Consider the following 64580-nt stretch of genomic DNA (forward strand, 5'->3'; position numbering starts at 1 on the left):
TGTATTATATTAAAATTTGGAAATTGCACTTCAGAAAATAAAGGTAGCAGGAGTAGATTTACTAGACTAAATGTGCACGCATGGCACACACATACACACACACACACACACACACACACCCATTTACTAGAGACAACACAATTTTGAGACATCTAATGGATTGATTTTCAAAATATCTGAAGGGAAAGGATACAAAACAATGGGAAATCATACCAGGATTTCAGAAGACATCAGCAACAACCAATCCATTTGATGGTTTTCAAGATATTTCATTAGATACAATGCTGGAACTGAATCAGAAAGATGAATTCAGAATTTGCCTCAACACAATGTCTATGTGATCCTGGGCAAGTCATCCTTAGTTTCTTTATCTGTAAAATGAAGAAAGGGTTGTTATGACGATCAAATAAGATAATGTATGCACAGTGCTTTACAAATTTTAAAGTGTCATAAAATGCTAGCTACCTACTTTCTCATTCTTATAAAACACTTATAAGAACCATATATACATTTTTGATAGTATACTTTATTAAAATAAGAGAACAATCATATTTTCACAGCTGATTCTTTAGAAAAGACCAGATTTCCACAGTTGTACAATTGATGATAGAAAGTTATAAAAATATGAAAGGTGTCCTATATGGCATCTGAATTGAGGTATTTCCTACAGGTGTGAGATCTTTCTCAACAAACTATTTGTTCATTGAATCAAATCCTGAATATGACAGGACTTCCCTAATTAAATTTCTAAACACATAAAAGCTCACCCTAACAGTTCTCTTCAGAAACTGATAAAAAAAAACAAGATAAACAGATAAACAAAAAACAAATAGACAAAAAAAATTGTATTGCCTACACCCTGGCATTCAGTTGGGTAGGAACCAATTGAGTTATTTCATCAATAATAAACTTTAGAGAGGCATTGCATACAGAAAATTAACTGGGTCTAAAACTGAATAGGAAGAGAGAAACTGAATAGCATTTTCTATGTAAGTAAACTGCTTCCTGAGAAGATCCTTTTCTTTTAACTTTATTAATTTCCTTGTGGTAGTATATGATTGTGATTGAACATCACTTCCACTGAAGAATCAAAATAGTGAGTTATCTAAAAGGCAGTAGAGAAATGCATAGTGAGCATGTATGGCTTTCAGCATATTGCCAATGATGCCATAAATCAAAGAAAAAGTACCAAAGATATCATCAAAGAAATGTATGAATAGAAAAGAAGGTAGGCCCATAATATAGTGAGAAAGTGAATAGTGGCAAATTCATAGCCCTGGTGCAGTATTTGTATTGATGTGTCTGTATTCTAGAGAGCCTCTAGCATATTAGCTCTCTGGAGTCCATCATGCTTGGAAAGAAGAGTCTTGAGACATTTTCCTAGATTACATGGATTTTTATAATATTGGAACTTTCCTGGCCTTTGCCAATGAGGATATATAAGGCTGTACTTTGATGCTATTCATAAATTTTGTTCAAATAAGGAATATATTCTAAATATGTACACACATATTGTATATAACATATACTTTAATATGTTTAACATGGATAGGACTGCCTGACATCTAGGGGAGAAGGTGGAGGAAAGAGGGGAAATAAAAATAATAAAAAAACAAATAAGGAATAAATTTATATTGATGATAATGAGATAAAAAGTAGCTGCTAAGCTGTTTTGCTTTCTTAAATATTTCTTGCATTAATATTCACCATAAATGGTCTTCCTTTTTGATTTCATTGCTCTGATTATATTATATAGTTGTTAATGCATTTTTTATAAAAATGCAATTTTGCTTGACAATTGGAAGTATAAAAAGAAAAAAGAGAGAACTTATTTTCTGATCCCTCCCTATTTTATATCTCTTAATAAATCCAGGACAAAGACACTAAGGCTTTCTCATTGCCTAGTATTTGTTTCATTTATTTAAATGCATATTTGTATAATGTAACTTCTGTCGATGGTACAGTATTAATAATTAGCAACCAAATTACTATAATTTAAATAACATAGTAAAGTAGAAAGAGTACGAGGATTCAAGTTCCCTAAAAATACAGTAAAACCTTTAAAAATGAAATTGAATACTTCAATGAAAGCTGATAATCTCCTAAAATAACACTAATACTAAAAAAAAGGGCACAAAATATAAATGCAACGTACCTAGGAAAATTCTAAAGGAAGGGCAGCAAAGACATATTTAAATAGGATATATTGGCTGGGAAAGCTTCAATCAAACCTCTTCACAACAGAATAGGGTGCAGCCCATTTTAGTTGCTCAAATACTGTTTCCTAGCACTTCACAAAAGCCAGTGACTTAGAAAGCAGAATGTTCATTTGGGCTAAAGGAACTGGAGACACACAAACATGGGAAAAGGTAACTAGTATTTTCAAAGTAAATAAATAAATTGAATGTTGGTTTGTAGGTAGAAAGGAGTATAGTAGATATAGAGCTGGAGTATCAAGGACAGCTGGGTTCAGATCCTACCTCTGAAACATTGGCTATATGACTCTCAACAAATCACCTGCTCTATCAGTGCCTTGAGTAATTCTAAACTATAACATGTGATTTCTGTTGCTGGTCAGATTTTCCTTTTTTGGAAGTTTGTAATACCAGTTAAATGGTATGATGTAAAATGATGTAAAAAAATGATGTAATGATGTAAAAAAAAATGAATGATGTAAAAAATAAAGAAAAGAAAAGAAAGAAAGAAAAAAGTTGTATATGGGGACACCAAGGTGGTAAATGAAGTAAAGGGGATTATGTTTCACCTGGGATCTTGACCTTCTTTTGAACAAATATTCAAAAATTTGCATTTTAATATGATTGTTTCCTTTGCACTCCTCTATGTCTTTTATGTAATTACAAATATTTTTCTGAGAGCGAGTCCTTAGGTTTTGCCAGCTGCCAAAGAGGGAAATGACACAAAATGTTTATGTTTTAAGCAAATGAACAGATACTTAAAAAAAAGAAAGTTCACCTCTCAATATGTAAAATCAAAGCATTTTGGATTTCAATATTTTGGCGTTCTATATCATGAGGTATATTTGCATTTGATTTGTTATCTTTAAAATTTCTCTGTTTCCCTTTTCAGGATTGAAGTGTGTGTGTCTGTTGTGTGAATATTCAAACTTTACCTGTCAAACTGAAGGAGCATGTTGGGCCTCAGTCATGCTTACAAATGGCAGAGAAGAGGTGATCAAATCTTGCGTCTCCCTACCTGAGCTCAATGCTCAAGTCTTCTGTCACAGTTCTAATAACATTACAAAGACTGAATGCTGCTTCACAGATTTTTGCAACAATATTACCCTGCACCTTCCAACAGGTGAGTAGTGTCTTTTTTGTTAATACAGAATTTCATTTCCTCCTTATCAAATTACATTGCTAAAAACAGAAATAAATAAAGTTTTATCAAATAATTATTTTTGGAAATACAAGATGGTCAAGAGCTTACCTGTGGTTAATTTCAGGAAAATTTTGTTTTCCAACAACTTTAATGTCAGAATATATGGGTAGAGTATACTCTCCTTGTGAACTGTTTTTAATATATTTTATGTGCTTAAGTTAAATTCAAATTCTTTTAAATTCTTTAAAAAGAAAGAAAGAATTCTTTAAAAAGAAGATGGTGGTAAAATCCAAGAAGATATTAAAGGATGAAGGTAAACTTTAAAAAATGATTTTCTTTTTTTTAAATAGCTTTTTATCTACAAGTTATATGCATGGGTAATTTTACAGCATTGACAATTGCCAAACCTTTTGTAAAATGATTTTCAAGCAATTTTTTGGATACCTGATTAATTTTCTTCCTTTCATGTTTCTTCCTATTCACCTACCTTCAAATCAGAGAATGATTTTCTAGATAAATGGTCAGGCATGGAGAGAAAAGAGAATCTGCCATTGATACTTATCACTTTCTTAAGTATCTCTGTTCTATTCTGATTTATTTTTGTTTTCTTATTCTTCCCATTTGCTAAAGGCTTAGTTTTGACATTATATTCCTGATAGATGCTGTGTGAATTTGAAATGATCATGGGTTCACGTCACATTATGTTTTTGTTGTTGAACATTCTTAAGATGTAACACATACACAGAATTTATATTCATCAGGAACTTACAAATGCAATTGTATAGCAAATTCACAGATTACACTTTGGATAATGATACTCACTATCCCTAATCTACCTTGCTACATGGGCTCTTTGACAACAAAAACTGCCTGTTGTTCTTTCTCTTCTTAAAGTTCTACTGAAATCATCTTTCCTGGATTCATTCAATGAATTAAGCAAAAAAGTATTTGTTAAACAGAGCTATGTGTCAGAGCAAGTACATGTGTGTGTGTGTGTGTGTGTGTGTGTGTGTGTGTGTGTGTACAGTGTAAATATAACATGAATAACTATAAATGCAAAGTGATTAAAATACAAGATATTTTGGGAGGAAGGACATTAGCAATTGTGGAATTATGAAAAACTTTATGCAGAAGATGGTGCTTGAGCTGTGTTTTAAAGGAAAATTGAGCCTCTGAAAGAGAGAAGATTTCCAAGTATAGAAAATGAGCCAATGCAAAGCCATGGAAAAACAAAGATAGAGTGCTATGCGTAAGAAAGATAGAGGCCAGTTTAGCTGATGTCAGAATATAAGAGAAGAAAGTAGTATACAGTAAAATAGAAACACAAGCTGGAGCATGATTATATAAGCTAATAGAATTTACATTTTATCCTCAAGACAACTGGAAGCTAATGATGTAGATTATTGAAGTCGCACAGCCATAGTCTATGAATAAGGAAAATTACTTTGGAAGCAGTTTTTGTGATGGACTAGTATGGTTAGGGATTTGATACAGGAAACCCCTTAATGGGCTGTTTCAATAATCCACCAAAGATGTAATGAGGTCCTAAACTAAAGTAGTAGCATTGCGACTAGAGAAAAGTTAGATGGGTCAGATATTATAAAGTCAGAAATAGCAACTGATAGAATATATAGAGTAAGAGAAAATAAAGGATTTCTGATAATTCTGAAGCTCTAAACCTGATATGATAATGGAGCTTTCAACATGTGAAAGTGTGAAAGAGGAAGTAGGTTAGGTGGAAAGATAATGAGTTGACTTTTGGATATGTTAAATTTGAGATGTTTTCAGGTTACTTAATTTCAAGTATCCAACAAGCAATGAGAGAAATAGGCTATATATTGCCTGGAAGTCATCTGCATAGATATGAGAATTAAACCATGAGCACTGATAAAGTGACCCAAGAGAGTATAGAGGGAAAGGAGAAAATTTAGCTCTAACCTTGGGAAAAGAAGCACAATGAAAAGGAAAAATGATCATATAAGTAGGGAAGATTTGTAGAAGGCTGAAACTTTTGAGTCATTGTACTAAGGTGTGTTCAAGTACTTGAGGCTAACTACTGATTGGACAATACTCTATGGGCATGTGCTTGGGGAATGGCCCTTCCCACTATCCTGTGCTGGCTCAATAATTGGTGTATACAGAGAATTGTAGGAGGGACTAGGGGGTGGAGTAAGATGAGCCAGACTCAATTTGGCTGTAGACGAGGAAGAAGGAGGTTGCAGAGATCCTGCTTCCATCCCCTTTACTTCTCCCCCTAAAGACCAAGAATAAAGACTAAGGACTTTTACTTATCCTGACTCTGGCTGATTCTAAGGTATCCTGGGTGCTAACGTGGTCGTTTCAAAGATTTGTGCCATGAACATCCAGAGAAGAGAAAATATCCAAAAAGAAACTGTGATCAATAATGCCAAATGCAATGGATAGGTCAAGACGAATTAGGGCTGAGAAAAGACTATTGGATATGGTAATTAAGATATGGCCATTAAATTTGGAGAAAGGAATTTCACCTAGTTGAAGGCCAGAAAAAAGTGAGACCAGAAAGAAGATTGCAAAGGATTGATGAGTAAATGAGAGTAGAGAAAGCAGAGGTCGTAAGTGGAGAAAGCTTTTAAGTTTGAGAATGGGAGAAAAGATTGAAGACTTTGAGTGGATGGTAGGGTTTAATGAAGACCTTTTAAGGATGATGGAGATTTGGGCATGTTTGAAGACAGTAGGGAGGGAAGTAATAGAAATGAAAAAGTTGAAGACTTGAGAAAGAAAGAAGCTGATTGAGGATGAAATGTTTGGGGTTGAGAGATAGGACGTTGTATACAATAGCCTTGTCATGAAGGTTCATCTCACTGTCAGAGACTATGAAAAAGAGATTATAATGGTATGGAGTGATGTCAAGGGTTTTGAGAAAGACAAAAAGCAAAGAGGAAGTTACATTAAGTGGCCATAATTATCTCAGGCTAAGAAATAAGGTCCTTGACTAGTTTGAGGAGAATGGAAAGGTGTAGAAAGCTTGAGGAAGAAAGAACAAATTTGTATAGCTTGTTTGAGAAGTGAATGGGGAGATCAATTAAGGAAGATTAAAAGGATTGCTTTGCCAAAATGATAATGTAGTTAAGTGTGACGACCACGCTAGCACCCAGGATACCCCAGAATCAGCTGGAGTCAGGATAAGCAAAAGTCCTTAGTCTTCATTCTTGGTCTTTAGACACAGGATTGAACAGAAAGGAAGCAGAATCTCTGCGACCACCTTCTCCCTCATCTATGGCCAAAGTGACTCTGGCTAGTATCACTCCCCTTCTCCCCCAATCCCTCCTACAATCTTCTGTATACACCAATCATTGAGCCAGAACAGGATAGTCGGAAGGACCATTTTCCAAGCATATGCCCATCGAGTATTGTCCAATCAGTAATTAGCCCTGAGTGCTTGAACCGACCTCAGTGCAATGACTCAAGAGTTTCAGCCCTCTACAATTAAGAATAAACAGCACAAATTTGAAATGTACCTGTTGGCACAGTAATGGGTCTTTCTCTTCTCATGTTCAGCAGTTTGGAGGAGATATAATAAAAGAAATTCAGTGCTGAATTTTGACAAGACAAAAGCAAGAACAAGTGGCAAGAGATTTAAAGCAGAGGGCTTACAGTTGAAATAATTATTTTGGTAAGGATGGAGAGAGACACAAGTAAAGTTAGAGCAGGGGTAATATCTAAGAAGGTACTTAGGGGTGAAGAGATTGGGTATCTCAGTGAGGTTGAACAATAGGTTTAGGAGGGGTAAAAGATAGGAACAATGAAATGATAGGAAATTCTCATGATGGAAAGATCAGAATTCCTTTCTAGAGAACACTTTTGTGATCTGTAAGAGACCTAGTATATAACCATCCTTATATCTGGCCAAGATGGAATGAAGGAGTAACTGACCCCGAGTCTTTCCCATAAACATCTTTTTAATGTTAGCACTCAACTGATATTGATGTTTGGCAGGAAAATATGACAGTTTCTAAGGAATTGGAAATGTATATTACCAAGAGGTCAATGGAGAGATATTTATGAACAATGGAGCAGAGTGACTAGGCTGCAACATAACCCAGTCAGGAACTGTCAAGAACAGAAGTAAAAATTGTTGTCAATGAAAATCTGATGGTAAAAGATGATGGGCTGATCATGAGGTGTGGGCAAGGAATGACAGCTAGACAAGCCAGAATGTTCTACTGTTAGTCTTGTGATTCAGGAGAAAGCACAAAAAGCTTCCAATGGTTTGAGTGGACTCCCCATGGTGAACGGATAGAACAACCTGGATTAAGAGATCTCTTTGAACTTCATTAGACTGCCCTTCAGAAAGCATTTAGGTAGTGCAGTGATCCTAGACTTAGGAGAAACTGAATTTGAATCTGAATTCAGACACTTGACACTAGGTATATGATTCTAGGCAAATCACTTAACCCGAGTGCTTTGCAAAAAAAAAAAAAAAAAAAAAAAAAAAAGAAAAAAGAAAAAAAAAGTAGACAGTCTATTATAGGGCATTTCCATCATGAAGAACCTGATAGAAGTTAGCCTTCAAGAATATGGGTCACCTCCATGATATAAAGAATCAGAATAGATCTTTTTGAAGGAAGAACGTATATACTAAGTTAAAAAGCACATGCTTATTTAATTATAGAAGAAAGACATACTTTGACATGATACTGAATTGAGTCTGGGATCCTAAGAATGAGTGTTTCTGAGTCTGCTAGTTATCCCTACTTTCTTTCTTTCTTTCTTTCTTTCTTTTTTGACTTCAATGATTGTGACTCACTGAGTTAGCTTTCTGAATTGCAGAATTTTCATTTACATTCCTTAATGATTCAGAGGGGAATTACCAGTATTATTACAGTGCCCTTTGAGCACTGATTGCATGGGTAAAAAGCAACTGTGTTGTCAGTCTCTACTTAGCTACTAAATAGCTTACAATATTCATGGGTATTAACAGTTTTTAGGATGTTCATAAGGTAGGCTGAAAATTTTCCTATGATGTAAAACCAGGCATCTTGGTCTATGAATAGAGTGTTGGACTTGGAATCAAGACAATCTGGTTTCAAAACCTGCCTCTGTCTTTAGCTAATAGATGTGGGGCAGGACACATACCCTGAGTCTCAGTTTCCACAATTATAAAAAAGGGGTGAGATTATATGGCTACTAAGGTCACTTTCACTTTTAGATCTATAGGCCATAGAATCTCACCATTCTTCTACTCCCAAGTCTGTATGTTCAAGGAACAGAAACAATTAGAACAATTAGTCATATTAGTCCAACTTAATGAGGAAAAATAGATTAGTCTCTGTGCACTGGGTGTACCAGACAGGCAGCTGGTTGATAGAATATTTTTACTTTGTAAATAGTTTACATAGATTATCCTTAACCTTTTTGTGTGTGCCTTGGATCCTTTTAGCTGTCTGGTGAGCCTATGAATCTCTTCATAAAAGTTTATAAATGCATAAAATAAAATTCAAAGAAAACCAATTAACTTGAAAATGTTATATAAAAACAAAATAAAACAGAGTCCAGGTTTAAAACTCCTGGTTCCAAGCCCTTTATTTTTAATCTGATATCTCAGTCTCAGGAACTTGGCTGGAGGATTATATTTCATTTGATTATACTGCAAATCCCAGTCTTAGACCTTCTGGTTTGCCCCATGCCATGTTCAACCATTATGCAATGCTAGCAACGCTGGCAGATATCCTGATTTTTAGACAAACTGTGTCTTTAGACAAATGCATTGTCTTTCAGATTATGTTTCTTCTTTCTCGCTACTGTATTCTACTTCCTATGAAAGAAAGAGGATTTACTGATTTTCTTATCATAATCTATTATCGAATGTCTTTCTCAATAACCTAAGAACATTGATCTACATATAATAGTACCATTTATCCCACATGCTATAGAAAAAGCAGATTCCATAATGTGGAAGGATTAGAGACTGGATCTGAAGTGTTGATTCTTCTCTGCAATTTAGCATTTTAAAGATGTGCCTGAGGAGCTAAGTGACTTGCTCAGGTCACATAGCCATCAAGTGTACAATGACTCACTTTCTGGCCTTCTGAATAAGGGCCATTAACTGAATGCTATAAATACATTCAGAACCTGTTTTCTCACTACATGTATCCTCATTAATGGATGGATTTATGGAGACAGGTTTTTCCCCCTGCAATTTCTTTCCCTACCACCTAAAAATGTCCCAATTTATCCATGCTTCAAATACCTTCATCACCTCAAAATGTCATCTTATCTTTTCTCCCTTTTATACCCAAGCTCCTTAAAAAAGCTGTTTGTGCTCATGGGCTCCACCTTTCTCACCTTTTGTTTATTACCTTCTCTCTCACAGTCTGATTTCTTAAATCATGACTCAATAGAAACTATGTTTAGGATTACTAATTATATCCCCAAATCTCTCTTGACTATCTATAGTATATGACACTCTTTACCATTCTTATTTAATACAGTGGAAGAAAGGTCAAAAAAAGGAGATGGTTTTTAGAAATTTAATTCAATGTGCATTTATTAATTGCTTTCTACATGGTAGACACTATAAAAAATAATTAGGTGGCGTATTGGATAGATTTTGGATTTGGAGTCAGGAAGAACTGAGTTAAAATTCTGCTTCAAACACCTACTGATTGTAACCCTAGATAAGTCACATAACATATGCTGCCTCATGTTCTTTATCTGTACAACTGGGATTATAACACCTGTTTTCTAAGATTATTATGAGGATAAAATCACATTTGTAAGGCAATATTCAAACCTTAAAGCACTACACAAAAGTGTGGTGCTTTCATCATCATCATCATCATTACTATTGGGGATTCAGAAGAAAACAAAACAAAATGCACCTCATCTTTGCAGGAAGAACATATTTAAACACAGAGTATATACAAATCAAATAAAGAATTATGGGTAGTTGCAGAGGAATAATTGAGGGAATTAGGAAATACGTTATGTAGGAGATAATACTTGAACTGAGCCCTGAATTGGAGGAAGAGATTTCAAAAGGTGGATATGGGGAGGGAAGGTATTCCAGGCAAAGGGGAATGGTCTTTTCAAAGAAGGGGAGTTGGAGATATCAAATGGATATGTTCATTTGAGTGTATTATGGAGCCCATTTCAAGGAATAATAGCTAACTAGTCTGACAAGACAGATTGAAACCAAATTATAAACACTTTAAATGCCAAAAGAAAAATGAGAATTTTATCTTAGAAGCAATAGGGAGTTAGTGAAGCTTTTTAAATTGGAATGGTACATGGTTAAAGCTATGTTTTAGTAATAACAATATAACACCTTTGTAAAGAAGGGATTGGAGAAAGGAAAGATTGAATGGAGTGGGAGTACAATATTGAAATATTATAGTCTAAGTGAGAGGAGATGAAGGCCCAAAGTAGGGCAATGGCTTTGTGAATGGAGAAAGAGGAATTAATCTGAAAAATATTGTGGTTAGAATCTCCAAAATCTAGCCAGTGATTTGATTTTGTGGAGGAAAAAGAGAAAAAGGAATCAAGAATGACTGGAATTGTGCAATGGGTGGCTTAGAAGGAAGAGGATTGGAATTTCAGAGAAGCATAATGGATTCTATTTTAGGATAAGCAAAGCTGGAAACTCCTAAGGTGACCCAGGTAGGATATGAGAATTTTTTCTGTACAAGGAAGATGTAGATGTGAGAATAATCTGCATAGTGGTGACAATTGAACCCATGGAACTTATTCAGTTACTAAGATCAGAATTCTGGAACATTCCTTTCTATAGTGGGTGGGATATATATTATGATCCAGCAAAGAAAATTATAAAAGAATAATGAGACAAGTAAGAGGATAATCAAAAACAGTCTCATGAAAACTCCAGGAGAAGAGGTTATCTAGGGGAAAAAGGTTTTCAACAGTTTGAAATACTGCAAAAGTCAAAAAAGATATGATCTGAGAAAAGGCTTTGACCTTTAAGAAATTAAGAAATCATCAGAAATCGTGTACAGGACAGTTTTGGTCAAGATATAGGGTTAGAAACCATATTGTAAGAGTTTGATAAGTGAGTAGGAAAAGAGAAAGTGAAGGCAATGATGTAAGTTAGCCATAAAAAAAAAGAAAGATATAAGATGATAGCTTGAGGAGATTGTATGATCAAACAATTTTTTTGAAGGATAGGGTAGTCTTGGGGATTTTTAAAAAATTCTAAACTTAACAAACAAGAGAAAAATGAATATTTACCTATAAATAGCATAACAGAAGGAAAGGATTACATTAAACTGCAGGTTTCTGTTATGCATACCTTTTTTTTTTCCTTTTAAATGTGTCACAAATTCAACATGTAACTTTAAAAGCTGTCAATTGTAATTTTTTTTCTGGACTTCCTTCTGTTCTCTTCTGTGCATTTTTAAAATAAAAAGATGTTACAGTGACCCTTTACTTTCTTGTTCTTTACTTTCTTTTTTTGCTACCCTGTCCTTCTTACTTTTCTTTCATTCCTTCCCCCTTCTAAAAAAGAAAAATACAAATCTTGAAAAATATGCATAATCAAACAAAATAAATTCCGATTTTTGTTATTTTAAAATATATGCGTTACCCCTTCGTGCCTTTCAGACTGTCTAAGATGATAGAAAAAGATAATGATGAATGATAATGTTGGAGGAGATGTGGGGAAACTGGGACAGTAATGCATTGTTGATGGAGTTGTGAACTGAATTAACCATTCTGGAGAGCAATTGGGAACTATGCCCAGAAGGCTATAAAAAAACTGTGCATGCCTTTTGAACCAGCAGTATCACTACTTGGTCTGTATCCTAAAGTGATCATAAAAGAGGGAAAATGATGCACATGTGCAAAAATATTTATAGCAGCTCTTTTTGTGGTAGTAAGCAACTGGAAACTGAGTGGAAAATGGGGAATGGCTGGATACGTTATATTATATGAATTTAATAGAATGTTGTTGTTCTATAAGAAATGATGAGTAGGCTGATTATCAGAAAAAGCCTGGAAAAATTTATATGAACTGATGCTGAGTGAAGTGAGCAGAACTAAGAAACCATTGCACACAGTAACAACAAGATTATGTAATGATCAATTGTGATAGACTTGGCTCTTCTCTGAATGTGGATCGAAGCATAATATTTTACCTTTTGTTTTTTTTTTTTTTCTTGTGGCTTTTCCATTTTTGCTCTGATTTTTCTTATACAACATGACAAATATGAAAATATGTGTAAAAGAATCACATATATGTACATATTCATGTACATACATATATATGTATATATTACTCTTCCTCTTGGGCCTATCATTTTTCTGTCACTCTATGAGTAGAATACTTTATCATTGGTCATCTGGAGTCAAAGTTGGTCATTGTACTGGTCAGAGCTCTTAAGTCTTTCAAAGTTGTTTAATTTTATAAAGATGTTGTACAAATCGTTCTCCAGGTTTCTTTTACTTCACTCTGCAACATTGTGTATATATATATATCTTCTTAGATTTCCCTGAACATGCTCATTTTGTTATTTCCATCTCATTTATATGTCACAATTTATTAAACTATTCCCTAATTGATGGTTATACTTTAGTTTTCAGTTTTTTGTTATAAAAATAAAAACTTTGCTATAGATACTTTTGTACATTTGGTTCTTTTCTTTTCTTTCTTTTTATTTTAATAGCCTTTTATTTACAGGTTATGTGTATGGGTAACTTTACAGCATTGACAATTGCCAAACCTCTTGTTCCAATTTTTCCCCTCCTTCTCCCTCCCTCCTCCCCCAGATGGCAGGATGACCAGTAGATGTTAAATATATTAAAATATAAATTAGATACACAATAAGTATATATGACCAAATCATTATTTTGCTGTACAAAAAGAATCGGACTCTGAAATATTGTACAATTAGCCTGTGAAGGAAATCAAAAAAAATGCAGGTGGGCAAAAATATAGGAGTGGGAATTCAATGTAATGGTTCTTAGTCATCTCCCAGAATTCTTTCACTGGGCATAGCTAGTTCAGTTCATTACTGCTCCATTGGAACTGATTTGGTTCATCTCATTGCTGAGGATAGCCAGGTCCATCAGAATTGGTCATCATATAGTATTGTTGTTGAAGTATATAATGATCTCCTGGCCCTGCTCATTTCACTCAGCATCAGTTCATGTAAGTCTCTCCAGGCTTTTCTGAAATCATCCTGTTGGTCATTTTTTACCAAACAATAATATTCCATAACATTCATATACCACAATTTACTCAGCCATTCTCCAATTGATGGGCATCCACTCAGTTTCCAGTTTTTGGCCACTACAAAGAGGGCTGCCACAAACATTCATGCACATACAGGCCCCTTTCCCCCCTTTATGATCTCTTTGGGATGATTCTTTTTTTTTTTTTTTTGATTTCTTTGGAATTTATAGATGTAGTAATAGTATTGCTAGGTTATAAGGTTTAGTCTAAATCAAATGATTTTGGTGATATTGTTCCAGGTTATTCCACAGAATGGCTGCACCAATTCTTATTTCTGCCAAGAATGTATTAATGTGCCTGTTTTTGACTTAGAAATATTTGCAGACAGAAGAAAGGGAGTCAGTGGATAAGGACAGATGAATAGTTAATGAGAGAAAGGAACCTGGAAGAGGGATAGATTGAAAGTATGTGGAGTGAGCTGGACTTCAACAAGATGAAGAATCACCTTCTTGCTAAGACTTGAGCAATGGCAGAGAAAATGGGCAATGGTTTGGGGATTTCTTTGCGTTTCCAAGGTAAGAGGTAACATCTACAATGATCTGCTTGGCATTTTGCATCTATGGTACCTGTAATCCTAACAGCTGGGGCTGTTTATTCTTATCTATTGATTTAGGCTATCTCTAGATTCAAACCAGTGTTACCCCAAGATAAGGGAAATAGTAGGAAAAGTTAAGTTGTTCAGCTTTGTTAATTTTACTTCTGACTCCATTATAACTGTGTACTCTTGCTTCCCTTATATATATGTCTTCTTGGCTTGAATTAAATTCCATGTGGTACCATGATTTCCTTGAGATTTATGTCTGTTCTTACCACCCTATCCTTCCCACCAATCCCAAGTACTTCTGACCCCTATCCTCCATATCTTTGGTGGGATTTTCATTTGACATTTACATAGGTATTAATACCTTTCAGAAATATATAGTTTTTAAAATTTTTCTCTAAATATAAATTATTAGTGAGTGTAAGCTTAGAAAAATTTTATTATATTCATTGAATTGAAGATAAAATAATTTATGTTTAAAGTCTCAAGAATTTGATATTGTCATTTATTTGTAGTTGAGTGTTTTTAGGTAGAAATTAGAGGTATTAGTAATGACTTATTATCTCTTTTTTTCACCTCTAAATAACAGGAAAATTTTATTTGATATTATGATCTATTATTTCACACAAAACACTAATTCACATACATGTTCTAATTAGTAATATACAGATTACAAGCTATCATTATCTTGCCTGGATTTATCATGTTTAAAAGAATGTAGTACCTCAAAAAGAAACAGTTGTGCTAGTCTGGTCTTAATTATCAGGTTTGTTAACAGTGCATCAAAATTATAAAAATGAAGAATATGGAGACTGTATGTGTCTCAACCATTTTACTATGACCTGGGTCTTGATAGTGATTTTAATTCAGATTAGTAATACAGTACACATTATTATCCCCAGGAACAATGGCCAGAATTTTCTATGGGGTTTAATACTGAAGTGTTCAAAGAATGACCTATTATCTTAACTTGCCAAATAATTGTTTTAAAATCTCTGGTATTTTATTTTAAATTTCTTTCCTTTTTTCATTGTTTTTCCTTCTCATCACAGTTTATTTTTATGCTTTGTTACTAACACAGGTTAGAGTGAATTAAAATTATCTTGATTTGTTTATATTTTAATTTGGACACAATATTTATTTAATATTATTTGTCATGACTTTAGCATAGTCTTATAACGTAGAGATGTTCATTTACTTTTGGAGGGAAAGAGAAAAAGAAGGGGAGGGAAGGGAAAAAAAGAGAGAGACACAGAGACAGACAGACATACAGAGACAGATACACATACATAGTAAGAGAGAAAGAGACAGGGAGAGAAAGGGGTGGGGAGGGAGAGACAGAGATAGAGACAGAGACAAAGACAGAGAGGCAGAGAAAGATTTTTCTAACAAATGGAGGGACAGGGTCAAGTCAAATAAACCTCATAATGACTATGTAAAGAAATGTATCTCTTTTTACATACCTTGAATTTACCACTTCTTTGTCAAGAGGTGGGAACATGCTTTATTGTAAATACCTTTGGTAATATGTTGGAGTTAAATCTTTAAGTGATGTTTTTCATATAAATTGCCCTTTATCCTTCTACTTCATTTTATATCAATTCCTACTATCCAAGTTTTTCTGAAATTTCTTATAGCACAATAATATTATATTGCATTACCATGTAGTAATTCAGCCATTCTTGAATTCATGGATAGTTCCTTGGTTTCCAGTTTTTGCTTTTCTTCCCCTCATTCTATCTCTTTAGGATCAGGAAGTTTGCTTTGCTTGGGACTCTTTTCTCTCTGATATTATCCTTCTTGTAACTGCCATATCTCTATACCATCTCTTTATCCTTTCCTGTTAAATTTAATATATTTTATATCAACTGTGTTCGTGTGTGTGCGTTTGTGTATGCACATGAATGCATGTACTCAACTCTTCATTGGGTGGTTCAAATAAGAGTGAGGTTAAACTTGTACCTGTTCCTTAACTTTTTCTTCCATGTATTTTCTCATCACCCAGATTATGAGAAATAGCAAGTTTTATTCCATTCTTCTTTTTTCTACCCTAGTATATCACTCTTACCCACTTATTTCTTTTTCCCTATAAAATCCCTAAACATAAACCAATCCATCTCCAGTTTCTCAGTTTTTCTTCTCTAATTCTCTTTATACTCTTTGAAGTCATTAAGATTCTTATTTCTTTTCTTTAGATTGTAAGCTCTTTGAGGGCAGGAAGTGTTTTTTCCCTCTTTTTGTATTCACATACTTAGCACAGTGGTAGCATATAGTTGGTGCTTAATCAATATTTATTGATTGATTAATTCTAATGGACGAATACTAGCTCTGCATCATCATTCAGTCCCTTACACTTCTTCAAATAAATTTCTACCATTATACTACAGGTTCTTGTCAGCTCATTCCTGGGCTATTGCAATAGGTTGCTTGTTGATCTCTTTGACAGAAGTCTCTTCTCACTCCAATCCATTCTCCACTTAGCTACCAAAGTAATCTTTCCTAAAGGTCAGATCTGATCAATAAATCCATAATAAATTTCAATGGCTCCCTGTTGCTTTCAGGATCAAATATAAATTCCTTTATTTCACACTCAAAGCCCTTCACAACTTGTTCCACCTCCCCTACCTTTCTAGTTTTCTTAAACCAGAGGTAATTAACTGGTTAAATTCTTCTCTCTTTTTTAACAATCACCAGTGAACATTGCAGGCACTTCATTTACCAGAACAACATAGGTAGGAAGTACATTGTACAATAGAAAAAAACCATTGGTTCTGAAGGAGTCAAAGGATCTGAGTTCAAATTCTATTTTAATTACTATCTGTATCAACATGAGCAATTCATTTAATGTCCCTGGCTTCAATTTCCTCATTTATAAAATGAAGGGTGAGTTAAATAGTCTCTGAGATATCTTCCAGCTCATTGTACCAATATGTTCTAATTTTTCTTCCACTCAGAATTTTGCTGGTTTGGATCTGGTTTACTGGCTCCCCCTGCTGTTTTATTTTTTCTCCTTTCTTGATTAGATTGTTAATTTAGAGCCAAAGAAGCCCTTGAAGGTCCTATAATCTATTCTTATCTTAATTTGGATACAGGCCCTTTTTCTCCTTCTTGACTCCTTGAAAATAACTTAAAGCTCTATTCTAAGTTTTTAAAGATTTTTTAAAATTCTAAACTCTATAAAGAAATGTAAAGGGAAATTAAATAACAAAGGGAACAGTTGAATGTTTATTGAGTATTTATGGATCGAATTTTGCTTTAATGTTCCCTTGAGTTATAGAATTATCTTCTGGATAACTCTTTCCTAACCTTTACCAGAGTGTAAATCTTCAGATATTTTCCTAGCAACAGACTGAATATACTACTCAGTCAAACGTATCACCAGCAGACTGGCCAATTAGTGATGAATTTTTTTTTGGGGGGGAGGCTATAGGAATAAAAGAACCAAAATAAAATGTAAAATGGCCATCAGTCTTGTGTTTCTTTTTGGTTTCTGTAGTGATTGTGATAGAGTGATAAAGATGGGACACAGAAATTTCTATGAATTACATTTTTTAGACTATTTTTAAACATTAATTTACTAATCCTTACCCAGTCACTAATGAGTGAGTATACTATTGGAAGATCTGATGCATTAAACTTTTAAAAATTGGTTAAATTTTATAAAAATAAGAGCCATTCTCCAATTGATACATTTTTCAAAAGATATAAACCCAAGCTATCAGCAGCCCTATGAAAATAAAATAGTTTATATCTGCATGGTGTTAATAACTGAATGTTGACATGCAATCATGTAGTAACAATCCCACTTTAGCCAATTCAGCTCTCAAATAGTAAATTACTAACTTAATAATTCATCAGATAATTATCCCCAAGTTCAAAACTCAAAACAAATAATAGTTATAATCCCAAGAGATTTCATCTCAATAGCAAGTTTCACTAATTAGATTTTAAATCCTAAACTATTTATCCTATGTGCCTATAGAGCAAGAAAGCTATCCATTATATTCATTAAACAATGAGACCATAATGCACTTAATAAATGTTAGACAATTTGCTGAATAGGTTTTGAAATAACCACTTTCAGAGAACTTGCAGTTAACCAGAAATCTAACAAACGTCTTAGAAGTTCCTTACATTGCTAAGAGGTAGAACCTTTGACAGAACATCACAAATGACTTTGCCTTAAAACGACCACAGACTTGAAAAATAAAAACAAATATTCAATTATTAACACCATGTAGATATAAACTATTCCTTTAAACAATATAAACATTTAATGTTAAAGTAATTTCATTTAACCAACAAGAGAGGGGATGAGTTCCAGTGAGTGGGTAATTGTTTTCTCACTTCTGAGAAGCAGCCACACTCAATGAGGGAAGGATAGACTAAGCCTTCACTTTTCCAAGCCAACAGGTCTTTCCCTTTCCCTTTTCCCCATGCCTAACTTTACTCTGCTTTTTGATCCCACTTCTTATGATTAACTCTTTTAGCATGCTAAGTCTTTCAGCATTTAGCCTACCAGCTAAGGGTATGCACCAACCTTGTGGGGGAGTTCCTTTCTCCTGGCAAATGGCAAGTTCCACTAACGAACTTTCCCTTTCCATCACTAATTATTAAAACCTCTTTCTATGCTCTCCCACTTTATTTCATATTTACCATTTCTGGCATCTATTCTATCCCTCCATTTTTAGGGCCTAAAACCACATCTTTTGGTGCCTGCCAAAACATCCTGTTCCTCTCTGTGCCTTTCAATATCTCCTGTCTCTCTCTATCTAACAACCTATTATATCAATAATATCAATAATTCTTAACAGTTTTAGGTTTCAATATTACAACAATAACCCCAAACAACTTAATTAGCAATTTCATAATTTTCATAAGTGATAGCCAAATAGATATAACATAATCCATTACAAAAGTGGATAGGAATCTCATGTACTTTACTGTCGAGTTTCCAATTTTAACATGCATACCAATTGAAAAATATTATTTTAAAATCAGTACTTTAACTTGTGAGATTCTAACTGAATATTCTCTTCAACCTATCAATGGCTTTTGCAAATCAATCTTTTTTTTCCCTTGTTTATAAAACAAACTTTTTTAAAAAAAATTAAGATTCACAATGTAGGTAATATCTAAATCTCTTTGGACCAAATTTCACAAAACTTATACATATGTCCAGCAGAACTGACTAAATTATAAAGCATAACTCATAATTTTGACAAAGTATCCAATATACAATTTAGAAAGTAACATATTTCATCTAATTAGAAGATACAAACATATGACTTCTTTAGGTAAGTTGCCAGAGAACTTTGTTTAAATAACCATTTTTAACTTAAAATCAAACAAAATACAGATTTAAACTTCTAGTAGCAATACTATACAATATCGATACATATATATTTCTAAATTCCTATTCAAAAATGCATCAACTGAAAGTAATTCTATCATATGCCATTATTTTTTTTCTGACTCAATTAGGATTAAGTGACTTGCTTAGGATCAAGAGTTGTTAAATGTCTGGGATTTGAACTCAGGTTCTCCTAACTTCAAGGTTGGTACTCTATTCCTTGTGCCACTTAGCTGCCCTATACCATTAAATTTAAACATACAGTAATTTAAGTCACATTTTTGGGAGAAAACTCCTCTTCTCCTCAAAAACTCCATTATCCTAGACTGACTGAAATCTCTGAAATGGCAGTAAACTATTTGAGATCTGAGATAAAGACTCAGGATCTTGGGAGCAAAATGGCAATGGCTCTTATCGCCCCTGAATTTTATATTCTTCCCTGTGTGGTCTGCTTCTTCCAAGCCATGTGGACATAGATCACATCCTTTTCTAGAAAGAAATTCATGCTGACTCTAGAGCATGAAGTTTTGGGGCCATTCTTTGGAAAGGCTGGATTGGGAATAAGTCCACACACAACAGCCCTGGTCATTCCCAATACCTTCTAAGGAGAGAAGCTTGAAAGCTTAAGAAAATATTCAGGGTACTTTGCATCAATATGCACAAAACAAGCATTTTAAAATTCCAAAATGGCCGTTTCTTTTACTTTGTAATACAACTGAATGAGAAAAACATAGAAGACAAAGCACAGACTCACAACCACATACAAACCCAAACTGCTTTTAACTTATGACATATCCAATCACTGAGAGAGCTATATGTTGGCCAAATGGAGCCCACTCCTATGTCATCCCTTACTGATTTTGGTACAAGCCAATTATAGAGAGGTTGTCCTCTTCCTTTGGTCACTTGGAGGAACTTACTAGGTGCTTCCCCTTTCACTGGATCACAATAATGATCTCAACTCCCATGTTCACTTTGGCTTTCTAGGTGCTGCCCTTTCTAAGGGCCGCCTTTCAATTTTTACTTGCAGATTATATGCATAAATCTTGTGGAACTGTTCCTTTCACCAGCCCACCGGACTTTCTCTCTCTTAATCTATCAGAGTTTCATTTGGTTACTGCTCTGGCGAGTCTTCTCTTTGGGGTCCTACTTTCCTACAGTGGGATCTCCCCTATCAAGTCCAAAGACTATGGGGTCTGCTCTCCCAACAGCTGCCTGCCTATGGGAGTGACAAAAGAAAGTCACCAGTGAGAGAACACACATCTCTGACAAGCTCTTAGAAAACTGTATAGGATAGCAATCACTAACCCAAAATAATTCAAATAGATGCTTCTCAGAGCCAGAGCAGAGAGCAATTTATTCACTTCCTATAGGAAAAAAAAGTGTTGTCTTCACTAGTATCTTAGTCTAGTGAAGGGAGGCAAAGGACAGGCAGCAGTCTCTGGTTTTTTTTTTTTTTTTTTAATAGACTGAAACAATTTTTCCTCCATCTTGGACTCCAGCTGTTCCTGACTTACTATCAGGGTTCACAGTCTGTCTCAGGAATTCACTCCACCCTCATGGTAAAGAACAAGGTGACTATAGCAGTTTGTGCGAGATTTAGCAAGGGGACAAGCAAGAGGGTTTTCTTGGAAATGTAGCCCTAAATTATGGCAGAGGTCAGTTTTCTGAAAAGGCCTCAAATTCATCCCACTTATCTCTTACTATCTTGTCTTCATTCCCTTTACATCAATTGTATATTTATACATGTATTTATTCCCCTCTTTCAAATATAAGTATCTTGACAAGTAGGAGTTGTTTCATTCTTTGCATTTATATCTAGGGCATCTGACACATAGTAGGCAAATAAATATTTGCTGATTAATTGATTACCTTTCTTCTCCTGTTTATTTGTAATCTGGCAAACAGCTTTTCTTTCAATTTTCTAATTTACAATAGATAAATCTAAAGAAAAAAAACCATTCCATATTTGTTATTCTAGGAGATAAGATAATTGGCAACATGTAATCTAGTTTTCCAGAGGTCCAAAGTATGTAAGAAGTTCCTTTTACAAACTAGATTACTTGAATAATTTCTGATGATCCTGAGTATTAAAATGACTTTTGTAAATTCACTAGTGTGAGATATTTAAAATTAGCATTGATTCCTTGAAATCTATTGTATGGGCAGTTCATAATCAATAAATAGATTGTCTTTAAAGGCTTTTTATGTCAGTAAAATCAATTTCAATCGATATGCAACCATTGATTAAGTACATCATCATGTACCAGACCTTGAGGTGGGCTCTGGAGACACAAGAACAAAGAATAAAATATTCCCTTTTTTTTAAGGACTTACATTCTACTGGGTTGGTATGACATGTTCATAAATAAGAAAAAAATAGGCTTTTGGGTGAATAAACACTCAATGATGTGGGTAGGAGACACTAATCAAGGGGTGAGTCAGAAAAGGGCTCTTGAAGGAGATGATATTTGGTTTAGGGGAAAGAAAAAGGAAGAAATTCTGCAAATGTAAGGTCATTGTATATAGACTGTTGTGTACTTATTTAGAATTTAGAATTTATTTTTTTGTTTGGTAATAATGTTGTATAAGGTAAGTTAGGTTCCTGAGTGAAACTACAAAGTCCAGTTTAATTCTATGCAAATAGACTAGGGATAATTAGAATCTGGGTCTTGGAAGAATAGGCTGGGATTTCATTACAGGAGGTAGCAAGAACTCTATACACCAAACATATTGATCTGTCCATAATTCCTAATCATTATTCCCATTTTCTCAGAATAGCTGATATTATCTATATGTTAGGAGGAAAATAAGCCAAAAAGATTTCACATTAAAATATGAATCTCTGATAACATGGGAACTCTCCTCTAAATATTTATGTTTCTTAAAAGAGAATGCTTATTTACCCAAGTGAATGTCTAAATAGTAGAATTTCAGTCAATGTGGTCAAAAAAATGCAAATATTGTGAGGGAAGCTATATTTGGAGAAAAGGATCAGTCACTGAATAAACTAGGTCAGTTCCTTAAAGCTGTTTCTACTTTTCATAGATTTTTCTCATCCTGCAGTAATACGACAAAATAGAATAGGATTTGAAGAGAAAAGACCTAGCTTTGGACTCAGAAGACTACTAAAGATTCTAGAATCAAAGGTCCTTACAAAGATTACTTACCTTCTCTAAGTTTTTCTTAACTATAAAATGAATGGTTTGGAGTTTCATACATCTAGATTTTTTATCCCATGATCTGGCTTTGAATCTCAGCTGGGACACATTAATTCTGTGACCTTGTTTGAGGATGAACCCAGATTTTCCTGGTTCTACATTCAGAAATATATCACTATGCTCTATTGCTTTAATAAAAATCGAAGTTTTCTTAAATCCTTGAGGGTAGTGTGAAGACAACACTTTTTTTCCTATAGGAAGTGAATAAATTGCTCTCTGCTCTGGCTCTGAGAAGCATCTATTTGAATTATTTTGGGTTAGTGGTTGCTATCCTATACAGTTTTCTAAGAACTTGTCGGGGATGTGTGTTATCTCACTGGTGACTTTCTTTTGTCACTCCCATAGGCAGGCATCTGTTGGGAGAGCAGACCCCATAGTCTTTGGACTTGATAGGGGAGATCCCACTGTAGGAAACCTTTGATTATTATTTTTGTAGGAGTCCTTAAAGACAATGATAGTAACTTGTAATGGCATAATGGATAGAGTGCAGGCCTAGAGTCAGGAAAATCTTAGTTGAAATCTAACTTCAGCGATGGTCAATTATAAAAAATTTGGTTCTTTACAGAGGTTCAATGATCCAAAGCAATGCCAGCAAACTTTGAACAGAAAACAGTTCTTTTTTTCTGTTTTTTTAAACTCTCATTTTTTTTCTTTTTGTTCTTTTTTGTGTATTAAGAATAAATAAATTTGCTAGAAAAAAAGAAATCTTACTTCAGATACTAGCTATATGACTCTAAGTTACTTAATCTCTTATCTCAGGTTCTTCAATAGTAAGATAGGGATAAAAATTAGCCCCTCCTTCCCTGGGTCATTATAAAGATTAAAATTATAATCATTATAAAGATCTGTATCCAGAAAAACAACAAAGGATATTGAATGCAAATCAACACATTCTATGTTCAGTTCTTTTTTTCTGTTTTTTTAAACTCTCATTTTTTTTTTCTTTTTTTTTCTGATTTTTCTCTCCTACCATGATTCACAAAGCAATGTGTTGAGGGACAGGTTAATTCTCCAAGAGCCTCCACAGCTGTGGATCATAACATCTGAAGGAATTACAGGGCAGCCTTTGCTGACACAGGTGTTGCGGATTGAGAATGAGATAAATTGGAGGCAGAGGGAAGAGGAGAGAACAGCAACTGGCTCTCAGTCTCCTTGTATCATCCTCTCACAAGAGGAGATCCATTCTGGGTTGAATCTCCAACAGCCACTGTCAGGTGGCTCCCATGTATTCCAACAACTCTTTTGTGTATTCCAACAGCAATGTGTATTAAAAATAAATAAATTTGCTAGAAAAAAAGAAATCTTACTTCAGATACTAGCTATATGACTCTAAGTTACTTAATCTCTTATCTCAGGTTCTTCAATAATAAGATAGGGATAAAACTTAGCCCCTCCTTCCCTGGGTCATTATAAAGATTAAATGAGATAATATTTGTAAAATGCTTAGTATAGTACCTGACACATAGTAAATACTTAAAAAAAGGTTTGTTTCTTTCCTTCCCTGGGTAGTTAAATATATATTAAAAAAAAAACAGCTCATTTTTGCATTCTACGCAACTTAGATAATATAGGAGTGAATTTTAGATTAATTGTTGCTAATTAGTAATATAACCTCTTGACTGTATTTCTATTCATAATAAATGTGGAATCAGATCCATTAAAAATACACCAGGGGCATAATCTTTACTGAAACAAGTATCTAATTATTCTGAAACTTTAAATAATTTTTTTTTTCCAGTGCAAGGTTTTAGATCAGGAATGGGGGATGTCCAGCCTGCAAGTCATATAAGGCCCACAAAATTGTTTGTTAAGACAATTGCAAACAATGATGAGCTGAAAGTTAGGTACAACAACCTCTCACTGCTTGAGTTCTATAAGTTGATATTTTTGTATGAGCCATGAATGATGTTTTAAAAGTTTCTTCACCTTTGTTTTAGAGTTATACTTCTCTTGTTGAAGATGGCAGCCTTACTTGATTTTCATTACAACTCTGTAGATTAAAAGATATTATTATTCCCATTTTACAGATGAGAAAACAGAGGCAAACAGAAGTTAAATGACTTGTCTAGAATCACACAGTAAGTGTTTGAGGGTGAATATGAATTGAGGTCTTTCTGATTTCAGGCCCAGCATTTTGTATCTGCTTAGTAAAGACATGTATGCCAGGTAGACAGTATATAAGTGATAGTATACTTCTAACTTAATTTTTCTTTCAAATGCACAATATCAAAATCTGTAGAGACACAAACTTACTTGATTACATAGTGAATAATGATAAAGAATATCATAATTATAATTCTAAGAATGAGGAAAAAATCAAGTGATTGTCCTTTTTGGAATTTCAGTTAAAAGCAGTTGCTTTGGTATCTTTTTTTCCTATAGCAGTTTTGTGTTGTTATTGCTGGTGAGTTCTGATTTGAAACTTGAGACTGTAGTTGCTGCAGCCTGGCATACCTATGCTGGAGGTAATACTGATGGGAGGGATACATTTGACATTGCAATGCAAACACCAGAACAAACTCCATTTAGTGTTCACTTTGATAGGATTTAATATGTACCCGACAGGTAGGATAAATGGGTGTTATTATAGAATAAGGAAAAGATGCTATGCTTTTTATACTTTACAAAATGTCTATTAAATATAAATATATAGAACAGTCAAGCTTCTAAGATTTAAACTTAATATAGGATTTCTTAAATCCCCAAAGGCAAAAAGAAAATTGATGAAATTCTACTAAAGATCTTCTAGAAAGTTTAAAACAAAATTTGGAATTAATTCAAGATGAATAATTTTTTTTAAACTTAAATCCCAAGTCTCTTAGCTCTGTGTCACCATTTCCATTCATTCACTCATTCATGAATATTCATTCGGCAAATATTTATTGAACATCTGTTATGTTCAAGACATCACATTAGGTCAAGTAATATTTGTTAAATTCAAATTTGTCTCATTGAGTATCTGAGAATAAATTAGACATATTTGGAAGCTGTATTACAATTTTTAGACCACCAAAAATATCACACAGAGGAATGGTGTTTATCAATGTTTATTTTAATAAATAACACATTTTTTGAATGCCTGTTATGTTACTAAGTATTAGGCATGCAATGATTCCATTCAAATGGGCAGACATTTACTAAATGCCTACTGTGTGCATGTCAGTCCTCTAGGTGTTAGTGGAAATATAAGTTTAAGTTATGTATAGTCAATGCCCTCACTCAACAAACCCATGATTAAACCCTTACTACATGCTATGCATTGTGTAAAGGATATAACAAAAGTTACAAACAAAAAACACCTCTCCCCAGTGTAGGTATTCATATAGAGAGCTGGTTTGATATTTGAAAAAAATTTCCCCTTGAATAATATAAAAACACATGCCCAAGTTCGAATATATCAATCATATAGAATGAAGATTCTTAAATATTATGTAAGCAAGGTACCAACTCTTTATATATTTCCACTAACACCTAGAAGAATGACTCTTATTTAATTATGGAGGTACTTAATAGATGTCTATTGAATGAATGATTGAATGGTTGGTTGTGATTCATTCCATTATAGAACTCAAGACATCTAAACTTTTTTTTTTTAATTTTATTTTATTTAATAATAACTTTGTATTGACAGAATCCATGCCAGGATAATTTTTACACGACATTATCCCTTGCAATCACTTATGTTTCGTTTTTTCCTCTCCCTCCCTCCTCCCCCCCCCCCCCAGGATGGCAAGCAGTCCTATATATGTTAAATATGTTGCAGTATATCCTAGATACAATACATATTTGCAGAACCGAACAGTTCTCTTGTTGCACAGGGAGAATTGGATTCAGAAGGTAAAAATAACTCGGGAAGAAAATCAAAAATGCAAATAGTTCACATTCATTTCTCAGTATTCCTTTTTTGGGTGTAGCTGTTTCTGTCCATCATTTCTCCAATGAAACTCAGTTAAGTCTCTTTGTCAGAGAAATCCACTTCCATCAGAATACATCCTCATACAATATCATTGTCGTAGTGTATAATGATCTCCTGGTTCTGCTCATCTCACTTAGCATCAGTCCATGTAGGTCTCTCCAAGCCTCTCTGTATTCATCCTGCTGGTCATTCCTTACAGAGCAATAATATTCCATAACATTCATATACCACAATTTACCCAGCCATTCTCCAATTGATGGGCATCCATTCATTTTCCAGTTTCTAGCCACTACAAACAGGGCTGCTACAAACATTTTGGTACATACAGGTCCCCTTCCCTTTTTTAGTATCTCTTTGGGGTATAAGCCCAATAGAAACACTGCTGGATCAAAGGGTATGCACAGTTTGATAACTTTTTGGGCATAATTCCAGATCGCTCTCCAGAATGGCTGGATTCGTTCACAACTCCACCAACAATGCATCAGTGTCCCCGTTTTCCCGCATCCCCTCCAACATTCATCATTATTTTTTCCTGTCATCTTAGCCAAAGGACATCTAAACTTGATGTCATGTTTTACCTCAAATCTTTCCCTCTTCTGTATTTTCTCTTACCAAACTTACCAGAGGCAGCTAGATGGTTCTGTGAATAGAAAATGTTGGACCCTGGAGTTAGGAAGAATAAGTTCAAATCTAACCTTTGAGACTAGTTTTGTGATCCTGAGCAAGTTGTCACCTCAAATCACCTGTTTTCTCATATGTAAAAATAATACCTACTTCAAAAGGTTATTGTGACTTATAAAATAAGATAATATTTATAAAATGGCTTGCAAACCTTAAAGTGCTATGTAACTATGTACCTATATATCAGTGTATTTATGTGTTTATTCGTGCATCTGAATATCTAGCTCTATTATTATTATCAGCAATTTCATCATTAAAGGCTCCACTATAATTAGCAGGTTCATAATCACATTATCCTGGATAAACCACTTTTCTTTAGCCCATTTATCCAATCAATTGGTCAGTCTTGTTTCTACTCCCGCAACACTTCTATCCAACTCCTTTCTACTTACAAAGTTACCACTTAATTTAAGCCTTCATCATCTCTCACCTAGATTACTGTAAAAACTGCTAATTTTTCTTCCTACTTTAACTTTCCTCCATTCTACAACTGTTGTCAAAATGATTTTCCTTAAATTGAGATCTAACTAAATGTCACCTCCATCAATTTCAAAGATTCCTTATTTTTCATAAGATAAAATATAAACTCTTTTTAGCTTTCAAAACCTTTTACAATTTGTTCTCTCAACCTATCTTTCTGGTGTCTGATGTTTCTAACATCATCCCCTCCTCCCCCCACTCTCTTTGTTTCAACCAAACTAACCTTTTTTTTTTTTCTATTACTAACTTATAACTTTACATTTTTCATGCATTCCTTTCTTACCACAATTTACTTCTTATCCTTCAAAACACAGTTCAAGGACTGCTTCTTATATGAACCTTTTTCTAATTTCTCCCAACTAGTACTATTCTTTTACTCTATCTGCCTTGTATTTAATTATTTGTTTTTTCTTTTTATTTCACATATTCTCATGTATTCATATGTTTATTTCCCCCAATTAGACTATAAGATTTTTACAAATTCAGTATTGAAAATGCTTATTAACTAATTGATTTGGTATCACTTAACTTTTCTGGAGCTCCAGTTTCCATATCTGTAAAATTGATAGTAATATTTGTGTGAATTATTCCATATTGTTTTTTAAAGTTAATTAAGCTTTATTAGTCTAAAAATAATGGCAGTCCTTCCAAGAAGATCATATTATATAGGGAATTTTCATAATTTAAGATAAAAATTATTACAAAATGAAAAAAACAATAAAAATAAAAAATATTATAACTGACATCTGAGTCAGGTTACTACTATAAAAAATGGAGAACTAGATATGTTATCCAATTTCCATTAGCTTTCTTTTTTTATTATAGCTTTTTATTAACAGAACATATGCATGGGTAATTTTTCAACATTGACCCTTGCAAACACTTCTGTTCCAACTTTTCTCTTCCTTTCCTCCATCCTCTTCCCTAGATGGCAGGCAGTCTCATACATGTTAAACATGTTAAAGGTTATCTTAAATACAATATATGTATACATATTTATACAGTTCTCTTGTTGCACAAGAAAAATAGCATTTAGAAAGGTAAAAATAACCTGGGAAGAAAAACAAAAATGCAAGCAGTCCACACTCATTTCCCAGTGTTCTTTTGCTGGGTGTAGCTGGTTTTGTTCATCACTGATCAATTGGAATTTTATATAGTTTTAATGGTGATTGTATTTATGTTGACTTTTTCTGATGATATGTATTGTATTAGAAATTTAAATGTCATCATGATTATGTAATTAGTTTCAACCTCACAGACCTATTGAAATGATCTTGGAGACACCCAGGAGTCCTTGGATCACATTTTGAGAACTGCTGCTCTAAGAACTGTTGAGTTTTTAGACAACTTAAACATTTTAATTTAAATGTTCTTAGTCTTATTATATAATGTATATCCTGCAACTGAGTTGATGCAGTGTTTGTGGACCTGAATCACTGTGATACTGATAATGTCACCACAAGTAAAATCAGAAGGCAAAGAAGTTATATGTAAATGGTATTTCCTGTTTTACCATCTTTATGGCTCACAAGCCAGATTGGATTTTAAACTTGGGTCTTCGAGATACTTCCTTTGTGACCTTGAGCAATTGCTTTATCATGAAGTATTTACTAAACAATTTCTACCTACCTACCACCATGCTAGGCACTGAGAATACAGAGCCAAAATAGTTCTTGTCCTCATGGAGTTTATATTGAAGAGGGGAATAAAATATCTACATAGATAAAGAAATGTAAATTATAATACAAGAAAATATACTGTGATTAAGAGTCCATACTGGATTGGAGACAATCTATATTGAAGCTACTGAGCTTTGAAGATAGCTTATGGTTCTGAGAAGCACTGATGCTTTTTCTGATTAAAATATTTCAGCACAAAGAGGATGGAATTGAATTCTGTTGAATACATTCATACATTAAACAGGCATGAGAGATCTCCTGTGCAAAGGCATATACAAGAATAAAATGCCATTTGTGGGGAATATCAAGTGGGCCCAATTTGGCTGCACCTTTGAGTATGTTACATAGGAATTAATGTTGAATCAGTCTGAAAAGATAAATTATAGCTAGATTATGCAGGATTTTAAATACCAAACTCAAGACAATGGGAAACCATTGAAGCTTGAACAGAGTAGGGACATTTGTCAGATCTATGTTTTAGTAATATCAGTTTGGCAACTGTGTGGAAGATGGATTGGAAAAGGAAGAGATCAGATACAAGGATACCCATGAGATGTGATGAAATGTTATGCTGAAGGTGTTGTGATAAGAGTAAAGAGGAGACAGACTCGAAAGGACTTCCCTAACCCTCAGTTTCCTCATCTGCTAAATGAATGATGGAAAGAAGTTGAACTAGATGACTAAAGGAAATGTATTTTATCACATACCAAAGTTAACCAGAAACATTTAAATCATGGATTATAACACTGTGAGATTTAATCCCTCTTTTTTGCATGCTTATGATTATTGTTTTTTAATCATGTTAGATACTTCATGACTCCATTTAGGATTTTCTTGGCAAAGATACTGGAGTGGTTTCCAATTTTTTTCTGCATCTTTACAGATGAGGAAACTGAGGCAAACAGAATTATGATAGTGGCCCAAGGTCACCCAGCTATTAATTTCCTGAGGTTGGATTTGAACTTGGATCTTCTTGAGTTCAAGTCCAGCACTCTATCTACTGTGCCACCTAGTTGCCCAGTGTTCAGGATGAATGTTCGCCAAAAGACCATCATAAAGATAACAATCCTTATTTATTGGGATGGATGAATAGGATTTGTTAAGGTATTTATTTTTATGAGAAGCTATCTAGGAGTAATAAAGATTAGAAATTATGAATATGAAAATTGAATGCATGTATTGTACCTTTATGCTTTTGGTTACTTTCATTTAATATAGCCAATTCTCAATTATCTCTCACTACATGATTTATGTGAAATAAATTATTAACCCAAAGTAACTTCCCTTCAATACCCAGCATGTGCTGGGCCTTTTTCACTTACCAGCAATCAGTTAGGGAATCCAAACTAATTTTATTACTTGCCTTAGATTCATTTTATGGACTCTCAGTATCCACAGCAGGGTAGAAATCTCAAAAATATTGTATGAAATGGTGTTGATAATAGAGATGACAAAGGAGAATAAGGAGAAATTAGATATGTTAATTTCTTTTTCTCCTCTTCCTCTTTTTTTTCCCTCTTCAACTTTGAAAGGGTGGTACAGTAAAGAACTATTAGATTCTTACTAGGATGACTAGGTGAGTGGAGGCATCCAAGTTTCAAACTTTCAAACTAGTTTTTCACTTTAACTGAGGCTATGACAACTTATACCAGCCATTGTAAATAATACAACTAGAACTAGAGCATCCTGCCTCATGTTAAATCTCTAGCTCCTATTTCCAGAATCTATGGTCCCATGATGCCATGTTTGTCCAGAGTTTTCAGTCTTACCATTGACTTCTTGATCCAAAATTCCTCCCCGCTCTTTCCTTTCTCAGTACAACTGTGCTTCTCCTTCTTCCTCCCCTGCCCCCCATTTCTGAATATTCTCAGCTAGGTTTGATTATCCAATTGAAATAATTCACAGTACAGTGAGAATAGAGTTTAATTCTGACTACATTTATTTTGATAAAAATGATGGTTCTCTCTTTGTATGCAGATGGCTGTCTCTATCACAAGTCTATTAGAATTGTCCTGAATCACTTTGTTGAAAAGAGTCAAGTCCACCACAGTTGATCTATACATTATCTTATTATTGCTGTATACGATGTTCTCTTGGTTCTACTCACTTAGCATCAGTCCATGTAAGTTTCTCCAGGCCTTTCTGAAATCAACCTGTGGATTGTTTCTTATAAAATAATATTCATATATTCATAAACCATAACTTATGCAGCCATTTCCCAACTGATGGGCATCCTCTCAGTTTCTAGTTTTTTGCCACTACAAAAAGGGTTGCTACAAAATTTTTGTACATGTGGGTCCTTTTCCTTTTTTAATGATCTGTTTAGGAGACAGACCTAGCAGAGGTACTGCTGGATCAAAAAGTATGTACAGTTTGCCCTTTGGTGATAGTTCCAAATTGTTCTCCAGAACATTTGGATCAGTTCACAACTCTACCAACAATTTATTAGTGTCCCAATTTTTCCACATCCCCTCCAAAATTTATCATTATCTTTTCCAATCTGACAGGTGTGAAGTGATACCTTAGAGTTGGATAGAGAAACATTTTAACACAAAGAAATGTATGATTGGGGAAACATGGTAGGAAATGTCTTCTTATCAACCCAGACCTTTTCTGAACTGTCTCTACTTTCGTCTAAAATCATTTTCACACACATACCTCTCTTCCTTTTGACTACCAATGAATGAAACAGATGGACTAAGTTGTAGGTATTCATCATTCACCTTATCTTTGGGAAGTAGCTGTGTAGTTTTATGAAATTCAGTAAAAACAAAGTATCAGGGTGAGAGCCCAACCAGAGATCATCATGAATTTTTAATATTGTGAATATTAGAATATTTGAAACCCTAAATGGTAAGTTTGGGAGAGAAGAGATCTTCCTTGGAATTTGGAAAGTAAGGGATGAAAATAGATGTTTCTGTGATTTCATTAGTATAGTGAATTCCCAGATAAGGAGACTCCCTCTCCCAATGAAAATCAACTAGATCACCTTCTCTTAGAGTTGCCTAGAGCAATGAGAGATTAAATGATTTATCAAGGGTCACACAGCCAAGGGTTACAATATATGATATACATATAGTGTATGTCTTCTGACTTCCAAGTAGACTCTTTGTCACTTCATTATTCTACCTGTAATAGGAAGGTGAAACTATTTTAACACACTCACATAAAAACTCTTTCCAAATAGAAATGTTAAATAATACCACTAATATAGAGCTTTAAGGTCTGGAAAGCACTTTAAAATATCCTCTCATTTAATCCTAATAACTTTATTATTATCTTCTTACAGAAGAGGAAACTGAGGCAAAGACTGTGACTTATTTAGCTACTAAGTATCTAAGGCTAGATTTAAATCCAGATCTTGCTGACTTCATGTCTAGCATTCTGCCCACTGTCCCTAAAATAAATGTCGATGATCTGTTCTGTGCTATTTTCCATAAGCACAAATCATTTAGAATTCACTGGATAGTTGAATTCACCTGTGTAAATGTAAATCGTCATTTGGATTTTAAAAAGTAATAAATTTTACTTCCCTTCAAAATAATGTTTAAGTATGACCTTGGAGTTAGAATGGTTTGGTGATCCTTATTCTGCCACTTTAATGTGATTTGGGGAAAGTTATGACTATCTAGCCTTACTGACCTCATCTGTAAATTGAGGGGCACTAAGGACTTCTGAAGTTCCTTCTGAATTTAATATTCTCTGATACAATGGTTTCTTGGTTGTCACCAACATGATTACTGAGTAACCTTTTTCTTACTAATTGTTTTGTAGGTTTGCCCACAAAGCATAAATTTTGCCAGCATATTTTATAAGATATCTTATTTAGATCAGTAGGTGTGACTGGAGTTAACTATCTTTGTCTTTAAGTTATCCAAAATACTTATTATTTTTGATAATTTTAAAATATCCTGGGAAAGTATATGTTAAAAGAAAATAAAACACACATAGCTATATTATAAAGTTCTTTCTCTTCAAATAACTCTTTATCAAAGAAGTAGAATTGGATTTATGTGAGATGGGAGATTATATTACTGGAAACTTTCAAAAGCAAGTTGAAAAGACTGTTGTGAAATGGATAATAAAACACTATTGTAGCTTCCCTCTCTCAGAAGTACAAAAGGCCAGGGTTAATGATTTCTAGAGCAAGGCAAGATTAGGGAGCTCTTGACACTTCTTAGGGAACATTAAAACTTAGAATCAGCCCCATTCCTATTCATCTGAAAGAAATCCTTAAATACTCAGAGGCAACAGTTGGTCCTATGCCAATAACTGGCAGAAATAGAAAAGCAACAATTTGAGATTGGAGTTGGAGAGAAAGGATTAAAATGTATTTTTTCAGCTTAAAAAATTTTTTTTTCTGATTTCAAATTCTCTCCATCTCTCTTTTTCCTCCTTGCATTCATTGAGAAGGCAAAAAAGATAATACATATAGCTATTTTGTGGGGAAAAGAAAAAAAGTGAAAAAAATGTGCTTCTATATGCAGAGTTCATCAATTCTTTCTAGAGATAGATATTTTTCACCATGAGTTCTTTGGAATTTTTGGAGATCATTGTATTTATCAACGTCTTTCATACATTATTGCAATATTGCTGCTACTATGTACAATGTTCTAGTTCTGCTCACTTCATTTTGTAGCAACTCACATAAGTCTTAGTTTTTTTCTAAAACCATCTCTTTCATCATTTTGTGGCTTTTGATTATGAGGCTATGATTCCTATAATTTATGAATTTCTTGGAAATAGATGCTTCTTTTCAGACATTAGAATTATATAACATTTAGTTAACAGATTGTATATTTGTAATTGTGTTTTGAGGAACAGATAAAATTCATTATGATGAACTCTAGAGAATTGCTAAGTTGTTTTAATATAGTAGAATTCTATTATGATAATAATGTGTAACAATACTTTTCAAAGCATTTCCATACCCATTTTTTTTCATTTAATCTTAAAGTGATTAGAATTGAGGTCTTTTGATACTAATCATATGTTCATTCCAATATGCTATATTTAAGGTTACAATAAATATTTTCAGATGGAAGATAAAATGAAATTGATTCAAAACCTTTTTGTAGTTCTTTAATAATTAAAAAGTAATTGATTTTAGGGAAAGGTGTCAAATGAATACCACCAGTACAGTCTTTCCCACTTTTCTATTCTTCCTTTGTATAGTTATTTGCTGATTAGGTGCTCTGGGGGGTGGAGGGATGAATTTGACTGGTTTGTTATTAGAAAAAAGTAGAGACCTAATTGGTACTTAATAGCAAGACAAAGCAATTAGAAAGAACATAGTTATAACTAAGCCCAGTTGCACTCTTCCTATCTCTACCCCTCCCATCCTCTAACAAATGAAGCAGGCAATCAGATATAGTCCATGGGAATCAGAAAAATAATTTCTTGCTCCAGACTAAATGGTTTGGAGAATTTGTAATAAGATAAAATAAACTCAGACATAGCTTTAACAAAAATGCAGAAGTGGTGCTATTTGTTACAGGGGTTTTTACCTCTAATTTTCATTCTAAATTTGATTAGATGCATTAAAAAGATTTATTAAATGTAAATTGGCATCAGTTGAGTTAAAATATAACTTAAAATGGATATTTTCCTGAATCAGAACAGCCAAGTTGATTAAATTCATTAGATATTTGGCTGTATCTATAATCTTATCAGTGTGACTATTCCTTTACCTAGGTAAATCCCACCTCTTTTTAATCCTATGTGATTCTTACCCATATTCTCAAATACTCAAATTGTTGTTAATCTTATTAAAAGAAGTCCCTTCTCTAAAGATAGAAACTAAAACCCCCATGATGCCTGACTTTCCTGCACAACTCTTATCCCTGTTTTCCAAAAAGGGAACATTTCAGCATATTGGAAGCTTCCTTATGTTCTGTTAGAGTATATTAATGGAGCCTGGGAACTGTACACAGGTTATCTCTTGTTCTCATCACTGACCAATGCATCTCCTTTTTCTCTCAGATGTTTCTTTGATGACATTTTAAATACCAAAATATGGTATTTAATACCATAAATAATATTTAATACTATCATATGTAGATATAGATATAGATAAAGATATAGGTATAGATATTGATGGATAAATAGATGGATGGATATAGTCTAGACAAAAGTCACTTTGCATTCACTTGGGTTTTTCTTAGTTGGGGAGTTAGTCTGAATTCTATTAGACAGTTTTGGATTTCATCCTTGAAGCTCAGAAATGCTTGGAAATTGATGAAGTTAGCTTAGTGAGATCCACCAATAGGAACATTTGAAAGAATTTACTGTCTACAGCAAGAGTTATTAAGTTAGCATTCATGGGTCCCTAAGAATAGAGGGTATAGAGTCTATGAACTTGGATGGCAAAATATATGTCTTTATTTAATATTTAGTATTTCTTTTGATTGTGAATGTAGGGAACAAAACATTCAAAGAAGAGTTCCATAGGCTTTATCCGACTACCCCGCTGGGTCTCTGTGTCTGTCTCTCTTTGTCTCTTTCTGTCTCTCTGTCTCTCTGTCTCTCTGTTTCTCTCTCACTTACTCTCTCTCTCTCTCTCTGTTTCTCTCTCTCTGTCTCTCGCTCTCACACACACACACACACACACACACACACATCTAGTGTTTTAGAATATTAGATCCATGGATTTTGACTTAAGTATTCTAAGTTATACTTCAATCAGAAATCAAAGTAATTTTCCTAATGGGTAGTTCTGACCATGTCATCCCCATATTCAGTAAATTCCAACAGCTCTCTATTATTTCTAGGATTAAATATAAAATATTCTATGTGATATTTAAAGCTCTTGTAACTTGGTCCCTTCCTACTTTTCCAGTATTCTACACTTTACTCTCTTCCATGCTGTGTATAGATTATTTTTATATTGTATTTATAGATAGATAAAAGTACTTGGTAATTAATAACGCTTTATAAGTCATCTTTTTGAAGTAGTAATATGCTTTGATATATTTCCCTCTTTTGCTATCCTTTGGATATCTGTCCTTTGTTGTCTTCACAATTGTGTGATTTTAAGCAGAAACCTCTTCTGGGAACACTTGGTTTAGTAGAGTTACTCAGCCATTTTTGCTCTCTTCTGTTCATTTTCTCCTTCCTCCACAAGCACATCAGTATTCATGTTGCCAGAGTTCAGAGGTGGTGTCTCCACTCTATGGGATGAAAAGAATTTGTTATAAAAATCTTTGTAGCTTTAAATTTTTTTCATATATTTGTTATTCTTCTAACTTAACCTTTTAGTACCTTTGGGATGAATTTTTTAATAGATCATTTTCTAAATTTTCTTTAAACTGACACTTTTTTATGAGACGATATTGCTCATGATCTTTTTCCATGTGTGCGTGTGTGTGTTTATGTATATGTGTATGTATACTTATCTATGACATTGTCAATAGATGTACCTTACCCAATGCACTATTTTCCTTTGAATCTTTTATTATTTTCATATCAATGTAGCATTAAAGCTATTCTATTTCCTATTATTTTTGCTACATGATCAACTTATCTCTTTTTTCAGTCATACATATTATTGGTGCCCTCTTATGACTTTTTATATATAATTTATCATTAATAATTTTTTTGTACTTTAGTTACATCTAATAACTTTCTATTGGGAGGGCATTAGAAATTTAAATAATTCTGAGATCATGCTGTGCTATGATTTCCAATCATGAAAAATCATTGGAGAACATTTGTTTTTGTTAGATTTTTATGACAATAAACTTCTTAGTAATATTGAAAACAATGAATTATTTACTCTTTTAAATTTGATCTTGCCTCATTGTAAATTTATACTATTTCTATTTTCTTCTGATGATTTTCACTGAAGAACATTTGGGAAATTTTGTAATTGATTTATAGGGCTAACCCTTCTTTTGTTTGGACCTTGCTTAAAATGTCCTTATAAATACCAGTAGACACCTTAGTTGAGGTAGTCTTCCTTTCAAAATTTTTTGTTTATTGTCATTTATTCAGGTTTTTGAACAAAGTCATCTTTAGAGTTACATCTGTCACAAAATTTTAATATAATTTTAGCATAAAATTAGATAACATCAGGAGTTGGAAGTGAGCTAAATTTTTGAATCATCATTAGGTAAAGTAAAAACTTACCTATATAACCCAAGTGATCATAGGACAGAGGCTAAAGTTTCAATGAGAGTATGAGGAAAAGGGATGACTTCAAAGAGAGAACCAAGTATATTCCTGTGAGAATTTTCCTTTACTTTCTGCAATAGATGTTGGTGAATAAGCTCCAATTATCTTCATATTCAATCAATATTGAAAATGTTAAATTCTTTTAAAAAATCTGTTCATCAGATTTATTACTCCATTCCTATAAGAGAATCTAGCTGGGTAATGCCTGTTTTTAAAAGCAAAATAGCTGACACTTTAATGCTTACATTTTTATATACTAAACAAGACAACATAGATTCTTGGTGATCTATTGAGATGACAAAGAGTAAGTGAAAAACTTTTCAGAGACTAGTGATTAAATTATGATAAGCATTTTTATTCCCTTCTTGTTAGTTTTGATGATCTTTAAACAAAGCTTTCTTAACCTTTGGTTGGCTATTGTGAAATAGGTGTAGTTAAGAAATGATACTTCCCACATAAATAGTCTCTTAATAAAATACTCTATTGTTGCCAATTATTTGTCATTTTTTATCATTTGCTTAGGAATGAAAATTTTAAATTCCTGGATAAATCTATCTGAAGTCTATAAAATGAGTATTAGCAATATTAACTCTAAAAAAAATAGCCAAATAAATAAACAGGATGAATATCAGTAGGAAAGTGTATCATTAAAATGAATTCTTTTATCTAAGACCACACATTTAGAACTGGAAGTAACTTTAGTAGCTACTGAGTCCAACTTCTTCCTTTTACATATGAGGAAACTGAGATTTGGAGAGTTCTCCAAAGTATGACAAATTGTAGGTGACAGGAGAGATTTGACTCCAAATGCTCTCATTTTAAATCTAGTGCTTTTTCTATTCTCCTTCAAAGTCTCCCAACCTTGTCAGTTTTAGCTAGGCATCCCAAAATTTCTCAGAATTTATTATACTATTTCTCTTTAAAGTCACCCCAATATTGATGTATATATAGTAGAAAAATTCTCTAGGTTTAGAACAGCTTACATTCTTTACAACTTTATATGGATTATGTAAATTGCTATTTTGTGATTTCAAGAAGCCAGGAGAAATATTTAAATGATATTTAAGTATTTCTCTTTCCTTATCCACTCCCCACCCCAGTCAAATAAAAAACAAAACAAAATAAAACTACACAGGAATGCAAAGGAATGGATTAATGATCATGGGTTATTTTGTCTTTTGGTTGTTTCTTCAAAGAACTAAAGGAATATTTTTATTAATAGATGTTTTCTGCTATATATCCTGGTGTGTTTCCATCCATAAATAGCCTCCACAGCCCTTTCCCCTTTTCCATAGCAATGGGATTTCAAAACCCTTGAGAAAAGAGCTGGTTTGCATGTGGAAGAAATATCTAGTTCAACCATGAAGGAGTTAGGAACTGAAAGTAATTTCTATGCTTTGTGAGAAGCAAAATAGAAAAGTGGGACTAATGAGCTTCTCACCTAATAATTAAACAAAATAAACTTTCATTGCACACTTACTAGGTACAAGGCACAGGAGTTGAAATGATAAATGGGCCTGGACTATTGTTTTTAACTTGAAGAAAATAATAATGTCCAACTACTGTATTTTGTACGTGAGGAAGCTAAGACGTGAGATGACATTGCCATGATCAAACAGGCAATCAGTTGCAGAACTTGTATTCAAATATATTTCTTCAGATTAAAAACCAGTTCTCTTTCCACTGTGATATAGGCATGTGGGGAACAGCTAAGAAGGGAAATTAATAAATTGCTACTAGAAAAGGAGAGGGTGGTATATGCAAGGGAGAAATCTTGTAAAAAATTATGATAATATGAAGGATGCGGGGAAAAGAGAAAATATTCAGGTGGAATGCAGTGTATATGTATATTGGGTGAGCAAGAATGTCACAGAGTAGCACTGTATCTGAATTGGGCTTTGAAGAAAGACTGGGGATCTAAGATACAAGCCAATTGAATTTAATCCATGGACAGAATGTCATAGTTATGTGTAATATTCTTCTCTAAAATGTATTGTTCTCTTGTTGAGGTTTTCTTGGGGTCTCTGGAGACAGCCTTAGTTTCATTTCAGTAATCACTTCAAATGCAGCCAGGTATTAAAGTCCAAATCCAAATCTCTTTCCAAGTCTTGTCTCCTTTCCTGCAGCCCAGTTAGCTTTCTTAGAGGCCTATCTCTCACCTTGGTCCCAAGAGCTTAAGCGCCTCCATGGTCTCTGTCTTCCCTAGTTCTCATTCTGGATGAGCCTGTCTGAGCTTATATCCTGTCTTATCATAGGTGTGAATCTTGTGGAACTATAGTAAGTACTAAGTACATGTATTGAACTAGAGAACTGTTAAGAACTATGCTAAACAACCATTGTCTCTATCAATGACTTAGCACCTTGTTTCAAGTTCTGGCCCATAACAGTTATCACCTGTTGGAAGAAAAAAATGGTGAAAGAAAGGAATTTAGCAATTTTTAAAAAGTAGAAAATGTCCTCTCTAGTCTATAGTACCTGATGCTTTTAGGAGATTTGCAAATATTTTATTCCTTCTGCTCACACTTCCCTTAATCTGACATGGAAATAGGAGTATTTCTATACTTTGTTTCTCTCATCATTTATATTTTCAGTTGCCTACAAAATTATGTATTATAGAGAACCAATAACACTTGGTAAAGAAAACTTTAAAGAAGCATAGTTTATAGCAGAGCTTATTAACCTTCTTTAATATGAAATCCTCATTTTAACTATAATGAATTATCACATGATAGTATTTGCATTATTACCATCCAGAGTGGCACAAAAAAAAAAAAAAAAAAAGAATGCTGTATTTGGAATCAATGGATGTGGATTTAAATTCTATCTTTAATATTTATTACTTATGTGACCCAGAGCACATAGGTAATAAAAGACTTGAGTTCTCTGAGCTTTCATTTCCTTGACTGTAAAATGAAGGGATTAGATTAGTTGACTTCTCATATCTCTTCCTTCTCTAAATTGTATGTTTAAGACAGCATATAAGAAAAACTGAAATAAATTCAGTAATATTTAAAGCAATTTGCTTATCATAGCACCTATATACAACTGAAAAATAAAAATTGTTCTCTTATGTTAAGAGAGCAGATATATTTAATTAATTTACTGAGATTATTTATAAAAAATATGAAGATATAAATTTAAAAGCTATTAATCAAAATAAATAACTAAGCAAATCTATAAAATAAGAAATCAAAGCATATAAATTCTTAGTATATTTACAGTAGAACTAATTGAATTAATAAACAGTCCAAAATTTTCTTATTCTATATAGTTTTCCTGGTCTGTCTAAAGTTTTCTTTCCTTGTTTTTGTTTTTTCTTTTTGTAATATGACTGTGGTAAATGTTATCTAGAGACATTTAGTGAGTCATTAATGAGTCACTACTGAGTCATTCAGTGTGCTGGACTTCTTGTCATAACTCTGTATCCCATAGAGTTCATGAACCACAGTTTGGGGATGACTACAAGGTGTAGACTTGAAAATATTCTTAAGTTATTGCTATTTCAAGGATAATTAAAATAGATTGATTCACTATCATTTTCTTTTTAAGCTGCAGCATCTCCAAAACTTCAAAAACTAGGACCAGTGGAGCTAACCATAATTATCACCATACCAGTGTGCCTTTTGTCTATAGCTGCAATGTTGACTATATGTACCTGTCAAGGACATCAATGCACTTATAAAAAGAAAAAGAGGCAAAATGTGGAAGAACCACTAAATGAATGCAGCTTAGTAAATTCTGGGAAAACTCTTAAGGATCTTATTTATGATATGACTACATCTGGGTCTGGATCGGGTATGTACTCTCTATTCATTTCCAAATAAATCTCAGATGCAAAATGCTTCTCTTCAATGCTAGGAAATATTTATTTCTCTCCTTTCCCCCCCCCAGGATCCCTGATACAGCATTGATGGCAGGGTTAGGAACCAAGTTTGTATCTCACTACTATTACACTGAATATTTAATTTCTTTTCCATATATTTTTCAGATATTTGAAAATGACTATTATATATTTCCTTTCTTAGAGTTATTTACATTATTGTGTTTTGATTATTTTATTATATTTCCTTAAAGACAAACTAGTAATTATATCAGAACTTTAAAACCTTTTGGGTACAATTTCAAACAAATTTTTGTAACAATGCTAAGTATGGTGGTTTAGTGGCTATGGACTTGACACATGGACTAATGTATTACTTGTGAAAGATGAGAGGAAATATGTTAGTGTGTGCCAAGTCATCCATTAAGAAAAGTATAAGAGCAGAGAAGTAAAAGTGAACAACTTGCTCCTTGCTCCTCTCATTTGTAGTAGCCTTGAACTTAAGCTTGCTTCCTTATGTTATTGATAGTGAATAGACCTGGGCTGGTCCTTACCTTTTGTTCCATCTGATATTCAGAGAGATAAGGTGTACCAACAGAAGGAAAGAAAAGTTGATTGCTTTTACCTCTTGTCATGGGAATTGGTTTGTCTTTCTAGAATGAGAGTTCTAATTTTTTTGTGTGTCACTCCTTTGGAATCCACCCCACCTCAGGTTAATGCATTTAAATGCATAAAATACAAAGGATTACAAAGGAAACCTTTTATATTAAAATAGCTATCAAAATATTGTTTTAAAAGTTCCTAATCCCCAGTTTAAAAACCCCTGCAGTCTCAATGTTTCTGAAAGGCCCATAGTTAACAGTTTTTAAGAATGTTTCTGCTTCTTTTAAGAGGTGGTTTGTCATATTAAAGACTTCTAAATGACCTAGAAGTAGTAGCAAGCTCTTCTAGCTGATGGCATCATGATGCAGAAGTATCAGGTGTAGATAGCTTTTTATTATCAGGCAGAAATACATACATACATACATATATATATATATATATGTATATATATATATATATATATATTCACTACATAAAAAACCATTCAAAGAAGCAAAGTCTATTTGTTTTTAGTGACATAATGTCTTTATTAAGTATTATTATCTCTTCTTAGTTATTGAGTATATTGGGTAATATTGTTCTGCAATTCCTTTGGTAGTTGTACATTTGTTTTTCCTGAGGCAATTGGGATTAAGTGACTTGCCCAGGGTCACACAGTTAGGAAGTGTTAATTGTCTGAGGCTAGATTTGAAATCAGGTTCTCCTGACTTCAGGGTTGGTGCTCTATCCACTGCATCATCCAGCAGCCTTGCACCACCTAGCAGCCCCTGTACGTACTTTCTTAAACTAATGAGGATGTAAGAAAGAGAACAGAAAGCTAGCCCTCTTAGTAAATTAAAGCATGCGCCTGTGGTTTGTAACTAATTTTGAAGGTTATTTCTTATAAAGCCTGTATCTCTTAGTAAGTCATAAAATAAAAAATATATATATAGTCTATTCTACCAAATTAGTCAATTTGCAGTTGATTTTCCCCAATTATCTAAATTGGAAATTATATATATTATTTATTGTGCTAATGCAAATACAAAAATGAAATTATGCCTTACCTCTAAGATTTTATTTGGAGGATAAAATATGTAGAGAGATGTGTAAGATAATTTGAGGGCGTTAGGGTACTAACAACTAGGGACATCAGAACAGACTTATCTACAAAAGGTCTCCAAATTCAGTCTCAGACTATAATAAATAAGTGTATCACTTCTGGTAATTTACTTAACCTATCTCAGTTTCTTCATCTATTAACTGCGAGTGATAAATACATCTACCTTCTAGGACTGTTGTGAGAATAAAAGAAGATAAATATTTGTAAAGTATTTTGCAAACCTTAAAGCACTATATAAATACTGACTCTTATTCTTGGTGATAAGTTATTTGTGTATTTGGGTCTTCAAAGGTGAGAATGTGAACAAGGATTGGTAAAGAGGACTATGTTATTTTTAAAAATAATCTTGATTCACTACTGGAAATAATTTTTATTGACTTAGTAATTTTAAAGACATTCTCTCTCCAATGAGCTATATTCATCACTTGGATTTTACAATTGCAGTAGCTGACTGAATAGACTGTGTTTACCTTAAACAGAAACAAACACTGGGGTGAGATTCATAATATAGAGAATATATATATTGGCATATTTAAGTTAGCATGGCAAGGGCAAGAGATGTGGCTATTATTGACAAGTACTCTCCCTCTCTTATCATTAAACTTGATATCAATTCAATATGTAAGATTTCTAAGAATAAATATATCTTCATTAAGGAAAAAATTTCCTATGACTTTTTCCCTGTTTGCACTATGCTATATGCTTGAATTGGTAACTTGATTTCAATATTGCATTTTTTCCTTCACCTTCTAACATTTCTGATAATATTATTTTGTTTCTATGGACTTCACAATGTACTCTTTCATCCATCCATGCTTACTCTGTGATGCATATAAACATGGATTTTTATCAGTCCATGTTACATAAGAATAGGTTAAAAGAATAGTTGTATTTAATTTGGAGACAAGATAACTCAGGGGATTGTCTGTCCATAGTTGGACTCAAATACTTTAAGGATTTCACATGAAAAGGTTTGTTCTTGTTTCACTTGACACCAGAAGACAGAATTAACAACAATGTATTGACATTACAGAGGCTTGAAAATATTAATAAAACTTCTCCTAAAAGGTGAATGGACTCTTCTTTCAAAAGTAGTGAGTTTCTTTTGGATACTTTCCATTAGAGACTTGATAAACAGGTTGGGTGTGTTGGAATAGGCATTTCTTTTTTGCATATGGATTAGATTCAAGATGATTTCTGATATTCCTCCTGACTCTAAAATTTTGTGATTAACAAAAAAATCCATTTTCATTTATTTGGTTGCTTCTCCTGACTAAATAAGATAGATAAAGGAGGAAAGTTGTACATCATTTTAAGCAGGCCAGCAAAATGGCTGGCTTCAAAGGTCGGGGAAGGATGCTCAAAGCTAAATTCCATGTAAGAGAAATACTTAATTTTGAATACATGAAAAACAATTTGTATTGATACTTAGGGATAGTTTTCAAATACACTTTAACATTGAATTAAAACAATTATAGTTATTCCAGTTTATAAAATATTATCAATATGATTTGATTTTTATACTAAATGATTATGATTATGATGCTTATTTTTCTTTTAATGTGTATTTATTTTCACCAAAAATTCTAATTCTTTCTTGTTTAGGTTTACCTCTATTGGTTCAGAGAACAATTGCAAGGACAATTGTACTTCAGGAAATAGTAGGAAAAGGTAGATTTGGTGAAGTATGGCATGGCAGGTGGTGTGGGGAAGATGTGGCTGTGAAAATATTTTCCTCAAGAGATGAAAGGTCTTGGTTTCGTGAGGCAGAAATCTACCAAACAGTTATGTTGCGACATGAAAACATCCTTGGCTTCATTGCTGCTGATAACAAAGGTATTTCCAGTCAAGTTTAGTGCTTTATGTAAACATTCTTAATATATTTTCAGGAAAAATGCAAGCATATTTTTTATGCAATAGAAAAGTATTCATTTTTTTTCATATACGAGATGAAAGAAAAATTGCACTTATTTCCTATAGCAAAGAGGCAATATTGATAGCAATATAATAAACTTAAGTCAAATATAGTAAAATGAATTGATTTTGACAGTAATAGCATTACACTTTGTACTTGTAGAACATCTTTTATTTAGTGAACCTGGGGCATTCATGAAAATTAACTCTTGAGTACACCAAACCCTTGTTTCAAGAACATTTAAGATCATGATACTTCAAATTAGCATTGTCTTGCATTTTTTGCATGTATGAATACATAGTTTACAGCTGATTGAAGTTTTAGAATCCATTTAGTATCTACTTCTATTTTGAAACTTCTTTTTAAGTTCAAAGGAAAAAGAAAAGTCCTTAAGGTTTTTAATTATAGTGTTTATAAAATATTGGTCTATTTCTGATTATTCAAAAGTGACGGATTATCCATGTCTTATTTCTTAAAATTGCTAAATTTTTTTAGTTGATAGAATCTTGGGTGTAGAGGTGGAAGAGACTTCAGAGTTCACCTACTTCAACTTTTTAATTTTTATGGAGAAGTAAACTAGGGCCCAGAGAAATTCTGAAGTGGAATTTGAACCCAGGTCATTTGGTTGAAATTCAACATCATTCCATTTTTACCTTTTTTCATAGATCCTTAATATCTCCCTTAAAGTGGCAGGAAAGGAAAAGGAGAGGGGTTTAAAATTAATCTATTTATGTTAACTTTATAATTACTTCTACCATATAATTAATGTTTCAGGCTGAATGGTTCAATATATGGAGAGCTGGTCTTGGAATCAAGTTGATCTGTGTCCATCTTTTGCTTCCAAACTGTTTTCTTACTGCCCAGGCAATTCTCAAAGACTAGAGAGAATAATCAAACTGTATTGAGGAGAGAGTTCTCACATTGATGAAATCCTAGGTCCATACTTCCTATCTTTTCCCATTCCTCACCAAAAAAGAATAAAAAAAGTAAAAATAGAAGGGAGAAAGGCCGGAATGGAAGAAAAAAGGAAGAAAGAAGCCAAGAAAGGAAGTAAAGAAGGAAATAGAACTTTTAAAAAAGATTGGGAATATAGAGTTTGTCACTGTTTTAATTAATAAGACCTTTAGAAGTTATCTGTACCTTTAATCATCCATTGTTTCTCAGTCCTTCTTGTTCTTGATAATTGAGAATTGATAGTTATCCCCTCCACATTAAATTCATTGTGAAATAATGATTCAAAGCTACATTTTCAAAATAACTTAAGGCATATCTTAAGCTGTGGCTACAATTATGTTTACTTCATCATGATTTCTTTGTGTTTCTGCCTTCTCTGTTTCCAAATTTTTGATTGTGGGTAAGTAGGAGTCAAAGGAAAACTGAGAGTGATTTAGTTTCAGAACTAATTTGGCAATTTAGATTGTACTCATAACATGTCTTTTCTAAAGAAGCTCCATGTACCCATATTTAAAAATTTATCCAAAGTCTTTAAAGTGGTACAATAAATAGCTTTCACTTATAATATGGTTGGTTACGTTGTCACTTCCTTCATCTTTCAACCTTAGAATGAAACATTTATGTCTACTTGATATAATCTTGACAATTATTTGAATCTGAATAGTAATAATAATAATTTTCACTTAAATAGTGTATTAAGATTTCCAAAACACTTTACATGCATCATTGATTAAATTAGTTTAGCAAACCTATCAAAATAGCAATAAGAAAATTGCACAGATAATCTTAGGTGAACTAATAATATTTATCATGTTTATTAGTCTAAAAATCATTGTAAATGGCAAGGTTTCAAGTCACAAATGATTTTTCCTAACAATTCCTTGAAAATCTTAATAAACCTTGGATAGGGAATGGGGGAGGCAAAGCATATTTCTCTGTCTTGTAGTGAATGTCAGTGTAGTCTATTGGAAGGGATGACTTGGAAGGAATTCTATAATTTCTTGAATGAGACCTTCTAATTAACTTTACTGACAACATAACAGTTGTCATTTAGCTGACCACTTTCCAGAATGGAGCAGGCCATGATGGCCCAGAACTTAGATCCCATGGATGAACTGGCTTTCTTAAGAACACAGATGAATTATGTTGAAGTCACACTAATTTTAGGCATTTATTTTTCTAGAGAGAAAGAAAAAAAAAAGATGCATATTATAATCTTTGAATTCATTGCTTGAACTAATTTCAGGATGCTGAGACCAAAGTGATAAACAGTTACCAGTAAAAAGTTATTAACCACATAATGAAAGGATACTGTAAAACTAGGAATGGCACAAGTTTTGGTTCCAGTAATATTTTATGCAAGCATATACTGTATATTTCTATGCTTATTGGTATTGCCTTTCTTTTTGAAAGCTGAATTAGGGAAGAATTTATATCTGAGGTAGCAGAATAAACTTCCACTAATAAACTGAGCTAGCATTTTCTCCCCTACAACTTGATTATTACTACCAGCAGTCATTGATAGAGTAGAAATGATGTAGGATGAAGGCAGAAGGAAATGTTCTATGATTTGGATTTATACCAGATCACTACTGCATAATGTGATGGTGTAGCATACATAGAATGTACATAAACAACTTTATGTGTCCCCTTCAAAGGAAGAATTATTCTGGTTTTGCCGATAATTCAGGTTAGTTTTATTGTGCTGTAGTGTAAAGGGCTGAAACTCTGAAAAGGTGTGCTTGAAGCAGATAGCAGAACACTTAAGGCTAATTACCTGTTCCATGTGAGATAATGGCTCTATGTACATATGGTTAGATGAGGTGGTGATGTGCTAGCTCTCCTCACCATTGGTGCTTACTGAATGTTTGGTAGAGAGATAATCGTAGACAAGAATTGGAGGGTTGGGTTAGAGAATTCAGAGTCACTTGGCTGCTTGAGAAGGAGGAGAAAAGTTGGAGACTCCGATCTCCAGAATTGGGGATAGATCTTTGGCAAGCCATGTGCAGCTTGCCTGCCTCCTTCACTTCTCCCCCTAAAGACCAAGAACTTTGATTAATCCTGACTCTGACTGATCCTGAGGTCCTCTAGGAAGCTAGTCTGTACTTTACACTGTAGACTTCTTCATTTACCTTTTCATGCTAATAAGATTTTTTTTTCTTTTTAGATAATGGAACTTGGACTCAGTTGTGGCTTGTATCTGAATACCATGAGCAAGGTTCTTTATATGACTATTTAAATAGAAACACAGTGACAGTGGATGGTATGATACGATTGGCACTTTCAGTAGCGAGTGGTCTGGCCCATCTACATATGGAGATAGTTGGGACACAAGGTATATTTTGCTTTTTGCATTTTTTCCCTACTGAAAAATATTAATTAAATATATAACATTTTACAAAACTGGCTTAACTTATCGAATACCATTAAATTAAGCATTGTTTAAGACTATTAAATGAGTCTAAAGATTCATTTTTTTTCAGGATGAAATCCTTTTAAGTCAATTCTCAAGGTTCATCTACTTTAGATATTATATATATATTAGTTAAATATATAACATTTTAAAAAACTGGCTTAACTTATTGAATACCATTAAATTAAGCATTGTTTAAGACTATTAAATGAGTCTAAAGATTCTTTTTTTTTAGGTTCATCTACTTTAGATATTATATATATTAAGTTATTAATTCCTAGTTGAGTCTTTCTGACTGCTTAGTATAAGGTTTTCCTTTATAGTCAATTGCTCTATACATAGAGTATATAAATAGTTTTAGCATACTAAAACTAGGAATTACTAGGAATGTAATTTATGATGTTGAAAAAATAATGTATTACAAAACTAAATAATTATCACTGTCTTTCCATCCCCTAACACAGATTTATGAAAGTTTAATAGACATGGAAATATTAGAGTCTGAAGGAAAGACGTTGTATGAGTTGAAAAGTCTTTATTGATCTTTTACAATTAGTCTGTTGCTTAGTGTCTGCTGAAGACTGAATAAAATTTATAACTTTCTTTTGGATTAAAATATTTGCTATTTTATCATGTGGAAATAAAAATGGTAATTATTTTGTTCAGAGGATATTCTATAATTAATTCTGAATTGAATATTCCTTTCCCATGTGGAAAAATATATTAATTTTTTCCTTTGTGCTTCATAGGCAAACCTGCAATTGCTCATCGAGATCTAAAATCAAAGAATATTTTAGTGAAAAAATGTGAAGCCTGTGCCATTGCAGACTTAGGACTAGCTGTGAAGCATGATTCAGTATTGAACACAATTGACATCCCTCAGAACCCCAGAGTGGGAACAAAGAGGTAGGACAGATGCCATAGAGGTATTGGATTTTTTTTTTTTTTATCCACAATCAGATGCAATCTGATTCTTGAACATCAATGTTATGGCCTGCACATGAGTAGCAGGCTATTGCAATGCTTTGTAAGTAAAGTTGGGACAGAGATTATCCCAAGCCCTGGATAGAAAGAATTTTACTCTAATCTACTATATATCCTTCTAATTATATGTGGCAACCCATGGATTGGACATAGGATAGTATAGAGATTGGATCTGTGATTTCATTAATATAGGGAATTCCTGGGGGGGAAATTCCCCTTACTGATTCAGTTTGGCATCTTCTCTGCAATTTATTATCCTAGTGAATTGCCTAAAGTATATAGAGATTAAGTGCCTTTCTTAGGTCACCTAGCTTGTATGTGTCTTAAGTGGGAATTAAATCCATGTCTTCTTGTCTTCAAGAGCACATTTCTAATGCCTATACCACAATACCTGTCCATTGTATAATTAATTCATTTCTGTATATGCCCTCTAAATTGTGTATGTTTAGTAATATAATATACCTTCGGACATGATTTGTGCTTTCAAGGTATACATAATGAAATAAATGTTAATGTAATAAAAAAATGTGTATTAAAAAACTAAATAATTCTTACTTTTCCTCTACCCTCTAACACAGATATATGAAAAGGTAAAAAGGGAAATACAAACAAATTATGTAGGCACACTTATCTGGCTATGCCTTCTTATTGAAGACGTGTTTAATATTCTGGAATATCTTTGATTACAGTACTTGAAAGAGAAATTCTTCCTAGATTATCAGTTAGCTCTTTTTATCTTCCTTTCCACTTTTAAGTTCTGTTCAATCATCAGCATTACTTTGGGATCTTCCATTTATTTTGAAATTAAAAACAATAAAAACATCCCCATGAGTTATTAAAGGCCCTTCAAACTAAATTCAGTGGCTTGATTTCTGATTGAACTTTCTGGAATGTCTTCAAAACCAAGCAGCTTTCCCAGGTGAACTCCCCTGGGCTAGAAGGTTATAATCCTCCAACAGGATTGTTGCCACTTTTCTTGGCTTCCAAAGCTGTCATCTTCTCGGAGTTTCTGGATGGTATATGTTGATGTATAACAGAGTTTGTGGTGAGTTTTGTTTGTGAATAAGGATGCTCTGTCTGAATAATTTTTCTCTATCATGTATTTACTGGGTCATTAGTTCATGTACTGAAACACTGAGTATACTCTGGTCCACCCAGCTGTAATTTGTACTACTAATGTACTACACATTGTTTTGGTTTTTATACAGCTCTTAGGTCCAACTTAGATGTATTTTAAGCTTCCTCCTTACTCGAACTCTCCATTCTTGTCAATCTCCAATTATTCCATCTGGTGCTGCCAACCTATAAATGCAAAAGTGGTTTTGTGCTTGTTTAGTTCTATGTGGAAATGGAATATTGTAGCAATGTGATCATTCCTGATTTTCCTACTTTCTGCCCAACTCTAGCACTCACATATAAACAAGATCAATAACAAATCTTTTCCTGCAGAGAAAGAACAAAAGAATACTAATTTTAAAAATTTTCCATGCTAAATATGTATATAAGAATTGCACATGTTTAATGTATATTGGATTACTTGCTGTCTAGAGGAAAAGATGGGAGGAAGGGAAGAAGAAAAATTTAGCACAAGATTTTGCAAGGGTGAATGTTGAAAATATCTTTGCATATATCTTGAAAATAAAAAGCTATTATTAAAAATTTTTCCATGCTTAAAAATTTTCACAAAACCTAACAGAATTCAGTGTTCATGTACATTAACCATAAAATCTAAGATTTCTAAGACACTGGCTTAAAAATGTGGTAATTTTAGCCCAAAATAATGTTTTTCCATGTTCTCTTCTGATTCTTTTTTCCCCCTGATTTTTCTTTCTTATTGTGTTGCTGTTACTATTGTCATGTAGCTTCTAAAAAATTCTGTTAGCACATTCTCTGGTTAGATTCTATTCTTTTCATTCTGCATTGCTTAATATATTTTTACATAGAGCCTCATAATCTTTATTTTCGTTTTTTTTTTGTATAACACCACCATATGCATACATGTGCAAATACCACAATTTATTCACCTATTCCCAAGACATTGGTCATATGAATTATTTCTTTTTTTAACTATTTAAAATTATTATTGATATTGTATTGATACTTTAAAGAATCTAAATTATTGATACTTTATTTTAAAGAATCTAAATTTTTAATAAACAATTCTTATAGTGAGATCATTGAGTTAGAGACCCAGTCTCTGGTATTACTTTCCCCATGATCCAGTTTTTTCTTGGTATTAAATTTGACAATATTATTGTGATTTATCTGGCTCAGAACCTAAAAACTTGAAAATGTATTAAAACTATATGGAAGTCAAAAAGCCCTCTAGCCCCTAATGCCAACTTCAGTAATGTCATCTGGGTTCTTTGATCAAAACTTGAAAAATTACCCTTTCCTTTGAACCAAAAATGCTTTTTCTAATCTCCAACATTAGGTAAATTTGTAGAATGTATCTATAAAACTAAAGCTATTCTTTTCAACTAATCATAATTGCTTTCTTTAGTTCCCCTCTCTGGTTCTCTATCTGATTAAGAGATTCTGAGACTTGAATCATAGTACTTAAGTAGCAAATACTAGCTATAATTAGTGGCCATTCCCCTTACCTCTTGAAGATTATGAGTAATTTATTGCAATATTTCCATTTTATTTTCTGAATAGACTTTACTAGCTGACAGCTACACTAGTATTTTACTGAACTCCTAGAAAGTCGATATGTACAATCTAGTGCATATATATTCTTTTTAAAGGTATATGGCTCCTGAGGTGCTTGATGATACAATGAATATGAATATTTTTGAATCCTTCAAACGTGCTGACATATATTCTCTTGGTCTGGTATATTGGGAAATAGCACGGAGATGTTCAGTTGGAGGTAATTATCTTTTATTTCTTAGGCCTTATGAAATATTATTTTCTGACTGCTTTAAAAATATACATGTTAGGCCTACTAGGTGGTGCCATAGTGCATAGAGCGCTGGTCTTAGCATCGAGAAGACTCATCTTCCTGAATTCAAATCTGGCCTCAGATCCTATATTCTAGCTATGTGAGCCCAAGAAAGTAATTTAGTCATTTTTACCTCAGTTCCTTATCTACAAAATGAGCTAGAGAAAGAAATGGCAAACCATTCTAGTATCTTTGCTAAGCCCTAGAATACATCACAGAGAATTGGACGTAACTGAAATGAATAAACATCAGCAAAAAGTTAAGAGTTTTATACTTTCAAACAATTTTCCTCTTGCACCGTGAACTGATGCTATCCATTCCACAAAATATTCTTTGACAATATGTTGTTAATTCAATACAATTTGAGAAACAAGCACCTATGTTTTAAATCAAGTACTATACATTTGATGGAATAAGTGTTGACATAAGATATGATTCCTATTATAGAGATTACAGACAAGAAAATATAAAGCATGTACAAATAGAATATGATATAGAATATGATAGCAAATAAATATATCCTAAAAGTTTTTGTTTATTTCTATATGCAAAGGAAATATAAACTTGATACCCCTTCCTGGACCCTGGCATCTGTCTTGTACCCATCTATTTCCATTCCTTTACTTACATATTAGTAATGTCAGAAGGAAACACGTAAAAATAATAAAAAGTGTCATTTTTTCAACATTTAAAACTTAAATTTAATAAGATCACATAAAACCTTAAATTTTATTATATTTACAATATTTTAAGGAAAATTTAGACTTGGCTAAGATAGCTGGCTGTTTGAATGGAGTCACAGTATATAGATCCCACATATTTACACCAGAAAAAAAGTGAAATTCATGCCAGATAAATAATGGTTCATAAATCCAATGAAGAATTATAGTAAACGTCTTCCTCTACCCTAAAACTGCACAGAAATTCATAGGCAGTAGAAAAAGTGGCCATCAACAAAACTATCACTAGTGTAGGCATGAGTAGAGACAGGCCAGAGAAATATGAAGTTTGTAAGACTTTTGTGTCTAGTGGCAGGAAGGGTAGATAGAAAGGAAGGGGAGAGGATTTAAGAAGAAAGATAATGAGTTCTATTTTGAACATATTGAGTTTAGGATGTCTAGGTAGTCATTTGAAATGTCTAAGAGGAACTTGTAGATGTGAGATTAGAAGTCAATAAAGAGGTTCAGGTAGAAAAGGTGGAATTAAGAGTTGTCAGCATAGAGATGATAATTAAATCCACTGGAGCTGATGAGATGACCAAGTGAACTAGTATATATAGAGAAGACAAGAGGTATCAGGACAGAACCATATGAGACACTTTGAGTAGAGGCATGAAGATCTAGAAAAAAAATGATGGAGAAGTAGTCAGGTAGAAGAAGAACCAGGAGAGAGTATTGTCCCAAAAAAGTAGAGAGAAGAGAGTGTCAAGGAGAGGATGATCAAAAGTGTCAAGGATTATAAAAGAGGTTGAGGAGAATGGAGATTAGCATTGGATTTGCTAAGTAATAGATCACTGATAACTTTGGAGAGAGCAATTTTCATTGGGATGAGGCCATGATGAGGAAGGAATAAAACTATCTCTTCATGTATGAAGTACATTGAAGGAGGAGTAGTTAGAAAGCATTTGAGTGACATGAGTTGAGAAAAAAGTTTAGGTAAATGCTATTTTTTTTTCTGTAAAATATGCAAATTTCTCAGTCGAGTGGGTAGAGATAGGGAAAGGCATAGCAGATCTGAGGAGGGAAGAGCCACTGTGGAGAGGGACATGAGTTGCTGAGGGAAGTATAGTGTTACACAGCAGCACTAAGAGCTAATTGAGGCTATATAACAACAATATTAGTGAACCCAGTCAAAAATGCATGTATATAGGAGCAAAGACATTGCATAGTGGGAGTGATCCAAAACTGAAGCTTGATAGGAAACAATCAGTGAAATTATAAGGGGGACTAAAAACTCAATAGAGGAAGATAGTATAATAGAGTTCAATTGCAAACATAAGAATAAAAAAAATACTAGAAGGGAAAATTTATTTGAATAATGGGAAGGGAAGAAGGTGATATAACACTTAACATTTTAATAGAGAAAGAAGAAACAAATGTACTTTTAGAACTTTAATGTTTTCAAAGGTTGTTTGTGGGAATTAAATAAGAAAAATAGAGGATCTGAGAACAAATTGGTTTTACTCTGAGGGTTTTTGGAAGGGAACAAGATGATTGTAAAATGCACACAGTAGTACAGAAAGGAGAAAGAAGATGTGTGTATGGAAAATGGGTGGAACTTACTATTTCATAATTGGAATTAGTGAGACAAAGCGTATACAAATATGAGATAAAAGGTAGGGATGAGTGCTCATTTTACGATCCTCATTCTTATCAGAACAAGGCAAAGAAGAAATGAACATAAAAATATGAAATTTGGTGTAGAAATACATTCAATTCAATAAGGAAACAAGTGGACATAGAAAAAAACAAAAGAAAAAAGAGGCTGTTCATCATTTGGTGAATTGCTGAATAAACTGTATTATATGAATGCAATTGAATATTATTATATAGGAAAAAGTGATGGAAAAGACAACTTCAGAAAGTCCTGGGTAAAATGAACTGCTGCAGAGTAAAATGAGCAGACTCAGGAGAACAACTTATAAAAGGACAACTTTGAAAGACTTAAGAATTCTGATCACTGTAATAACCAAATAATGATGAAGTTACCCCATTTCCTGAAAGAGGTGATGATGTAGAAAGAGACATAATTTTTGGATAGCTTTAGTAGGTGGATTCATTTTACTTGACTGTTTCTTAAAATTTTCCTTTATCTTTCCATTTTTTAATTGAGGGAAGAGTTGAAGGCAGGTTAGCCAAAGTGATGACAAAAAGAAAGGCCCATTGAAGCATTTTTAATGTATAGGAAGAAACAGATAAGTAGAATAATTTTAAAAAGCAATATGTTGAATTTATTATATGCTTTTTTTAAAATGGCAAAAATTATAAAGTGAAGACTTATGGTTTAATATACAATCTCCAGTATTCTACTGTATAACTGGAAATGCTCTTTTCTGATGTTTAAATTTAGAATAAAAGTTAATTTTTAAAAAGCTACTAAATTAATATATTTAACTTGATGGAATATTATATGTATGTTCTATAATCTGGATGATAGAAACAATCAGATTGTTCAAAATTTCTTTAGGCAAGACAGAAAACTATTTTATTGTGCTATAAGTATAGTTGGCTGTAGGATTAATGTAATTATAAGAAATTCTGTAATTAGAGATTATCATTTTTGAAATGTATCATATTGAATGAAATATCTTTTCAATTGTGTTTAAAAAGTTGCCTTTTTTGTGATTCATGATTTATTGTGTTCCCTAATTTACTAAAAACTCAAGATCAAGTTAGACTATCTTTAAAAATCTACTTTTATATGTCATTCACATGAAAATCTCAATTTATTCTCCAAATTCCCCATAGGAATCACTGAAGAGTACCAATTGCCTTTTTATGACATGGTGCCTTCAGATCCCTCAATAGAAGACATGAGAAAAGTTGTTTGTGAACAGAAATATAGACCAAATATACCAAATCAGTGGCAAAGTTGTGAGGTAAGTCTATCATCATCATCATTTATAATTACTTTGCTTTGCATGCACTGTAATCTTAATTAGTCTAGGAAGAATTTTCAGATGACATCTATACCATACCTATGACTCAAGGTTGAAATCACTACTCAGAAACTGGTATCTATCTTATTATAATTTATTTTGACTAGTCATATCTGATCTATTTCTTCTTTTTGTATCTAATCTGCATCCCTTCTACTATAACTGATTTTCTTTGGTTCTACTTCCCATGGCAATAGAAAGTATTCTTAGTAACTCCTTTGTGTAAGAGAAAAGAATCATCCATAAACTGCTTATCAATCCTTTAACAATTCAGAGCTAATGGTTTCTTTCTGGATTTGGAACTGCCCCAGTTGGAATAATAGATTTTTGAATAGAAAGATACCTTAGAGGCCATTGAGTCACTAAACAGAGGGAAATGAAGTCCAAAGAGAATTTTTAGCTTTTCTCAGAATCACATAGTTATAAAAGTCTGAGAGAGAATTTCAACTCAAATCTTTTGCCTTTAAACATATCACTATGCCCACCATCTATCCACCTCCTACTTCTACTACTTGTAATAAATCTCCTTAATAACTTATTTAATATTGTTGTTGTTGTTTGTTCTTTGTTTTTGAGAAGGAACATGATATAAGGGAGGTGATGCTATGACATGCAAATAAGTTGGATTTTAGTGAGGGAGGGCTGTGCAAGGTCACCAGAACCAACTGGATCCATTCTCAAGATATAGCTCAAGATGACTGGAGATGGCCCTGGAAGAAATGGGAGACCTTGGCTTTTTTAAACTAAGGTCTTCAACAGTTCTCCGTGTGCCAGAGGCTGTAGTCATTTAGTGATTAAGGCTAGGTAGCAATTGAGACAAAGAATCTCCTCTTTTGCCTAGTTAGCCCCTCAAAAAAATCTAAATAAATGAATGAATGATTGAAGGAATGAATCTTGGAGGGGAAGAATCAATCAGGATTCAAACAATGACCAAATGGGGCTTGGGACTAGGACCTATCCAATTAGAATCAGATTGGTTTTGGTTTAAAGTCTGGTCCTTAGGAAAGAAATCTAGCCAGCAAATCTTAAGATATCTTGAAAGGGTCAGAGATCCAAAAGAGAAAAAAAATATGCTTGTAAGTAAGAGTATGATGAAATTATTTTATGTGACTGACTGAGTCTTTTGGGGGGGTGTTTTTAAAGTATACCTATTTCCTTTTTTTATGTTTCTCTATCACTTGATCTAAAACATTTTCACTTGAATTACTATATGGAAGCAACCTGACTTATTCATTAAATAGTTGAAAAGTAAAATTCCATGAGTAGTTTGAATTTTAAATGAGTTCATCTTTCTGTGGATAAAAGCTATGTGTGTAGGTGGAATTATTTTTTACATTTGGGTGCATGATTTAATTTTAATTTAACTCTAATTATAGTCTCATGTTTACTGTTTGTTTATCACAGCTTGATTTCAGTTCATTGGTTTTACTGCTCAGCTTTTTTCATTTTCTGTTGCTAGCCAAAATAATAATATAAAATCCTTCTTTTTAAGGCACTCCGAGTAATGGGTAGAATAATGAGGGAGTGTTGGTATGCAAATGGAGCAGCTCGCTTGACAGCTCTGCGTATTAAGAAGACCATTTCTCAACTTTGTGTAAAAGAAGACTCCAAAATATAAGTGATATTTGGCGTTAAAAAGGAATCTTTTGAAAAATTGTGAATTTTTTTGTTTTGTTGTTTTTCCTTTGCTCTACCTCAAAAATATACAGTACAGTATTTAAATGCCCAAAGTACAGCCCTGAAACCCTACTTTAAAGCTGGCAGGGCAACTTTTGACTGATCTTGTCTTCATGTTTATATTTTATTTTGAATAGTAGCACACTAACTTTTTTTTCCTTAAAGAAAATTATTAAGAAAATAGTAAAAAAAATAAGAATAAATCTGATCCATAAAGTATGTTTTATTATTTTTTCTACTTGAAACAAAAATTAAAACTTTTGAAATAGGTAATTTATTTTAAAACAAAATATATGAAGGACCAAATTAATTGAGAATGCTAAGTAGTTTTCCTTTATTTCTCCATTCTTCCCTCAGAAGCAGAATAAATTTTAGTTACTGTATTCACAATTTAATTATAAAACAAGGAAGAATAAAATCTTTCACAGAAGTGGTAATAGACCTAGGAGAATCTCCAGATTTATTCATTTGACATTTTCTTCATAAAAACATCAATGATTCCATTTATTGTCTTTTCAGCAGTATTAGTCTCTTAGTTTTCAATTATTCATAGTTTGTGGTCTCTCTGCCTCTATCTGTTTCTCTGTTTCTCTGTCTTTGTCTCTCTCCTTTTCCTATTTCCTTTCTCTGTCTCTCTCTGCCTCTCCCTCTCCTCTTCCTTTCTCTTTCCCCATCCAGCTCTGTCTGTCTGTCTGTTTGCCTGTTTAGTCAGTCATAAAGTTGCCATTAATGGAAATTTTCAAAGTGGAAATTAAGGAAAAAAATTTTTTTTATCTTTTTGAGTCTATATCAAAAAGAAAAGAAGAAAGGAGAGGTGAAATGATGAAGAGGGAAAATGCTGTTTTGGGGCAAACCATAAAGAAGCTAGTTGTGGTTTTACAGGGTAATATAAGAAATATTTTTGTGTAATAGCTTTGTAAATACATATTCATCTTTTTGTCTAGAACAAATATCAGTATTTTATGAGTAAAAAGAAAAGAATTCTGATTTTCCTAATTTTAGTTTTATGTCTACCTCCACTAGGGAAGTCAAATGCTCAAATGCATCTGTATTGTCATCAATTTGGTAGTTCCTTCCAACTATGCAGAATGAATATTATCTATGCCACTCTGTTTTGTGTAGTTCTTGTTCATATATATATTCACAAAAGTTTCCTCACTCAAAGATGCCCACTTAAGGGGTTCATTCAAGATATAGGAGACCTTCTATACTTTATCCTAACAATCAGTTGGTATCAGTGGAGCATTCTATCTGTTCATCTATCATCCTTCACTCCTGTCATTTGGTCAGTCCATCTTCTCTTTCTGTCATATAATTTAGTCACTCATTTTTTCTTTAGAAAATGTTTGGTTCCATATTGCAGCCTGCTTAGCCCATCATGAACCTTTCTATTGTAATCAATATGATGCTCATCTTTAGTTCTTCAGAAGCAGTGGTATTCCATGTCTTGCTATCATATAGCAACATTGGTAAGATGATAGTATTGTACTGGTGGCTTTTGCTTACATGGGAATGCTTTCATTGAGTTCAGTAAAGGCACTCTGTAATTGAAATAAACCAATTCATTCTCGTCTTCCCTTCCAACTCTGGACCCAGATCATTGTCCATCATGCTGTCTATTCTGGTTACATATATGATTGTACAAGCTTTTAGGATATCCATCCAAATGCCTATTGAAATTTAATCTAATATTCTTTGACCATTTGGTCTTTCTTGTGTGGATAGATAGGCTAAACTTATTTGGGTGATTACACATCTCTTCTAATATAGAAAGGCAAGTAAAATTAGATAAAAAAAACTAATTACTTGGGCTTTATTTGGTACAGATTTATAAAGCTGTTTTAATATTACCCCTGAATAATCTAAAACTAACTCCATCTAGTCTACCACTGAAACACTATTTAAAGATTGCTTTCAGTCTCCTAATGGAAGTAAGTTACTTCATTCTGTTTTCACCATAACTATGTTAATATTATTGAGATTGACTGAGGGAAAGAAATAATTTACTTAATCTTTCACACTCTTTCTATAATGAGTCAAAAAAAAAAAGAAATTTCTTATGTGATTTTTCTAAGACTAATCTTAGGAGGAAAAAAATTAAAACATGGTATTATCTATACTAAAAATGTAAATAAATAAAAGTGATGCAAATAAGTACTTCATGTCTGAGAAACCCAAGGCTACATATCTTTAGTAGCATTTAAGAAATATAGCATATTTTTCATATAGTTACAGTTATTTTAACCTTCTACTTTACTTCAAAGGTGGATTATTGTATAAGATTACACATCTTGCAAATGAGTAATGTGGATATGTAGCAATTTGGCAGATTTGGAAATATAGCATTATTTGAATAAATAGCCATTTAACTTAAGTATGTATTTGGCTTATGCTATTGGATCTCACTTGTTCTTAACACAGGTAGCCTTATATTAACTAAATGTGCTATTTAATTTATTTAAAATATATAGACACTTAGTCTATATAGACACTTTACTTAAGTTTTAGAAACAAATATAGATATCTATCAGTGTGTTAATGTTTTACTTGTAGGCATCTTCAAATATAATACATGTTATTTCTGGAAAAAAACATTTGAAGATTTTCTACTTTGTTATTTTCATCAGAGATTTTTATTTTGTTGTTATCTTTACCTATGAAATAGCATCAAATTTTACAGAAAAAAAATTCATAAAAGAAATAAAAGGGAGTCATTTAAAGGGAAATTGGCAATGAAATGCAGAGTTAAAGGTTATAAAGTTCTCTGTGCCTCCTGATGTACTTATGTATGACAAGTGCTCTCTGAAGGGAATAGGATAACACTAAGAGCATTTGTCATCTCTGCTGTATATCCCTTCTATGTTATGTACACCTCTAACTTTTTTTTAATAGAGATCCTGTGTGTAAGAGAAATTTTGTATCTTTCAATTGCTTTGCAAATTTTAAACATCAGGGCACCTTATATATAAAATTTTCTTCTCTTCTATACAAAAAAAAAAAAACTGAAGGAAAAATGCTATTGAGTGAAATGCAGTATAAATGTTTATGGCATTTATGCTAGAACATTGCTGAAAAACATCATTTCTTGTCAATATTTCAGCAGCAGCCTCTTTTTACTTATGATGATCTGTAATTGGTTTGTAGTTGCTTCATAGTCGATTTTATCCCCCTTTTTCTGTGTTCAAAATATTCTACTTGGCATGGCATAGTCAGAATTTGTCATTTATACCCTGACTTGAAAGTAAATTGGAGCACAGTGCTTCATTGCTATTTTAGTGATAGCATTTGCTTTGATACTTTTCTGTATAATACTTTAAAATCAACTTATATTTAAAAATTGAATGATAGTGTGAAAATACATTTCTAGTTTTATTTTTTGCTTCTAATGTAGAATTTAGAACCAGGTTTTACTTCCAGATAACAGATTTATGAGGTTAAAGGGTCTATGAAAACTCAGACTCTTTTTATGGTCTTTACTATCATTATGATTAATACCATTATATAGTTTGGCCATAATGCTGTATGGCTTAAATCTGTCTTGGGTGCTTTATGAGAGAATTTAGTTATCTAAAGTACCTAAGCAATGGATCTGGTTCCTGAGTTCAAATCCAACCTTGATCTTGGGAGTCACTTAAAAATTTCTAATCTGTAAAAGGTGAAGGTCAGCCAAAATGGACTCTAATAGTTTCTTCCATCTTTAAAATGATGATCCTACCCAGGAGAACATGGGCATTTTATTTTCTCATGTGGGTTTGGGTTGTATCCCCATATGAGGTTGTGTAAACTGAATGTGGGATTGCAAAATTTTGATTTATTATCATAAAATGTATTCTTTGTATACCTATTTTATATACCTATATATGGTTGGTTGCATATAAATTTGAGTGAAAAGGAGTTGTGAGTGGAAAAAGTTTAAGAAATCCTTATCTATAACACAGTACTGAAACTACCTTAGTGTCATCATCCTTAACTTCTCATTCATATTCATCACACATATACAATTAGTGGAGAAATCTTGTCATTTCTGTCCCCATAACATGTCTCTTTCTCTCTCCTCATACAGCTATTTCCCTAATTCATTCCCACACCATCTTTCACCTAGACTTCTAGTCATTTCCTAATTGTAGTCTTCACTGATAATCTTCAAAATTGTTTTTCTGTCTCAAGTGCTCTCTTCTTCAATCCATTCTCCACAAACAACCTAAGTCACTTTTAAAAGTGTAAATCATACTGTATCACCGAGGAAGATTCTATTGGCTCCCTATTACCTCTGGTTTTAAATATCTACTCCTTTGTTAGATATTTAAAGCTCTTCACAGACTAATCCCTTACTTCTTTCCAATTTTCTTACATTTTACTGCCCAAAATATTTATTATCTGTTATCCAAATATACTGATCTGCTTGCTATTCTTCCTACACACGATTTCATCTTCTATTTCCATGCCTTGGCATTGACTGTCCTTTATATCTAAACTATTCTCCCTTTTTACTTCCATTCACAGAATTCCTGTTTTCCTTAAAAGCTCAGCATATTTGGAACTCTCCGATTTAATGCATGTTCCTTTAGTTGACTTTCATATGCTCTATGTGTATCATATACAGTCTAACAGAAGAGATTATATATATATATAAAATATATATAATATATATTTTTCTTTCTTTCTTTCTTTCTTTCTTTCTTTCTTTCTTTCTTTCTTTCTTTCTTTCTTTCTTTCTTTCTTTCTTTTCTTCATTTCTTCCTTCCTTCCTTCCTTCCTTCCTTCTTTCCTTCCTTCCTTTCTTTCTTCTTTCTTCCTTTCTTCCTTCCTTCCTTCCTTCCTTTCTTTCTTTCTTCCTTTCTTCCTTCCTTCCTTCCTTCCTTCCTTCCTTTCTTTCTTCTTTCTTTCTTTCTTTCTTTCTTTCTTTCTTTCTTTCTTCTTTCTTTCTTCTTCTTCTTTCTTTCTTTCTTTCTTTCTTTCTTTCTTTCTTTCTTTCTTTCGTATTCCTAGAACTTAGTACAGTGTTTGGTATATTTGTTGTTTCTGTTCAGTCATTTCAATTGTGTCCAAGTCCTTTGTGACAAAGTACTTGGCAAAGACACTGGAATAATTTGCCAATTTCTTCTTCAGTTCATTTTTTACAAATAAGGAAATGGAGGCAAACAAGTTTAAGTGACTTTTCCAAAGTCATACAATTAGTAAGTGTCTCGGACCAGATTTAACCTCATTTTCTTGACTTCAGGCCCTGTACTCTATCTACTATGCGCTCCTTACTTGGTACATAGTAAACACTTAATAATTGTTTAATGATTGGTTGATTGATTAAAGCACAAACCTATAAACTTGGCCTTATATAAAAAATTTCGGAACATAAAATGAAATTGTTGACCAAGTTTCTTAAAATTAAGTGTCTTCAGAAGAAAATATAGCATCTCTGACATTGGCAAGAAATGAGAACAAGAAATAAATTAAAATTGACAGTTGGCATGAAATTATATACAGAAATTCATCACCATTATTACATTAGAACATTCTTATACCAGGTATCTAAAGTGGCAAAAATGTTATTTTTATTAAGATAATCCTATATGTGTGTCCTATTTTGAAATGACCTGTTCAATGTTTTGATCATTGTTAAAGATCTAGAAAAGGAGAGTATGGTACAACATGTATGCAAAGTAGCTCTATTGTGGGTTTATTCTACAGTGCTAGTTTTGAGATTTAGATATTCAGAACAGAAACAAAGTGAATTGGCAGATAACATCATCATTTAATTGTGAGGATTAGATAGCATGCTGTTAAGAGAAGTAACTTTTCTTTTAAAGTGGTAGGAAAAATCAACTTCTGCTCATTTCACTTTTTTCTTTAATTACTTTCTCCTTTCCTTGACATATTTTTCCATTCTTGGCTTCTTTTTCTGTTTCCATTACTTCATTATACTAGTAATAACTGACATTTACATAGTACTTAAGCTTTATAAAACATTTTACATACTTCATCTCATTTAGTCACTCAACAACCTGCTGAGATAGATACTACTAATAGATTCTATTGTTGTCCCACACAGGGAGATTAACAAACTGAATCTCAAAAGTTTTAAGTGATTGACCTGTGGTCATTTAAGAAGTGACAGAAATAAAATATGAATTCAGGTCTTCCTGATTCCAATGCCAATAATCTGTCAACCATGTCAAGTTGCTTCCAAATGAATTCTCTTTTACTCTTGGTCTCAACTCTATATTTGGGATAAAGGAGAAAACCAAACAATCCTTCATCTCTTATTAGAATGGACTTTAAAATGACTTTAACTGTTAAGTGTGGATAATCATTCTTCTTCATGGTGAATTGCCAGTGCATGTCTTTTATTTGTTATTTAATCATTTTTTCCTGTCTGTCTTAGTGACACCATAGACTTGTAGGTCCTCCATGCCTTTCTGTCCTCCACTATCTCCAGAAGTCCTTCCAAGTTCATGTTTGTTGTTTCCATGACACACTCTCTCCATCATCCCCTACCTTTTACCTTTTGCCTTCAGTCTTTTCCAACATCAAAGTTTTTTTTTTTTTTCAATTAGTCCTGTATTTTTATTTTGTCACCAAAGTAGTTAAACTTCAGTTTCAGTATTTGACCTTCTAGTGAATAGCCTGGATTAATTTCTTTAAGTATTATTTCTCCTTGCTGTTTAAGAAATTCTCAAAAATCTTCTCCAGCACCACAATTTGAATGCATTGATTCCTTGGTTCTCAGTTTTCCTTTACTTCTACTCTCATAGTCATTCATTGCTAATGAAAAACCATTTGACTTTACAGACCTTTTTTCAGCAAGGTAATGTCTCTGCTATTTAGTATGATTTCCATAGCTTTCCTTCCAAGGAGCAAATATCTTTTATTATTATGGTTGTGGTCTCTATCTGCAGTAATTAACCT

General features: G+C 33.0%; 1 protein-coding gene across 1 annotated transcript; it reads left to right on the top strand.

Annotated features, from left to right (window-relative positions):
* Window positions 1-3063: 3063 nt before the first annotated feature.
* ACVR1C (activin A receptor type 1C) lies at window positions 3064-57811 on the top strand. Its single transcript, XM_051986350.1, has 8 exons — window positions 3064-3318; window positions 41157-41402; window positions 44738-44968; window positions 48169-48336; window positions 49164-49320; window positions 52146-52270; window positions 55810-55940; window positions 57493-57811. The coding sequence occupies exons 1-8, from the start codon at window positions 3165-3167 to the stop codon at window positions 57616-57618; spliced, it is 1338 nt and encodes a 445-aa protein (XP_051842310.1). The 5' UTR covers window positions 3064-3164; the 3' UTR covers window positions 57619-57811.
* The last annotated feature ends 6769 nt before the right edge of the window (window positions 57812-64580 follow it).

Source organism: Antechinus flavipes, chromosome 3 (genome assembly GCF_016432865.1).
Source record: "Antechinus flavipes isolate AdamAnt ecotype Samford, QLD, Australia chromosome 3, AdamAnt_v2, whole genome shotgun sequence".
NCBI lineage: Eukaryota > Metazoa > Chordata > Mammalia > Dasyuromorphia > Dasyuridae > Antechinus > Antechinus flavipes.

What these genes read in the sequence shown, in the direction of transcription:
- ACVR1C (XM_051986350.1), top strand. Translation starts at nt 3,165, where the DNA reads ATGCTTACAAATGGCAGAGAAGAGGTGATCAAATCTTGCGTCTCCCTA. An exon ending in TACCCTGCACCTTCCAACAG is followed by an intron (nt 3,319 to 41,156) that starts GTGAGTAGTGTC and finishes TTTCTTTTTAAG; the next exon opens with CTGCAGCATCTCCAAAACTT. An exon ending in CCCAGAGTGGGAACAAAGAG is followed by an intron (nt 49,321 to 52,145) that starts GTAGGACAGATG and finishes TTCTTTTTAAAG; the next exon opens with GTATATGGCTCCTGAGGTGC.